Source organism: Dromiciops gliroides, chromosome 1 (assembly GCF_019393635.1).
Source record: "Dromiciops gliroides isolate mDroGli1 chromosome 1, mDroGli1.pri, whole genome shotgun sequence".
NCBI lineage: Eukaryota > Metazoa > Chordata > Mammalia > Microbiotheria > Microbiotheriidae > Dromiciops > Dromiciops gliroides.
Window position 1 is genome coordinate 585,870,999 of NC_057861.1, and position 72,089 is coordinate 585,943,087.

A 72,089-nucleotide genomic window follows, 5' to 3' on the forward strand; every position below is an offset into this window, starting at 1 on the left:
TTTTTTGGTTTTGGGGGGGGGCTTGGGGGTTTTTTGCGGGACAATGAGGGTTAAGTGACTCGCCCAGGGTCACACAGCTGGTAAGTGTCAAGTGTCAAGTGTCTGAGGCTGCCTTTGAACTCAGGTCCTCCTGAATCCAGGGCCAGTGCTTTATCCACTGCACCACCTAGTTGTCCCTCTAATAAGGTTTTAAAACAGATTCACAAATACATAAGATTTTTCCAGGCCAGTTCCTAAGAGAAATACAATTCTGCTGTGACTATTTTTAATTGTATAGATACCAACAAACAATGGATAAAAGCATAAAAGCAAACTCTTTTCTTATCCTCCGTTCCTAGGATAATTTTTTTTTAACCAGTCCTCTGAGTTCATTTTTATAGGGAGCTTCTGATGAGGCACTTCCTCTGCCAATGCAGATCAATATACTCTTGGCAATTTACAGTCAAAGATAAACATACAGCAGTTGGTGGCAACAATAGGTAGAGCAGTAGGGCTAAGAGTCAGGAAGACCTGAGTTCAAATCTATCTTCAGATGCTTACTAACTGCATAACCCTGAGGAAGTCACATAATTTGTCTGCCTCAGTTTCCCCTGCTGTAAAAGGGAAATAATAATAGCACCTGTTTCCTGGGGTTGTTGTGAGGATCAACTGAAATAATTTTGCAAAGTGCTTTACAAACCTTTAAAGTGCTACACAAAGGCTGTGTAATCTTAGAGAGTTTTCTGGCACAGAGAAGTTGTCTCTTACCCACTGTCACACAGCTACTAGGTATTAGAGGAAGAGCCTTCCTAATTCCCAGGCTGGTTCTCTATCCATTATGCTATACTGCCTATTTTTGAAAATTATTCCAAAAAACTTAAAATTATTGACTATCGTCTTCTCTTTTTTTATCAGAATACAAGTAAGTGCATTTTTTTAAGGAAAAAGAAAAAACAATGGACAAGTTAATGTTTTCTAATGATCCCAAGAAAGGGAGATATGGAAATGTAGTACTGAGCTCCATGTCATCCAGTTGGGCTAACAACAGCGAGGCAAAGGAGGGGAAAGCACTTGTAAAGAAATTTGAACTGGGGCAGCTAGGTGGCGCAGTAGATAGAGCACCAGCCCTGGAGTCAGAAGGACCTGAGTTCAAATCTGACCTCAGAAAGACACTTGACACTTACTAGCTGTGTGACCCTAGGCAAGTCACTTAACCCCAATTGCCTCACCAAAAAAAAAAAGAAAGAAAGAAAAGAAGAAATTTGAACCCACAGAAACCACAAAGTTCACATGACTTCAAGCAAAATAGTTTTGACTTGGGAGCAAGGTGTAAACCTGAAACCTTGAAAGAAAGGATTTTACTCTCAAGTAAAGGAGGAAGATGAGATAAATAACTATTATTTAGGATTGGGAATGGAAATCAGGATGAACTGGGTTTTCTTTCAACTCCATATGATTTCTGTGTCTGTCTGTCTATGTTGTGTATATAAGGAAGTTGCAGGTATAGAAAGGGAGAAAATGGAGGCTATCACAGCTTTGGAGATGTAGAAATTATTGTGGGGTTTTTTCTAGGACGATTTAAGCGGCCTGACCTCAATTTAATCCAACAAGTATTATTAATCAACCTGTATAAGGCACTATGCTTGATGATGGGAATACAAAGACAAATTTTTTAAAATACACAAACTCAGGGAGCTTAGATTCTACTGGAGGGAAGACATGTAAACAGATAATTCTAGAAATGATCATTTTAGGAGGAGTATGAAAACACTGATCACAAAGCAGATAAGGATAAGTAATTATTAATCATTTTCTATAAGGAAAGGTATATGGGTTAAGCCTTAAATGTAGTTAAGAATTCCAAGAAGGGAGTTAATAATATACTCCAAGAAGGGAACATAATCTGGGCAAAGGTATAAAGATGGAGGACAAGGTTCAAGGTATAGCAGAGGCCAGTTTTGCTAATTCATGAAGGAGAGCAATGTACAATAATCATAGAAAGGTAGGTTGGATTTCCTCTAACCCAGAGTTCCTACTACAGAGCCACGGCAGCAGTTTTTGTGAAAGCAAAAATCTGGAAACAAAATGGATGCCAATTAATGGAGAATGGTTGAAAAAAAAATTGTAGTATACAAATACAATAGGATATTTTTGTAACATAAAAACAAGTGAGTATGTGAGTATTTCAGATAACTATGAAGAGGTGTGTATAAATTGATACAGATTAAAATAATGCAAAATCATGAAAAAATATACATACACAAACTATAATAATGTAAAGGTAAAGAACATCAAAAGCAAGCCAAATACTGCATAATTATAACCATCAATCTTGGCCTCTGGAGAAAATATGAGAAAATGCTCTTGTTAGAGAATTGGAGGAATTTGGGTGCAGAATATAATACAACACAATATAATGCAATATCAGAAACAATAATAATGTCTATGGGGTTTCCTTGACTTCTGCTTTGTTATAAAGGAAGGCTCATTATAGGAAAGGAAGGGGGTTAGCAATGGAGAATATCCCAAAATGACTGTGATGTAAAAACAAAAGGCATCAATAAAACATTTTAAAAGAAAGAAAGAGATGTCATGTAATGTTAAAACTAGATTGTGAAGATTTTGGGGGGTTTGGGCAGGGGGGGGCAATGAGGATTAAGTGACTTGCCCAGGGTCACACAGCTAGTGTCAAGTGTCTGAGGATGGATTTGAACTCAGGTCCTCCTGAATCCAGGGCTGGTGCTTTATCCACTGTGCCACCTAGCTGCCCCCCTACCTATGATTCTTAAGCAGGGGCATAAAATGGTCAAAGGGGCTTCAGTAGGACTATTTTGACAACTGTATGGAGGATGGATTGGAAAGTAGAGACTGAAAACTGGCAGTCTAATCAGGAAAGAATTGCAATTGCAGAGGTGAGAGATAATGAAAATCTGAAGTTAGGGTGGTGGCTATGTAGGTAGAATAAAGGGAACAGATGAGAGAGGAGTTATGAAGGTAAAAATGACAGCCCTTAGCATCTGAATAGATATAGAAGGGTGAGAGAGAATCAAGGGTGACTCCTAGGTTAGGGTCCAAGGTAAGTGGAAGGATAACAAGGTTGTTTAGAGAAGATGAGTTCCATTTTGACACGTTGAATTTGAGGGTAAGGCACCTATTATTTGCCAAGTACTATGCTAAACACTTTACAAATATTATCTCATTTGATCTTCGGGACATTCCTAAGAGGTAGATGATTTTTTATGATGCTCATTTTACAATATCCGATAAGTAGTTGGTAATGAGAGACTGGACATAGAGACACTGAAGTCATCTGCATAGAGATAATAACTGAGCCCATGAGAGCTTATGAATTAGCCAAGACAAAGGATATATAGAGAAAGAAATTAAGAGTTCCTAGGACAAGGCCTTTAGCAATACCTACATTAAACGATAGAACATGGATAATGATCCAGCAAAGGACATTGAGAAGAAATGTTCAGAGATCTTGGAGGGAAACCAAAAGAAGGGAAAACAATTTTACCAAAACACTGAGAGAAGAAAGTATTCAGGAGATGGTCAACACTATCATATGCTGCAGAACTATAAAGACTATCCAGACAACTCATACCCCATATCCCATTCACCCAACCACCAGGAAACAAGGTACAGTGCCAGCATCCACCTCTACAGGAAAGGGTATAAAAAAAAAAATCAGGGGGCAGCTAGGTGGCGCAGTGGATAGAGCACTGGCCCTGGATTCAGGAGGACCTGAGTTCAAATCCGGCCTCAGACACTTGACACTTACTAGCTGTGTGACCCTGGGCAAGTCACTTAACCCCCATTGCCCTGCAAAAAATAATAATAATAATAATCAGTTGCCTTATTGTTCCATTCACAATACCTCTCACTCTTTTATGGATTCAATTATCATTTTCTATAAACACAAGTCCCAGATTTACATAGATAATCCCAGTCTCTCTCTTGAACTATAGTACTTCATAAACAACTTGGATATCCCTTCTTCTAAATGTTCCTAATTACTGTTCAGAGTGCTACCATCCTCCCAGTCACTCCTAGGCCCTTGGTGTCATCCTCAACTCCTCTCTCTGGCAGATGCCACTATCCAATCCACTGGCAAATTTTTATCATTTCTACCTTCAAAATATCTCATTTATATTTTCCCTTCTCTCCACTAACACAACCACCACCCCTGCCTCATCACCTCACGCCTGGACTATTGTAATAGACTACTGATTGGTCTCCCTGCATCAACTCTCCTCACTCTAATCCATCCTTCACTCAGCTGTTAAACTGATTTTCCTAAAGCACCAGTCAGACAATGTGACCCTCTCGCCTTTCCCCATGACCCCCATTCAATAACCCCCAATTTCTCCCTACTGCCTCCAAAATCAAATAGAAAATTCTGTGTTTGGCATTTAAAACCCTTTACCACCTTGTTCCTTCCTACCATGGGGGTAAAATAGGAACCACAACTTTTTGGTGACAACTTGATGTATTTACAGTATAGAAATTCTCCCAACCACATGGTGGCCTAATATTAGAATGTTCTCAACCTGTATTCAAGGACATGGTAAAGAGAAAGGTTTGAGCCACTGCTATAACAACTACTTGCTATACTTGCATAAGAAATCCTGCAATTTTGTTTAAAACGATTTTTTACAATTGTAAAAAAGGATTTGGTCTCTTTCCCTTGTCTCCTGGCCTTGAACAGGGAATGTTCTCTTACTTTGCTAATAAATCCTGCCAGTTGCCTTCCAAATACTCCCCTTTTTCTCCCTTGATTGATCCCTCTCTTTCTCTGCCCCTCCTTCTCCTGGGAAAAGCTTTACTTAATCTATCCTAAATTGCTGCAGAATGCCAATGATTGGCTGTGTACTCTTTGTTCTTGTTTTTGTTTTTTTGTGGGGCAATGGGGGTTAAGTGACTTGCCCAGGGTCACACAGCTAGTAAGTGTCAAGTATCTGAGGCCGGATTTGAACTCAAGTCCTCCTGAATCCAGGGCCAGTGCTTTATCCACTGTGCCACCTAGCCACCCCCGATTGGCTGTGTACTCTTAACAGAACTGAAAGGTTATAACAACTAAATCGGTACCCCAGAAATCTCAATTTGCTATTAGCAAGTGTAGATTTCTTAGCATCTTAATAAATCTCTTTCATTTCAGTCTGGCCTCCTTATCTTTGACATTCATTGGTCCCTCACTGATAGGTATGCCTTTTCCAAGAGGTTGAGAGAATTCCCCAACACTACCTTTTCATTCTTCTTATATTTTAATCCTCTCTTCCACATACTCTAGGAGACAGAAACATTATCTTTTCCTTTCACATGACATTCCCTCTTCCCACCATTCTATGCCTGTTCACTGGCTGTTCGCCCCCCCCCCCCCCCCCCCCCACGCCTACAGTGCTCTCTTTTCTCACCCTGGCTCCTAGCTTCTGGGACTTCTTCAGGACTCAGCTCAACTCCTACTGTCTTTGAAGGCCTTTTCCCAGTCCTACCAACTATTGTCCCTTTCAAAATTACTCTCCATACTTTATGTGTGTATGTGGTATATGGGGTATTCAGGGAGGACCAATACCTCTGGTGTGAGGACTTGCTGAGACCTTCACAGAGATGCTCATTCTTCTTTGATGTCTACCTCTCATCTGGATTTTCACCTGTGGCTCCAAGAAGCCTGTAAAACCCCATAAAACCAACTTAGCAAACAGGCTAAACCAGGTTGTAGGTCACCAAGGGACCAGTGAGTTAGGATGGTATCTGTCCCAAGCATATGGAAGACTTCCCTCAACAGAATGAGCACATGAGAACAATTAGTTTCAACAGCCATGAAGGTGGCTCTTGGTCAGACGCTGAAGATGCCAAGATCATCCATTACATCCCAGAGCCAGTTGTCCTGACTTTTGTCTTGCCACTGGACTTCAATTACTCTGGAAGAGTGAGGCTGACAAGGGAAAATTCCACCTTACTTAAATCCAATTCACATCAAGTCAAAACATCATAGGTGATGTCATTGGTCCTCTTTGAAAATGAAGGATGAACAACAATATGTGTGTATGTATAAATACATATCATATTTTCTTTGTATGTTCATCATTATTTGCCTGTTGTCTCCTCCATCAGAATGTGAGCTACTTCTGAGCAAGGACTGTGCTTTTGTCTGTCTTTCTTTGTATCTCCAGTGCCTAGCAGTGACTGTCCCACACACAATAAACCCTTTTAAAATGTTCATTGACTGAATCTCTAAACTAAATCTCCCTTCCCTAGTCATTGCTCCCATGTATGTATTATATCCTACAATAGTGAATATAAGTTTCTTGAGGGCAAGGACTGTCTCTCTTTTGTATTTCTGTCCCCAGTTCCTAGCAGATTGAAGACACTCAAAGCTAATAGATAAGCCAGAATAGATAAACCAGCCAAAGGTTCCGTTCCTTGAAGCTTTTTCTTGGTTTATAGTGACTGTCTGTCTGTGTTAACCTGAAGAATGTTATGTCTCTCCTTTCTCAACTGGGCCCTGAACTCTCTTAAACCGATGAACTTTTGAACTGCTAGATGAAGTCTAGGTCCTAGGCAAGACTCCAAGGTGGAGAGGAGAACTAGGAGAGAAAATCCCCTTCTTCTACTCTATTGCTTCCAGACCTCAGGGCTGGAAGATTCAGTCAAGAGAAGGCATCCTGGGATATGGCCAATTATTCCTCCCACACATTTCCCCCTAATGCCCAAGTCACTTTTCTAATTCAGTGAAGGAAATTGTCCACTTGTTTGACCTTAATAAAGAGATCAAGCACATTTTTTACATTTAAACCACGTGACTAGTATATTAAAACCTCATTTCCTGTTATCTGCCCTTTGCTTTCTATTTCACAAACCTGGTGAAGGGGAATACATTAATTAAATACCAACTATCCCCATACAAAATCATTCCCAATTCTCTCTTCCTTTACTCTAGTCTCAGATGAGGTGACTCTTCTCTTCCCTAAGGCCAACCCACTTGTCTCCTTGATCTCATCCTTTTCTGTTTTCTCCAGCATATGACCACCATAATCATTCTCTCTGTGTCTTCAGCCTGTATCTCTCTCTCTCTCTCTCTCTCTCTCTCTCTTTGCCTCTGTCTCTCACTCTCTCCATCTCTCCTTGTGTCTGTCTCTCATAAATCATTAATCTCTATCTACTAGTTCCTTCCCTGATGCCTATAAACATACACAGGTCTTCCGGATTCTAAAACAAAAACCCAAACACCCTATCGTTAGACCGTACTTTAAACGAGTTCAATATTTTCCTTTCACAGTCAAACTCCTAGAAAAGGCCCTATCCTTCACTTACTGTTCTCAAACTCATTATTTAACCCTTCACGATCTAGCTTTTGACCTCATTATCAACCAAAACTACTCTCTCCAAAGTTACCAACGATCCCTTAATTACCTAATCTGATGGCCTTTTTTGATTCTTTCTCAATTCTTCAGCATGTGGTAGTGCTGACTACCTTTTCTCTGTGCTCCTCAACCTCTTAGAATCTGGTGTTCCCTTTGAAAATTCTGTTGGTCACACTAACAGATGAAACTCTGATGCTTCCCCTCCACTCTCCCCCATCTGCTACTGCTCTGTGCCCCTCCTGCAATATATGCATGCACACACACACACACACACACACACACACACACACTGTTAAGAGCCTGGGGCACCTCAGAAATTTCCTGAGGGAACTCAAGGAACCTTCTCCTTGAGAAACTAAACCAAAGGACAGACACAGACACACCTAAAGAAGCCAGTCTCTACCCACCCTTTGGGAAAATAATCTCTTTAGGCATGGATGCTGCCTGAGTGGCACCAGGGGGACAGAGATCACTACAGAAGTCCTCTCATTCAAGCCTTCACTTGAGCTTTCCCCATCCCCAAAGGGAACTTTCCATTGTCAGATGGCGATCACCCCCTCCCCCAGCCCTAAATAAAGGCTGAGGTGATCACCCTATCTACCATCTATAAAAGCTATGGCCTTTCTCCTGCTCGAGGAGATATGTATCTCAGAGAACCAAGTCTCTGACCCATTTCCCCATGAGGGAGGGTGTAATTCCTTTTTTTTTTTTGCTGGGCAATGAGGGTTAAGTGAGTTTCCCAGGGTCACACAGCTAGCAAATGTCAAGTATCTGAAGCCGGATTTGAACTCAGGTCCTCCTGAATCCAGGGCCAGTGCTTTATCCACTGCCCCCTAGCTGCCCCCAGGGTGTAATTCCTTAAAGAGGAATACCTAAGGATTCCTGTGACATATATATATATATATATATACACACACACACACACGCACGTGTATATATATACACAGAGTGTATATAGTTTGTATATATACACTCCTCTTTATAGATGTATATGTATATACACACACACATATTTATGTGTGCATTTTTATGTGTATGTATGTGTGTGTGTATTTTGCCAGTCGTGGATCCTTGAAGTTGTGAAGTCCTTGGTTTAAGTCTTGTTTCTGATTGATCTTAAAAAGTCGTCCGTGGTATTATTAAATATTAAATAGCTTAAATGTCTAATGCAGTGGCGGGTGAAGAAAAAAGTATTATAGACTTAGAAATTAAATTTTCCAAAACACTAGGGTTCAAATATTACCAAAGATGTCCCTCTTGTGGCAAGGATGAGTTAGCACACGTTTGTTCGTTTTTTCTTTTAATCACTCATCTGAACGCAGCACTGATCAGGGGAGGGGGCGGCAAAAAAAAGAATAAATAAAATTAATACCAAGCCATCACCCTGGCAGCCGAACTAGAGAGCGCATCACAAATTCTAGCATCGTTGCATTTACAACCCTGCTTCACAACTGACCTGTCAATTACCGCTGTCTGGAGCGAGGCTCATCTACTTCTCTTTAACTTTAAAAAACAAATAAGCACATCTTGGTAGCTATCTTTCCTAATATGGGGTGGGCCAGACTTCCAACATGATTCAAAGGCAGGAGGGGTGATACTCATTGGTAGTAAGTGGAATTAAGCACCGTGAGGCGCCTGAGGAATCCGCGGAGCTCGGCCGCGTGGAGGTAGGCTCTAAGGGTTAAGGGAAGGAGGCGAAGGGCGGGTCAACAACAGAGGCTCTGGCTCCTCCCACTTCACCGGGGTCGCTGAGCCTGCGCTCAGGCGCTCTCGGCCTCGCTGCTTTGGGTCTATTTCGACTACGTTCGCCTCAGACTCGGCTCACCGGCTCAGGCAAACTTCGGAACTGGAAGAAGGTTCATCCTCGTGGGCACTCGGCTCTGGCACGCCCTTAGACCCGGAAGAATTACCCGGGAGTTCCGGTGCCGGCTGCTGTGGGCGGCCATGGCGCCGCTTCTGGAGTATGAACGACAGCTAGTGCTGGAGCTTTTGGAAACCGACGGGCTGGTGGTGTGTGCCCGCGGGCTCGGCGCCGACCGGCTCCTCTACCATTTTATCCGGCTGCACTGCCACCCAGGGTGCCTGGTGCTGGTGCTCAACACCCAGCCGACCGAGGAGGTCCGGGCCGGGAACCCCAGGGCTGTAGGGAGGTGGGGGAGGAGGAGGAGGTGGGGGAGGTGGGCGGGAGAGCCAGGGATGGAGAAAGCTGGGAGGGGGAGGGGAAGGGCGTCGTTTGCGGCAAGACCCTTGGGGGCGTGCGAGGGACGGGAAGACTCACCGGGGTGTGAGTGTAAGGGGGACGGGGAGAGCCAGAGGAGGGGAAGACCCATGGGATGTGGAGACCCATGGGAATGGGAAGGGGATGGGGAGACGCATGGAGGTGCAAACAAGTCCGTACACACAAGATATATACAGTATAAATAGGTGTCCTGTCAGAGGGAAGGCACAAGCACTAAGGGGGAACTAGGAAAAGACCCTTGTAGAAGATGCACTTTCAGGGAAGCCAGGAAGGCTGAGGGGAGGAGGGACGGCCAGGGCAAAGACGGAGCAGCAGGTAGGCCAGTTTTGTTATATTGTAGAGTATGTGAAGGGAAGTAAAGTGTTAGAAAGCGACTAGGTTGTGAAGGGCTGAAAATGCCAAACAGGATTTCATATTTGAGCTTGAAGGTAATAGGGAGCCACCAGAGTTTATTGAGTAGGAGGGTAACATGATCAGACGTGTACTGTAAGGAAATCAATCGCTTTACTAGGTGAATGGAAGATGGATTGAGTGGGGAGGTACTTGAAGCAGGGAAACCAAACAGAAGGCTCATTCAGGCGTTCATGCTTGAAGTGATGCTGGTCCTGCACCAGGGTGGCAGCTGTGTGAGTAGAGAGAAAATGAGATGAAAGTTGTTATTTAACAACAGGATTTGGTTATAGGGAGTAATTTCAAATGGAGGTTAGGATGATACCAAAGCTGCGAGCCTGGGACACTGGACAAATGGTGATGCATTGCACAGCAATAGAGAAATGTGGAAGAGTAGAGTACTTGGGGGAGAGAGGAGGGGAAGTAAGATGTCCAATAGACAATTCGTGATGTGGGACTGGAGCTCAGGAGACAGACTAGGACTGGATATGTAGGATCTGTAAATCAGTGCATGATGCAAATCTAGGTATAAAAGACTACTAAGGGGATCAACAATATTAAAGGTTTCAGGCAGGTCAAGAAGGATAAGGACTGAGTAAAGGCCATTAGATTTGACACTTAAGAAATCAGTTTAAGTTGAATTATAAGGTTGGAAGCCAAACTACAACAGCTTTAGAAGAGATATTTAGTGGAGGCAAATATTGTAAATGGCTTTCTCAAGAAGTTTAACCAATAAAAGGAGAGATATAGAATGATAACTGGGTCAGGTAAGGATTTTTAAGCATGTGGAAGAAGGGGTAATATTTGTAGGGAACAGGGAAGCAGCCAGTGTTTGGGGAGAGATTGAAGATTAGTGAGAATGATGCAGGGGCAAATTGCTGGAGAAGTCAGGATAGAATAGGATCAATGTAGAGTTTACCTTGGCAAGGAAACACTTTTGAACACATAATTTGTAAAGGGGAATAAGGTAAAATCAGTCTAGAAATAAGTCTGAGAAAGTAGGTTGGAGCCAGATCCTGAAGGGCTTTATATGCCAAACAGGAATCTGTATTTTATTTTTGAGGCCATAGGTTAATCACTGAAATTTCTTGCTTAGGAAAGTAGCATAAGAGTAGCATGCGTATATTCAGGTTTAATCATTTGTTCCTACAAAAGGTACCTTTTAATTTTAATATCTGTAGCCATTTTCAAAAATGTTCAGATTAAATAGTCTAATGAAATCTGATTTGATTTAGGAGTATTTTATCAATCAGCTGAAGTTAGAGGCAGTTGAACACCTTCCTCGACGTGTGACAAATGAAATTGCAAGTGGAAGTAGATATGAGGTTTATACCCAAGGTGGTGTTCTATTTGTAACAAGTCGAATTCTTGTGGTAGATTTCTTGACTGACAGAATTCCTTCAGATTTGATTACTGGTAAGAATGCATTTTAAGTGTTTTTTCCTTATAGTTTAAATATACAGCAAATAGACTTATTTGGCTATTTTTATTTATTTTTGTATGATAAACAGATTTTTAGCATTTAAAAATTCTCAGCTTTACTTGTCAAATGAAATTTCTGCCTACTGTCTTAAGAAAAATATTTTTCCTGCTTTAATAAGTTTAAGATTAAACTAATTGATTGACTCAACTGGTATTGAGAATAATGAATTTTGCTTTTAAACTAGAATGTATATTTAAAATTTTATTCCATACTAAATCATCTAGGTCTTTAGTAGATTAGAAATGGACTGTACGGAGCTATATTTTATACATTGTAACTCTTCGAACATAGTGTTTGCTAAAAGCTTTCATGGGTGCTAAATTTGAGCAAATGTTTTATTGACCTCTATATAAAAGAAACAAAAAAATTTTAGCAAGGTATTTTGATTTTTTTTCTTCTGTTTCTTTAATTTTTCCCCCCTGATTTTGGGTTTAAAAATAAAATGATGGTTTAGTTTATATTGCCACTAGATGTCAGTATTATTCTGACAGTGACTCATTGACAGAAGAATCTGGTTTGAACAGAGGCAACCAATCTGACTTAATGAAATGAGTTTGTTTTTACAGTACTTTAATTATGTAAGTTGTTGGTAGAATCCTTAAGAAATATGTTTAATGAATAAGAATAATTTGTAATCAGCATAGTAACTTTGCATATAGGGGATGTTGTAATGTTGAAGGCATATTTTTAACATTGTCCTACACTCTCATTTTGATTATTAATTTGACATTACGGGGGCAGCTAGGTGGCACAGTGGATAAAGCACCAGTCCTGGATTCAGGAGGACCTGAGTTCAAATCCGACCTCAGACGCTTGACACTTATTAGCTGTGTGGCCCTGGGCAAGTCACTTAACCCCCATTGCCTGCCAAAAAAAAAACAAAAACAAGCAAACAAAAAAATTTGACATTACCCATCACAAAGGGGCACTGAAGGCTAGTTGCTTTAGAGCTGTTTCTGTTAGTAAAACCTGGCTTCAAGTCTTGTCTCTGACATACAGTAGATGGGTGACTAGACAAGTCACTTAACCTCAGTGTCCCTAGGCAATTCCACAAGGCTATAAATTACCAGTGAGCAGTCAGTCTGAATTGATGAGGGAGTTGTAGTCAGTTCCAACAGGAGAGTTCTCTGTAAGTTTAACTCATCCTACCCCCTTGCTCTGCCCCCCTCCCACCCCCATGACAAAGGGATTGTATAATGGAGGAAATTTTCTCTTCTTTCCCTATTCAAATTTGTAAAATCTGAATTAATTCTGTTTTGTTAAACTTTCAGAAATGACAAAGTCAGAGACATTCCAAGAGTTTAAGTATCTTACATATAAAGTATAATGGTCTTCACAAGAAAGTGGAATTCATTATAATTATATATTATATAATTTAGAAAATATTGAAAAGAGTATTGGGGGTTACCTAGGCGGTGCAGTGGATAAAGCACTGGCCCTGGATTCAGGAGGACCTGAGTTCAAATTCGGCCTCAGACGTTTGACACTTACTAGCTGTGTGACCCTGGGCAAGTCACTTAACCCTCATTGCCCTGGGGGGGGGGGTAGAGTATTGGGCTAGGATTCCCAAAACCTAGATCCTAGTCTTAGCTCAAATTTGAGCAAGTCGTTTGTCCTCTGAGCCTGTTTCCTCAGCTATAAAATGGAGATAATAATACCTGCTCCAAAGGTTTGTCATGCCGGGGTGGGAGTGGGGATAAGCTCCCACTCTCTATAAAATGCTCCAATAGGGTGCATCTCAAATAGCCTCTGACAGCCAAAGCCCAACTTCTGGCCTTCTCGTGGTGGAACTGTTTCCACTAACAGGAGAAGGGGTAAAGGCAAGTCACTGGCACCTTAAAACCAGTCACTTCAGGCAGGTGGGGCTTGTTAGCCTTGGCAGGCAATCCACCTAGGGGAAGGAAACCCTGATTTTAAACCTCCACTGCCTTGTGGCTATAACCATATATGGGAAAGGCTTCGGGAGTTAACCCTGAGGAAAAATCAGGAGCCGGAGTCCCTTAGGCAGTTGGATGTTGGACATCACATCCCTCTGGCCACTCCTGAGGTGGCACTGGTGCCAAACTATTGGCTCTGCCTCTCCTTTGGATCTACCAATGTCGCAGAGAGGGAAAACCTGCTGCTGCATGGGCAACATCTTGTTTTCCATATTGATCCACCCAGGCCACCACCCTGGAGAGGACACTCCAGCTACTCCTCATGGGGTAGATACAACACGGGATGCAGCAGTTACTGGTTATAAGTCACTCAGGAGCTGTGGCTCCCGTATCGGGCTGCACAGCCACACTGTGGCCTGTGGCTCTTCAAGGCGCTGATCCATGGTCTTCCGTGACTGATGGAGGCCTACACACCTCAGAATTTTCAGGCCATTTTCCCCATGTCTTCACTTCTGTTTCCTCTCTCACTCATTCCACAACAATTCATAGTTTGGCTTCCAATTCATTACTTAGTTGAAATTGCTCTCTCCAAATTTACCAATGATCTTTTAAATGCCAAATCTGATAGTTTTTCCTCAGTCCTCATAAATCCTACTTGAGGTAGCGTGCTTGGAAATGCTTTGGAGACTGTAACTTACATAACTGTAAAGTGGTATTATATCTTTTTTTTTGTTTCTTTTTTTTGTAAGTTGTTTTTTAGTCATATCTAACTCCCATGATGCCTTTTGGAGTTTTCCTGACTCCAAGCAGGACTCTGTGCACTTTTTTTTTTTTAACTCAGTCATTAAATGCACATTATTGTTGTTGCTCAGTCATGCCCCACTCTTCATGACCCCATTTGAGGTTTCCTTGGCAAAGATACTGGAGTGGTTTGCCATTTCCTCCTCCAGCTCATTTTACAAATGGGGAAACTGAGGCAAACAGGGTTAAGTGACTTTCCCAGGGAGAGACACACACACACATACACATACACACATATGCACACACACCCTAGTAGGTGTCTGATGCTACATTTGAACTCTGATCTTCCTAACTCCAAGCCCAGCATTTTGTATCCACTGCACCACCTAGCTGCTTCAAAATATGCATAGCAAAAGTTATTCAAATGTTAAAATGATGTAATTAAACTCTCACTTAAAAATGTCTAAATAATTGGGTGGTTGTAATAAAAATGGCATCAATAAAAACTTCTACTTTATATTTATTTCTGTCTAGTATGACATATGACAAAAGGATTAGAGACCATTTAACTTTTCTTATATCCTGATTATGAAATACATTTAGTGGGGGAACAGAAATGAGCTTTCCAACCTCAATTTTTTATGTTGAGCTATAAAAATCTTTATTTTTTTCCTCTTAGGCATCTTGGTCTATAAAGCTCACAGAATCATTGACTCTTGTCAGGAAGCCTTTATCTTGCGTCTCTTTCGTCAGAAAAATAAACATGGTTTCATTAAAGCTTTCTCAGATAACGCAGTTGCCTTTGATACTGGCTTTTGTCATGTGGAAAGAGTAATGAGAAATCTTTTTGTAAGGAAGTTGTACCTGTGGCCAAGGTAAATTACCACATTATGTGGCATATTTTTTATGATCACTACTGTCTGTTATTATCATTTGTATAATAATCATTTTACATGTTAATTTTGCATGGTATTGGCACTGTTAAGTATGCCAACTGCACATAGAGATATGAATCTGTGGCTATAATACTTTGATAAGAGTTATAATACTTTGGTAACAGAGAGGGTTTGGTTGTCAGGTCTCTTCTATTTTCCACCAGAATTATTCCAGAGGTGGCTTGAGATCCTCTTTTAATTTTCTTTAAAACCTTCCATGGGACCTTCAGATATCTGGAGGTTGACATAGAGGAAAGTTTTAAACAAAGAAATTATAGATGTCTCTCCAGATTTAGAGGTTATTCAACAAGGCTTAGCAGGCAAGAACATTTTGGAAAATTTACATAAAGTGCATTCTAGAGGCAAGGGAACAAGGGTTCCAGTTTCAAACACTTTCACTGCTAATACTGATATGTATTTTATTTTAATTGTTCAGTATGCTATTTATGGAAAATTCCTATAACCTTTCTCTTTTGTTAGTTATGTCATTCTACCTGCATTCATAATCGTTTTATACGTTAGTGAGTCAACTAGCATATATTAAGTGTCTGCCTTGGGCCAGGCACTGTGCTAATCTTCTTTTGAAATACTTTTTCTTTAGCTTTTATTTTTAGAGCATTATTGAGTATTAAAATTGGAAGTTGTAATCTAAATGTTGTAGCTATTAAAATGCTAGTTTATACGTTTTAAAATGTTACTCTCCTTAGGTTTCATGTAGCAGTTAACTCATTTTTAGAACAGCACAAGCCTGAAGTAGTTGAAATACATGTTGCCATGACTCCTGCCATGCTTGCTATCCAGACAGCTATTCTGGACATTTTGAATGCATGTCTAAAGGAATTAAAGTGCTACAATCCATCTCTTGAAGTAGAAGATTTATCTTTAGAAAATGCTATTGGAAAACCTTTTGACAAGGTACTTTATTTTTACTTACAGTATACGTTGTATTGTCATTTTAAAGAATGTTAGATATTTTAATGCTTGAATTGTTCCTTTCAGGCATGTGTTGTTATCGTTCCAGAATTAATTTAGAAGCTATTTAAAATGTAGCTCTTTTAATATATTTGTAAACAAAACAAAGTAACAATATACTGAAATCCCATATATAAGAATGCTAGTATAGCAGTTTGGATTTTGGCAAGAATACTAATGATTTGGGGCAGCTAGGTTGGCTCAGTGAATAAAGCACCAGTCCTGGATTCAGGAGGACCTGAGTTCAAATTCAGCCTCAGACACTTGACACTTACTAGCTGTGTGACCCTGGGCAAGTCACTTAACCCTCATTGTCCTGCCAAAAAAATTTTTTTTAAAGATACTAATGATTTGTTTGTCCCCCAGTTTAAGTACTGAGAAGAAGAAATTATGGTGTTTTATTTTACAAAGTGGTATTTGCTTTTTAAAATCTGCATAGTTTAAATATGTGGAAGACAGGTAGGAGAGATATTACATTAGGGCAGCTTGATAACACTATATTCATCTCTTTTTTCACTTAATAAATAGATTTGGTGAGTTTTAATGTGGAGAAAAGTGATAGTGTTAAAATAACTGTGACTTGGTGAGAAAGTAATATTCAATTGATGGGATGTTTATTTTATATAGTAATTTTTAGTGAAACTAATAGAAGTGAATGTAATATTTTTCTACCTTTCAGGTATAATTTTTATAATTCATGTTAATCATAGGTTAATTTTAACTAAAACATGAGGTTTAGAATATTAAGCTATATAGCTCACTTTTTATTTCCTAGTTACTATATTTTCTTATATGTTGGTAGGGAAAATTATTTTTAATTCCTTTATTTGAGTAATCTATTTACCTTTGGAAGTAAATGTTTTGATAATGCAACTTCAACTCAGTATTCCTCTCTTTCAGCATATTTCATAGAAAGTCACTTAGCTGGGAAGTTTATATTACTTATGTTCTGTTTCCATGTGCTTCTTTGTCATTTAGTGCCTGCTAATAAAAAGTACATGTATTCTTTTCATCCAAGCTGTGGAAAATATGGAAAAACACAATTGATATATTTCTCTTTTGTGGGTTGAGTGGCTTTTTATCATCCCTCAAACTTGGAAAAGCTGAAGTGCTGTTTTAGGGAGCCTTTTTGTAATCAAGTCTATATATGGCCATAACTTGTCTTTTGGAGTTCTTCTAAAGAGGCGTATAACTGAAATGTTATTCCTGCCCAGTGTTCATTTATTTAAAAGCTAAAATAATGCCACGTAGCGACAGCAGTGGTAATGTTTTTGTAAAAGTTATATTAAACATTTTTTAGCAACATTAAAAGAATTTGTTTTTATATTGTGAATTCTTTTTATTAATATACACTAAACTAAAGCTTTGCATCCTTTAAAATAAGCATTTAGAAACAGGACATAGGTAAGCATTTTTATAAAGTGGCTTTCTACAAAATACTTAGAGAATCCCAGGAAAATAGCAGAGTAAGGAGTTACATAGAAATGCATCTACCCCCCTCTACAACAAATAACACAAGTTTGTTTTCATTTTAATTCGTAAAAGGGTAAAACATTAGAAATTAGTATGATAACAGATTTGGTAGACAGGTCACAAAAGGAAGATCAGGTATTTGTCTCAGTAAGGAAAGGGAAGGGTTGAACAAACAATTGGAATAATGGTAATAAAAGTAAATCTAAAGATCTTTGGAGGGGGAGGGAGAATTGGAAGGAGGAAGCAAATACCTACTATGTGCTAAGCACGAGGAATGCAAAGAAAGGCAGAAACAGCTCCTGCTCTCAAGAAACTCAGTCTAATAGGAGAAACAACATACAAAGAACTATGTACAAACAAGATATATACAGGGTATATGTACATTTAAGATAATCTCTAAGATCCCTCTGAGGGAAAGCACTAACACTAAGGTGGATAGGAAAACTTTTCTTAAAGAAGGTAAGATTTTAGCTGGGAAGTAGGAAGAGAGTGGATTCAAATTAATATAAGCAAAACAAGGGACAGAGACTAATGTTAGCTTAAAAGAGGAGGTAAATTTATATTTCATATATGTATAATTTGATATTTTTTGGACCTATGATTTCAAAGGTATAGTGAACAGCTGGCATAGAATTGTCTCTTTCAATGAAGCTCTGCACCTTAGGTAGTCTTAGAGAGTTGCATGAGAGTACCAAGAGGATAAATAATTCTCCAGTCAAACAACCAGTCTGGGTCAAATAGGACTTGAACCCAAGTCTTCCTGACTCTATGGCCAACCCTGTTCCACTATGCCATGCTGCATATATTTATATAAGTACTTCCTGTAAGAAAATAAATTTAACAATTATAACCCTAATGTGAATGAAGTAAATTTCCCAAGAAATATAAAAAAGATTAGAAGTTAAGAAAGAAAACCAGCAATTTATTTCATAGAAGAAACATTTAATACCATGAAAACAAGGGGATAGAATAAAATCCATTATACTTTAGTTGACTTTTTTTATTTAGAATTTTAATATTTTCCCAAATTACATGTAAAAACAGATTTTAACATCAATTTTTAAAATGTTGTGTTCCAAAGTCTCTTCCTCCCTCCCTCCCCACCCCCCCTTAAGAACTCAAACAATCCAATATAAGTTATACATGCGTAGTCATACAAAATATTTCCACATTAGTCAGGTTGTGAAATTAAACAGACAAAAAAAAACTTTAGAAAAAGGAACTAACAAAATACATGCTTCTATCTGTATTCAGATACCATCAGTTCTTTGTCTATAGATGGATTGCATTTTTTATAAGTACTTCAGAGTTGTCTTAGATCATTGTATTGCTGAAAATAACTAAGTCATTCACAGTGGATCATTTTACAGTATTGCTGTTATTTTGTATATAGTACATTTCACTTTGCATCAGCTTATGTAAGTCTTTCCAGATGTTTCTGAAAGCATCCTGCTCATCATTTCTTATAGCACAATAGTTTTCCATCATAATCTCATCCCACAATTTGTTCAGCCATTCCCCAACTGATGGGCATCTCCCCAATTTTGAATTCAACTTTTTTTTTAATCTCTTTTAGGATACCAGCCTAGTAGTGGTATTACTATGTTGAACAGTATGCATGATTTTATAGCCCTTTGGCTATAGTTCTAAATTTCTCTACAGAATGTTTGAATCAGTTTACAACTTTACCAAGGGTGTATTAATGTCTCATTTTCCCCCATATACCCTACAACATTTATCATTTTCCTCTGCTGTCTTCTTATCCAATCCAGAGGGTATGAGGTAGTACCCAGAATTGTTTTGACCCGAATCTCTCCAATCAATAGTGAGTTAGAGCATTTTTTTTCATATGACTATTGGTAGCTTTGATTATTTCATCTGCAGACTTCATGTCTTTTGATCATCTATCAATTGGGAAATTTGACTCAGTTCTCTATGTGTTTGAGAACTAAGGCCTATCAGACAAACTTGCTTCAAAATTTTTTTCACAGTTACTTTGCTAATTGTATTTCCCTCCATCCTATTCTCTCCTTATGATAATTACTGTTTTCTATCTTCTTTCACTCTATCCCTCCTCAAAAGTATTTTGCTTCTGACTGCCCCCTCCCCCAATCTGCCCTCCCTTCTTTCACTCCTCCCCCTTATCCCCTTCCCCTCCTACTTTCCTTCAGGGTAAGATAGATTACTATACCCAATTGAGTGTGTATATTATTCCCTCTTTTAGCCAATTCTGATGAGAGTAAGGCTCACTTCCCAGTACCTCCCCAATCTTCCCCTCTACTCCATAAGCTTTTTCTTGCTTCTTTTATGTGAAATACTTTACCCCATTCCACCTCTTCCTTTCCCTTTCTCCCAGTGCATTCCTCTCACCCCTTAATTTTATTATTTTTAAGATATCCCTTCATATTCAACTCACACTTGTTCCCTGTCTAAATATACTCCATTCAGCTACCCTAATAATGAGAAACTTCTTATGAGTTACAAGTATCTTCTCATGTAAGAATGTAAACAGTTTAACCTTTTAATATCCCTTATGATTTCTTTTCCCTGTTTACCTTTTTATGCTTCTCTAGGGTCTTATATTTATTTGAGAGTCAAATTTTCTATTCAGTTCAGGTCTTTTCATCACAAATGCCTGAAAGTCCTCTCCTTTCATTGAATTCTCACTTTTTCCCCCGAAAGATTATACGCAGTTTTGCTGGCTACGATGATTCTTGGTTATAAACCTGGTTCCTTTGCCCTCTGGAATATCATATTTCAAGCCCTCAAATCCTTTAATATAGAAGCTGCTAGATCTTGTGTTATCCTAACTGACTCCACAATATGTGAATTATTTCTTTCTGGCTACTTGCAATATTTTCTCTTTGACCTGGGAGCTCTGGAATTTGGCTGTAAAATTCCTGGAAGTTTTCATTTTGGGATCTCTTTCAGGAGGTGATTGGTGGATGCTTTCAATTCCTATTTTACCTTCTACTTCTAGAATATCAGGGCAATTTTCCTTGACAATTTCTTGAAAGATGATATCTAAACTCTTTTTTTGATCATGGCTTTCAGGTAGTCCAATAATTTTCAGATTATCTCTCCTAGATCTATTTTCCAGGTCACTTGTTTTTCTAAAGAGATATTTCACATTGCCTTCTATTTTTTCATTCTTTTGGTTGTGCTTTATTGTGTCTTGATTTTTCATAAAGTCATTAACTTCCAATCCTAATTTTTAAGGAGTTCTTTTCTTAAGAGAACTTTTGTACCTTCTTTTACATTTGACCAATTTGGCTTTTCAAGCTGTTGACTTTTTTTTTTCATGATTTTCCTGCATCTCTCATTTCTATTTCCATTTTTTCTTCTTCCTCTCTTACCTTATTTTTTTTTTTGGTGGGACAATGAGGATTAAGTGACTTGCCCAGGGTCACACAGCTAGTAAGTGTCAAGTGTCTGAGACCGGATATGAACTCAGGTCCTCCTGAATCCAGGGCCGGTGCTTTATCTACTATACCACCTAGCTGCCCCATCTTACCTTATCTTCAGAGTCCTTTTTGAGCCCTTCTGTGGCCTGAGACCAATTCATATTTTTCTTGGAAGCTTTGGATGTAGGAATTCCGACTTTGCTATCTTCTTCTGAGGGTGCATTTTGATCTTCCTTGTCATCATAGAAACTTTCTGGGGTCAACATTTTTTTTTGTTTGCTCATTATCCCAGCCTACTTCTCCTTTTTAAAGCGGGGCACTGCTTCCAAGCTTCAGGGGGGTCCTACATAGTATGATTTAAGGAGAGGCATGTTCACCACTCCCCTGGCCTGTGCTTTGGTCTGCAAGCAACCACAGGCCTGCTTGCCTTCTAACCTGGAACAGAATCCTGCTGCACTGTGGCTGCAAGCTCTGGTATGCCTGCGCCCCTCTCCGACATGGGCTGCCACCCAGGCTTGTGACCTGGACCCAAGCACAGGCAAAATAACAGAGTCCCGCATCATCATCAGCAAAGAGACCCCTGTAAGCTCCCCCTGGCCTACTGCTTCACCCCCCTCAACATACATGGGCTGAGTTCCAGAAGCAGCCCATTCAGAAGCTCCCAAGGCCTGTTTCTCTGGGGCTGGGGCCAGGGCTGCATGGTGCAGCCACAAGGCTGTGCTCCACTCTCTCTCCAGTACAACAGACCTTTCCTGCTGTCCTTCTAAGCTGTCTTTGGCTGGAAAATTATCTCACCCTGTCCTTTCATAAGTTTTGCTGCTCCAGGAATTGTCTTATGGCATTATTTGAAGGTATTTGGAGGGGTCTTGGGGAGAGATCAGGGAAGTCACTGCCTTTCCTCTGCCATCTTGGCTCCACCTCTAGTTGACTTTTAAAAACACAGGATTTGGGGGCAGCTAGGTGGCACAGTGGATAGAGCACTGGCCCTGGAGTCAGGAGGACCTGAGTTCAAATCTGGCCTCAGACACTTGACACTTACTGGCTGTGTGACCCTGGGCAAGTCACTTAACCCCCATTGCCCCACAAAAACAACAACAACACAGGATTTGTCATTATGATCTCAGATTAGGAAATTTTAAAATTTAAATCAAGAAATGCTACATTATGTTTAAGGACCACATAGATAATTTTAAAATAATGCTATCAAGTGTATATGCAATAAATGACATAACAGATAAATTCATAAAAGAAGAGAGTTGCAAGAAGATTCTGATAATAATAGTAGAAGAATCTTAATGTCCCTCCTTCAGAGTTGGATAAATCCAACAGAAAATTAAACAAGTGTTAAGGGCTAAAATTCTAGCTAGTCTGTCTAAAATATCTAATGAGTGGTCGCCAATAAATTATAAGCTTTAGCAAGAGTTAGACCTTTAAGCGTTTATTAAGGAAAACAAGAATTTGGTAAAGAGAGAGAGAAAGGCCTAGATTCCTATCTATTAAAGGGAGAGCACATTTCTAGCTCCGCTCTCCACCAGAGTCCAAAGGAAAGAGAGTGAGACTGAGCGCCAGTCTCTTCCTTCCTCCTCCCACTAGCCCGCGTCAGGAAGTGACGCCAAAGAAAAGACTCCTGGTCTTGCCCTCAAAGACCTTCGCTTCATGGGCAGAACTCTTCTACAGTTAGTATCCAGCAGGTGGCGTTATTCCAATCGTTACAGTCCCCCCTGTTGTTCCTCAAGAAACAAAATGTTTCCTTGACGGAACAGTAAAAAGAATATAATAACTATTGCTAACTAATAATATGTGAACAACAATATAGAAAAGGAAGAGAGGAAAGTTTTGTCCAGAGGGGCGATTTTTTTTGTCCTCATGAACCGACGCTTTGACATTAGTCTTGCAAAGGGAGGGCCTCTGCAGAGAATACATGTTACAGATGGTGTATATTATAACAGAAAGAGAAAAAAACAACAAAAACAACAAATCAAAACTGTTCATTTAAAGTCTCTGAAAATCTTTTCTCAGATGTCCTCTAGGTGTAGTCGTGGAATGGAAGTCTTTTCAGGGGTTGATGTGTGGATGCTGGTAATCAGCCAGGAAATTTCCTACAAAATTGAGCTTAACACAACTTTAAAATAGCTTTGTCAGTAATCAAATCAAACAATGAAAGTTCTCAGAAACATATATAAGGGAATTCAGAATCTTGGTTGTTACACATGAAACATATAATAAAACAAAAATTGAAACATTCTTTAAAATTATAATATTACTATAGTCCCCCCTTATGGAGGGTAATTGAGAAGACAATTGCTGCAATATTAATTAATAAAAATAATTTTTATCTTTGTTTCATCACTTTTTGCATCATCTGCCTAATTATCCTCATGCCATTATGAGAAATTAGAAAATCTAATATAATTGGTAACAGGTGTCAAGGCCAAATTCAACACTGTTATTTATCATGACACCTGAGATAATTATGGGGGTTACCATAAAAGAACAGAGAAATGATGGGATATGAGCATTCCCACACTTGAGCAATATGTACTGTCCATGCAGTATGCCAGGCTTAAAATAGGTGGATGGAATATATGTCCATGCCACCGAACATATTGGAGGAAACTGAGTCAGACTTAATCGGATGCATGGAATTGAGATGTCCATGGCATCAGGCATATAGGAGGGAGCATAGAAGCCAGGTGTAGAAGTGAGATGGGTGGGATCAATACTTCCAGCCATCTGTACAATATTGTGTGGAAAAATAAAATAAAATATTAAACCAAGAGAATCCAACCTCAACATTAGTCAAAAGCCGTTCCCTCGGCCATACCTTGACTTCATGCATGTCTCCCCTCATGTGACAGTTCAGTGTCTGCTCTTGCATGTATTCCTCTTGTGATTGGATGGCATCTTGGCCAACTGGCATCTGATAACTCAGAATAAAGGCAATTAATGTCTTAAATGATAAATTCCCATAATCCAAGTCTCATATGGATTTAAAAATTGAGGATAATAAATGATTGCAAAAAATGTGAATACATCTTGACTCAGAACACAATATATAATTATGCAACAATTTCAAATAATACCTTTTTTTTTTACTTAGTATACAATTTCTTTTTTGAAAAATCATAACATTTAAATATAAGTTAAATCACAACACAATCTCAAAGAAAACTTTTACAAATGTTCCCCTCTTTTTTTTTGTTTTTGGAATATGCTTATCAAAAATAATACTTCTAGAATCAATTTACACTTGCCATGGCAACCAATTTGCCAGGGAAATGCTTTAAAGAGTTTGATCAAATAATCAGTTGAGGAAAAAAAATAACAAAAACAAACAACTCAGATTATGGGAGCACAATACTCCTAGAATTAACATTGTATTATGAAATCAAAACCATCTTGCAATTTTTCAAAATTAGATAGATAAACGAATAGAAGAAAATACACATGGAACAATAAAAGACAATGAAATTCAAACTAAGGAAGTCTAAATGAATGTGAACTTAATAAGAATATTATAAAATATAAACTTGATCACATGACTATTGTAAAAGCTTAAGTATAAAACACAATCTCAAAAGCATGAAACTCTCTATGAAAATAAACCCATACCATTAATTTCAAAATGTATATGTAATAGCATAGAAATCCTATGTAACCTCTGAACTGATACTATTACTCTGAGTGAATTCAGAACATTTTTGATTCCGATATCTAAAATCCCCAATACTCATATCAATACCTTGCTGCTTACTTCTACATTTCTGTAAAATATATACCCTTCCATGGCAAAAGAAGCGGAGTCTTGAACTATGTTGATGATTGTCATTCTTATTCGGCTTAAGTTTTTCTTCTTTAACCCCTCTATATTGTCTGTCGGGCTTTTCACCATACAAATGCTTTATAAGATTACTAATTAAAGACAAAAGCAGGTTAGCAAAATTATGAACAAATTGAGCATATCTGGAGTTTAAAGGGTTTTCTAAGGTTGTCTCAGAAGCACAACCAGGCTGGGGAAGGGCTGAGCCTGAAGCTGCAAATGTAGGTAGAGAAAGTTGAGCATGCGCATCAGATCTCTGGACTTCCCAGGCAGGGGAAGCAATGGGCTTGGCCATAGGAGGAGTAGAGGGTGGGGTCTGGAGAGGAGGGGAGGGACCAGAGCAATTTGAATCAGACTTGATTTTGAACTCAGGCCTGGATTCCTCTTCCCCCACTTTGCCTCCAGGTGCTAGGGGATTAAAAGCTTCTAGAGGGTGGGTCATTGCCTCCAGGCATGCAAAATTAAAGCAACAATTACTGTTAGAACTGGGAAAAGCTGCGGGAATCTCTTCAGGTTTCTCTGAAAAAGCATGGTTGGGAGAGGGAGAGATATTTCCTTGTGTGAGTAAGTTGCTGGCTCTTTTAACAAAAATAAAAAGAAAAATAGAAAATCCACAAAAACAAAGCATTAACATGATCTTATCTCCCATTTGTCTGGTTAAACAGACTAAAATCAAAAATAGGATAATTAGGGAGTTTAAAAGGTCCATTCGAAAAAATTTAAAGGAAAACACAGCCAGTACACCAAGTACTTAGCAGTTAAAGGGAGAGGGAGGGGAAATTTCTTACCCAACTAGAAGATCAGAAGAAGACTGAGGGTTAGCTTTCCTCTTCGTGGTCAGCCATCTGTTAAGGGCTAAAATTCTAGCTAGTCTGTCTAAAATATCTAATGAGTGGTCGCCAATAAATTATAAGCTTTAGCAAGAGTTAGACCTTTAAGCGTTTATTAAGGAAAACAAGAATTTGGTAAAGAGAGAGAGAAAGGCCTAGATTCCTATCTATTAAAGGGAGAGCACATTTCTAGCTCCGCTCTCCACCAGAGTCCAAAGGAAAGAGAGTGAGACTGAGCGCCAGTCTCTTCCTTCCTCCTCCCACTAGCCCGCGTCAGGAAGTGACGCCAAAGAAAAGACTCCTGGTCTTGCCCTCAAAGACCTTCGCTTCATGGGCAGAACTCTTCTACAGTTAGTATCCAGCAGGTGGCGTTATTCCAATCGTTACACAAGGAAGATAATATAGATCTGATCAAATCCGTATCATCCTTGGATTGGGCTATATTATAGCTGAATAAACTAGACTTGATTAATTTTTGGTAACTTCTGAATGGAAATATTAAAGAAGACACATGTCTCAACATGCTACAGTATGTTTGCATAAATTGATCATGTTCTAGGGAATAGATTAATCATAAATCTTCAAAGGTGGCTGTAGTAAACATCTCCTTTACAAATCAAAGAACAATAAATAAGTAATTTTTTTAAAAAGGAAATATGAACAAAAAAATACAGACTGAAGTGGAGTGTAAGTGATGGCATCCTGAATGATTAGATCAAAGAACTAATCATGGAAACAAAGAATAATAATAGTAAAACAATGTGCCGAAACTTTTAGGACAAAACTATAGTGGGCCTCTGAGGAAAATTCACATTTCTGAGAGTACATATTAACATAATAGAATAAAAAAGGATCAGTGGATTGAGCATGCAACTTTAAGACTAGAAAATAACCTTAAAAACAAATATAAAAAAGGAACCTTGAAAATTAGAGGAGAAATAGAGAAAATTAGAAACAAAAATGACTATGGAACCAATACAAAACAACTGGGTTTTTTGTTTACATTTTAATTTATTATTTTTAGTATTTTTTTTTTTTAGTGTTGAGTTGCAAATTCTCTTCTACCCCCTCCCACAACTATTGGAAAGGTTCTACTATGTCATGGCACTTTTCATTGATAAATTCTTGAAATAGAATTTCTAGATTCTTTCTTTGATAATGACTTTCAGGTAGACCAATAATTATCTCTCCTCAATTTATTTTCTAGATCAGTTTTTCTGATGAGATACTTAACATTTCCTTCTAATTTTTTTTAATCTTTTGGCATTGTTTTATTGGGGTTTTTTTTTATATTTCATGAAGTCATTAGCTTCCACTTGCCCAATTCTCATTTTTAAGCAATTATTTTCTTCAGTGGGATTTTGCCCCTCTTATTCCATTTAGCTAGTTCTGCTTTTTAAGGAATCATTTTCTTTAGTGGATTTTTGTGCCTCTTTTACTATTAGTCTAATTCTGATTTTCAAGATGTTATTTTCTTATTGGACTTGGGTACAATTAGCATTTTTATTTGAGGCTTTGTTTATGGTTCGTTTCACATTGTTATCTTCTAAGTTTATGGTCTTCCCTGCCTCCAAAACAGTGTTTTATGTTCAAATTCTTTTGTTGTTGCTTGTTCATTTTTGCAGCCTATATGTTTATGTTGGGCTCTGCTCATCTAGGGGTGGGGAGGCACTGTCCCAAGCTTCAGATTTTTTCATGCTGCTCTTCTGTGGGTCCAGAGCTAGTTTTTGGTGCTTCCAAGGTGGTCTGGTCCAGGGAGAGATATGGTCACTGCTCTCCTGGTCTGTACTCTGGTCTTTACCAAGGAAAAGCCCTTGGTCCCATACAGGCACAAGTTGCTAGCACTCTCTTTGCCTTGGAACAGCGACCAAGTACCCTGCTCCCTGATAACCAGTGCTTCTCTCTGCCTTGGAACTGCAACCCAAAACTGCATATGGGCAATAGAGTTGCAAATCAAGTTTATGGTCTTCCCTGCCTCCAAAACAGTTGCAAATCAACACCAGCTAAACCCAATCCCAGCAAAGGAACCTCTGTTATCTCTTTCTGGCCAGTTGTCTGACCATTGAGCGAGCCCCTTACTATCTCTGGCCTGAGTATTCCAGAACCTGCTATGGCTGCTACTGCATATGTGGGCTCCAAACAGAGCTCCATTCCAGTGTCACAGACTTTTCTTGCCAACCTAAGTTTTCTTAGGCCAGAAAAATGTTTCACCCTGACCTTTTGTTGGCTTTGTACTCAAAAGTTTGACTTGAGGTGTTATTTTAAATTTGTTTAGAGGGAAATGTTGAGAGAGTTCAGCTGAGTTGCTGCCCCTAATCTACCATCTTGACTCCAAGCTAAACTGTTGTTTTTTAGGATTAGCAGAGTTAATAAACCACTAGCCCACCTAATCAAGAAAAAGAAAAAAGAAAAATCATCAGAATAAAAGACAAGGTGATTTCACAAAGATGAAATTTAAAAGTATAAGAAGCACAATTAGCTATATGCAAACAGAACTTAGAAGTCTAAGGAAATTAATATTTGTAAAGGTAAGGTCAGAATGCCCAAAGAAAACACAGAGATCTTAATCTAATATAAGAATAAGAAATTGGGGGAGCCATAAATGAAATACCATAAAAACAAATTCTAGGCCAAATATGTATACACAAGTTAATTCTATTATCTAAAGAACAATTAATATCTATGCTATAAAATTATTCTCAAAAATAGAGATAGAGGTCATTGTACCAAATTCTTTGATAAGAAACAAAGGAGACAAATAAGGGAGAGACAAATCATAAAAGAAATCTATATATTGAACTCACTAATGGATTTTTATGCAAAAAATTTTAAATAAAATCTTTCAAGGAGATTACAGAACTTTATTTTGAAACTAACTCCCTATTACTAAATTATAGCAAGAATGCAGGGATGGTTCATTTTTAGAAAAATAATTAGCAGAGCTAACCATATAAACAACAAAGGTAACAAAAAGCACCTGATTATTTCAGTAGATACACGAAAAGAATTTGATGAAATACATTAGTAATTTATGTTAAAAACCCTAAAACATAGTAATGGATAGGCTATTCTTTTATATTATTAACTAAAAGCATGTATTTAGCATTGTTTACAACAACAAAAAAAACCACTAGAATATTTCACAGTGAGAAATAGTGAAAAATGTAGGTTATTTCCTCATTATCTTAGTCTCCTCCTTGTGGGAGGGTCATATCCTATTTTGAAATTCTTGGGATGCTAAGACATCCCCCAAGGTATGGGTACCTTTTTCCCTAGGGGTGTATTTTTGAGGGTTAAATGTCATAAGGTGAACCTAAGGACACATTTGGTCCTTCTGCTCATGTTTATAAAACATGTTTAAAGTTGTCAGACCCCAAGAGTCTCTCTGTTTAGGATATCTCTTTAAGATCTGGTTTCTAGGTATCCTTTCTATTTCCTGTCATCTAGGATTATCAATCGGGGCTACTGTTTCCTTAAACTTCTGTTGGTAGTGTTTGTTGATAAGAACTTGAACCTTCTGGTAACTGTTGTTAAGAACTGAAGCCTTAGTTTATTTGTTAACTCTTGTAGCTACTGTTGATAAGAACTCAGGTCTTAGGTTATCTGTAAACCCTTCTGGCCCCCTTCATCACTACTTTAAAAAATTAGAATAGAATGAGATCGGGGCAGGTAGGTGGCAGTGGATAGAGCACTGGCCCTGGATTCAGGAGTACCTGAGTTCAAATCCAGCCTCAGATACTTGATACTTACTAGCTGTGTGATCCTGGCCCAGTCACTTAACCCTCATTGCAGGGGGGTCAGCGGAGGGAGGGGGGGTAGGGGTGCTGGGAGAATAGAATGAGATCGGGTACCTGTCAGTCAGCAAACATTTCTCAGGTTCTTACTATATGCCAAGTACTGTGCTAAGCACTGGGAATAGAAATACAAGCAAAAAAACAGTTCCAACTCTTAAGAAGCTTACATTCTACTGAGAAAAGATAGCATATAAAAGAAAGCTGAAATGGGCTGGGGTGGGGGACTGAAGAGATGAAGGGGCGTGGTAAAAACAACAAAAAACTGGAATGCAGCATGATGAGACATGAAGACATGACTGGCCTGGCCATCACCCTCCTTAAACAGTTTCTGGGAAGAGCCATCTAATCAGAGGAAAAGACCATGAGGGTTGACAGTACTTCCAAGATGTGAATTCCAAGACTCGAGTGAGTTTCAAGAATGAGGAGGTTTCTGGGACATGGCAGAGAAGTCCTGAGTCTTTTTTGAAAAAAAGCTTTGAAATGCACATTTACAAAATAAAAATTAAAACAGTTATAAAGTTTAACCTCATTCCGTGCAAATTAGCAAAAATGAAAAAAGAAACATTCAGTATTGGAGAATCTGTGGAAAAATGGACACAGTGCACTATTGGCACTGTAAAATAGTACAATAATTCTGGGTTTCAATTTAGAATTGTGGAAGAAAAGTAAACTGTGACCTAAAAATCCCAGTATTAGGCATATATACTTAAAGATGGTAAAAAAGGGAAACAGTAGTCCATCATATATAAAAAATTCATAGCAGCACATCTTGTGCTGGCAAAGAACTAGAAACAAATTGGTTGCCCATCAGTTTGCGGAATGGCTGAAAAAAAAAAGAAATGAGAAATATGAGAAATTCAGAGAAACATGGGAAGATTTCTATGAATTGATGCCAGGCAACATAATCCGAACCAAAAGAAGTACAAAATGGCTACAACAATGTAAATGAAAAGATCACTGCAAGTGAATTAAATTTGAGTAATTGAAAAAAAAAGTGAAGGTCCTAGAAAAGAGATAATTTAACATGCTTTGTCCTCATGGGAGAGAGGTAGGGGATTATTGGGACAGATTATTGTATACATTGTCAAACACAATGTATTAGATGGTTTATGTTATTGTTTTTCTTTCTTTTTTTTTTTTTTTTTGGTGAGGCAATTCGGGCCAAGTGACTTGCCCAGGGTCACACAGCTAGTACGTGTCAGGTGTCTGAGGCTGGATTTGAACTCAGGTCCTCCTGAATCCAGGGCCAGTGCTCTATCCACTGTGCCACCTAGCTGCCCCTGTGTAATCGTTTTTCTTTATTAAAAAGAAGGATTCAGTCTAGTGGTAGAATAGGAAATGACTGAAGAGGTAGCCTTTTGCATTGTCCTATACATGTACCTTTTACCCCATCTTCTCATCTTCTCCAGCAATTTATCTTCACAATCATCTCCACTCTATAATTTTCTCCTCCCTCCCCTTATTATCCACTGACCCATTCCCTGCTGCCTTCAAATACATCCATGTCTCCCTCATCCTTAAAAACCCCCACTTGACCCAACCATCCCTAAACTCCTTGAGAAAGGCATCTATGTTAAATGCCTCTACTTCTTTCTATCTCACTCTATTCTGAACCCTCTGCAGGCTGGTTTCTGACCTCATCATTTAATTGAAATTCCTCTCTCCAAAAATTTCCAAATCTATTTAATAGCCTTTTCTCAATCCCATTCTTTTTTATCTTTCTTCAGCCTTTGATGCCAGTGATCACCACCTACTCCATCCTCTTTAGTTTTATAACACACTCTTCTCTGTTGGTTCTCTGCCTACCTGACAGCTCCTTCTCAGTCTTCTTTCCTTGATATTTACATGCTTAGTAACTGTGGCTATCCCTCCAAGGTTCTGTCATTGGCCTTTTTCCCTTTAGTAACTCAGTTGGTGATCAGCTCTTATGGGTGCAGCTATGCATATAATATATAGTCAGAGCTATATATCCAGCCCTAGTTTCCTTCTTGAGCTCCACTCCTGTATCACTTTTTGCACATCTCTAACTAGGTATTCCGTAGATATCTCCAATTCAGCATGTCCAAAGCAAAACTCATTACCTTTCTTACTAAAACCCTCTCCTCTTTCCAGTTTCCCTACTGTCAAGGACAACATTATCTTCCTAGTCATTCAGAATCAGAATTAAGGTTATTTCCTTTCCTAGACTGTTCTCCCTCCTTACCTCTACCTCTTTGTTTCCATGGCTTCTTATATGACTCAGCTTAAATAACACTGTAAGAGGTTATTCCCAGTCCCCTTTAGCTGCTAAAGCCTTCTCTGATGTTACATTTCATCTATTCCATATATATCTTGTATACACCTAGTTATTTATATATCCCTTCCCCACCTCCCCCCATTAAAATTCTAGCTCCTTAAAATCAGGACTATTTTTGCCTTTCTTTGTATCCCCAGCACTTAGCACAATGCCTGGCACATAGCAAATGCTTGTTGACTGACTGACAAAAGGCATCCCTAAAACATTTTTTTAAAGAAAGGAATGCTCTTGAAAAGAGGTTTGTTGGACAAAGATTTTTTTCTATTGAGTTTTATTGCTGCCTTTTTTTTTTTTTAGTATCAGTCATTTATTTCCCAGGATAACTTTTCTTTTTTTTTTTTATTTTGGGGGGGGGGGCAATAAGAGTTAAGTGACTTGTCCAGGGTCACACAGCTAGTAAGTGTCAAGCTTCTGAGGCTGGATTTGAACTCAGGTTCTCCTGAATCCAGGGCCGGTGCGCTATCCACTGTGCCACCTAGCTGCCCCCCAGGATGACTTCTCTTAAACCTTTCCATTTGGCAAAAAAATAATGATAATAAAAACCAACATAGTAGTTAGTTCTGAGAGTATATGTGTTGATCTATATCTCTGTTCCCTCATTTCTCCAGCAAGAGAAATGTGTATCATCTTTCCTCTGGAACCAAGATTGGTCATAGCATTTTATCTGAGTTTACCTATCTTTTAGCAATTAAAAGAAATTTACATTAAATCATTATATTCTCCTGGTTCTGCTGTCTTCACTATATCACTTCATGCTAATCTTCCTATGTTTCTTCATATGCATTGTTTCTTAACAGCACAAAATTATATTACATTCATATGCCACAGTTTGTTGAGTTCCACAGTGCTTGGCACATAGTAGGCACTTTATGTTTATTGACTAAACCAAGAGAATACTCTCCCTACAAAGAGTGAAATCAAACTTAAAGGAGCTGCTAAAAAACATTCCTCCCCACCAAGTTTATTTTTTTGTGGCATAGCCAAGGTCACTTCCTTGATTATAGGATGTTATGTCTTGACTGCCATGTGAGTTCACTGCTGGAGTGGGTCTAGCAGGCTAGTCCTCAGCACAGGCTCCTCACTAGTCTCAGCTACTGTTGCTACCAATTCCCATTGTTAAGAGGACCATGGATGGCTCTTCCAGCCTTTTCAAATTCACAAAGTCCAATATGCATATGCTAAATAACAGGTGCCTTGTGTTCGTAGCTACATGGAGGTCAGGTGAGGAGAAAAGGCCACCTCTGCTCCACCTAGAAACCTATAGTATTTCTTCTTCCTCACTTTAAAGCCACCAGGAAAAAGTGAGCTATGCTTTATTTTTTTAGGGTCTTGTGGTAGAAAATGCACTAGATTTGTCATTAGAGGATCTGTGTTTTAATAGTGGCTTTGCCACTTACTGCCTATATTAACCTTGGTCAAATTTAAACCTTCACACCCTCAGTATTCAGACCCTAAGTCAGTCAGTAAAGATTAAGCACTTACTGTGTGCCAATCACTAGGCTAAGCACTGGGGATACAAATACAAATAAAAACCAAGATAGACCCTGCCCTCAAGGAACTGACAATGTAATGGGGGTGAGACCACACACAAAAGGAAGTTGAAAAGCAGGGTGGGAGAATGAGGCAGGGGAAAGAAGGTTCTTGACTCAGAGGCATGATGGAGAGTTCCAAAGAAATCCCAAAGCAGTATAAGTGGTGGGGAAGGAAGATTATACCCCCATTAGATAGAATCCCTAGAGCCTCCTGAAGAGATGTGAGGACTAGGTGGATTAAAGTTTGAAGCATAATGAGGTTTCCCAGTGTTGAGTTTCCTGGGGAAGGAAGATATGATGGAGATTCCAAAGAAATGCAGAAGCAATGTAGCTGTAGAAATGGAGAAAAACAACTACAAAGTCTGTTCTCTCTTTAAATAAAGGCCCTGGAGTCCATGGCCCTGCCCTCAGTATCCACATCTATAAAATCAAGGATTTGTATTATATCTCCTCTAGGGTTACTTCCAGCTCTGAATCTAGGATCCTATCTTCCTAAAGGATATCATTTTAAAAGAAAGTAGCTCTTTAGAGTTTATAGAAATTTATTCTTCCAAATTGCTTGTTTTTAAGTTAACACTTTCCCAAAATACAGGTCACCTCATATTACATATAATATATAATTTTATGTAAAAAGTATATAAAATGTATAATATTTTATATAAACGAAATATAAAAATATAATTTAAACTAGAAGTACAGTATATACCACAATTACCATTATGCTCAAATGAATCATCTACCTTTTGGCCTATCTTTAGTTTTCTATTTTTCATTGCCTAGCCAGGTCCCAAATCTTCAGTAGGATGGCCAATGGAAGGTCCATGCCAGGGTTCTCAGTGTATAAGCATCATAAGTGTATATGTCTTGATTAACTTGCCTATTATATTCTAAATGATGAATCTTAGATTATTTAATGCCTCTCCTCCCCTTCATTAGTATGTATAAGAATATACTCTCTATAGAATCAGTAATTTTGACCATGAGATAAATAACCATAGTCAATGATGCCACGTATTATTACTTTTTTTGTTTTTTGTTTGTGGGGTTTTTTTGCGCAGGGCAATGAGGGTTAAGTGACTTGCCCAGGGTCACACAGCTAGTAAGTGTCAAGTGTCTGAGGCTGGATTTGAACTCAGTTTCTTCTGAATCCAGGGCTGGTGCTTTATCTACTGCGCCACCTAGCTGCCCCCATATATTACTTTTGAAACTTAAAAAAAAATGTTTTCATAGAAACATAAATTAAAAAGCATTTGTACTTCCTTGGCAGTAGTGTTTTTTAAAAGCTATGTTGAACATACTTTAGCACCAATGCAAATTTTTATTTTTATTTTTAGACAATTCGTCACTATTTAGATCCTCTATGGCACCAGCTTGGAGCAAAGACTAAATCTTTGGTACAGGATTTGAAGATACTACGGACTTTGCTACAGTATCTTTCTCAGTATGACTGTGTCACATTTCTTAATCTTCTGGAATCTTTGAGGGCAACTGAGAAAGCCTTTGGCCAGAATTCAGGTGGGAAATTAAAATTACGAATATATTTCTTTAAATTGTTTTGAGAATAGAACATAAAATTTGAGCTTTTGCCTATTCCAAGAATGAAGGGGAAAAGGGGGGAATGTTATACTGAACCCACATACTGTCCTAAGACCTCAAATTAGATTCACAGCATAAGGATGTAGGTTTTGTTGATGGCTAATGTTCCTTCCTACTTAACTTCTGTTCTGTGCAATACTAAATATTCACATCAGAATCTAACATTCTATTCCCAGAAAAGTCTATGTGAGTATAGTACAATCAGTCCCCAACTTACAAAATGGTTTTGTTCCCAAAATTCTTTTTTTAATAAGTAAGCTTTTTGGGTTTTAGCACAATGAATTTTTGAATAGGAATAATATTTATAAATGCTAGTTCAGTTCTCGTACCAGCCCCCAACTGTCTATTTAACTGATAAAGTAGCTTTGCCATAATAATAATGTTGTAGAACCTAATAATACTTCTATGACAGTATTTGTGGCAGCTTTGTAGTTAAGGTGTATAATATGTGGTTAAGATGTACATGTGTGCATGTATATATGTAGTTAAGCTACATATATATATACACACACACACACACACACACACATATATATATATATGTGTATATATATATATATATATATATACATATATATATACACATAAACCTATAGTATCTCATTTGTTCCTAAGCATCATTTATAGCATTATTTTTTTTAATGGGAAAACATTACAAATTCAAACCAAGGACACTAGGAATATGTCTCCCCTTTCTCTGGCTTCTGCTGTGGCAGCTCCACTAACTAGGAGGCAAGGATGAAAGGAAGGAAGATGCAGAGGTAGGTCATGAGCCTATTGCAGTGGTGCTCTGGTACGGGGGAGGGGAGGCCCTTGCAATGAGGTTCTGAGCATAGAAAGAAGCAGAACCAGCAAAACCACTGGGGGCCTGGAGCAAAAAGGACTGATCCAGTGTTTAAGACTGATGACAGAGGGGCAGCTAGGTGGTACTGTGCATAAAGCACCGGCCCTCGAGTCAGGAGGACCTGAGTTCAAATCTGGCCTCAGACACTTGACACTTACTAGCAGTATGACCCTGGGCAAGTCACTTAACCCCAATTACCTCACCAAAAAAAAAGACTGATGGCAGTTGTGACTTCAGCATCAAGGAGAGTAGAATGGCAACTCTTTATATGTATATATTTAAAACTGGGGGTTAACTGCATATCACAAAACTAAAGAAGATTATGGTAGGCAAATCATGGAAGACTTTGTAAATGTCTCATAAGTGTAAGATATAAACCTAAAATGTAAATCTTTCTTCTTCTTTTAGGGTGGCTGTTTCTCGACTCTAGTACATCAATGTTTGTAAATGCTCGAGCAAGAGTTTATCACATTCCAGATACCAAAATGAATAAAAAGTGCAAAATGACTGAAAAAACAGACATAGAAGAAGGCCATGGTATTGTATATGCTTCTAAAAATGACATCTAAAACAAAGTGACCTCTGTTGAAATCAAAATTGGGCTTTATTTACATTTGTTGTTTGCTAAAAACAACTTAAATCATTAATGTGAATTTTTTTCTCAGGTATTTTGTTTCAGATGCATCTCATTCATGTTAACAATAACAATAAAAATAATGACAATAGTGTAAGTTTGTAAAACACTACATATATTTATATAATTTCATTTGATCCTCACAACAACTCTGTGAGGTAGATGCTGTTATTATCCCCATTTTACAGATTAACCTGAGAGAGGTCAAGTGACTTGTTCAGGATCACACGACTAATAAATGTCTGAAGCAGGATTCCAACTCAAGTCCTGACTCCCAGACCAGTACTTTATCCCTAGACTACCTTGATGCCCATTTTATTACTTCAGGATTTCCAAAGTACTTCCTTCACAAAGACCTGTGAGTTAGGGAGCACAGCAATGTTGCACTTGATCTGAACAACTTGTGTTTATCCAGGGCCTCACGAATTTTAACACTTTTGTCATGGCTGCCTTATGTGAAGTTAGTATGTCAGGACCTCTAAAATTCTCTTTCAATTCTTAAGAGTCTCAGAGCATGAGTATTTTAAAGGAACTCAAGAGATATTTTATTTTCACAACTTCTTTTCAGACATCTGAGATTAGTCACCAGTTTTCCAGGGTATGAAATAAGTACAGTACTGCCCCCTGCTTAATTTACAGAACTGTGGTGTTCCTTAAGTACTTGTAAAAAAAATAAATAAATAAAAAGGAAAGAAAGAAAGAAAGAAAGAAAGAAAGAAAGAAAGAAAGAAAGAAAGAAAGAAAGAAAGAAAGAAAGAAAAAATATTACATAATAATACATTGACAGTTTGGGTAATTTTGGTAATCTGTTGATTTGCCCAATTGTGGGGTTTTTTTGTTGTCTTTGTTGCAAAGAAAGGTTCAATGGGGGGCACATCAATGACTGTAAAAAGCAAAATTATCAACAGAACTTTAAAAATACAAGGAAAGATTATAGGATCACAAATTTAAAGCTTAAAAGCAAGGGATCTTAGAAACCAGCCAATCCAACTCCTTCATTTTATAGGGAAGGAAACTGAGGCTGAGAGGGGTTGAATGACTTGCCCAGTGTTACACACCTAGTAGTCTCTTGAGGCAGGATTTGAACCCAGATATTCTTAAATTTTTTTTAATTTTTTTTTTTTGGATTGGGCAATGAGGGTTAAGTGACTTGCCCAAGGTCACACAGCTAGTGTCAAGTGTCTGATGTCGGATTTGAACTCAGGTCCTTCTGACTCCAGGACTGGTGCTCCATCTACTGTGCCACCTAGCTGCCCCAGAACCCAGCACTCTGTCCACTATACTACCTACTTGCTTCACTTTATCTTCTACATGTTACTAGTTGAATGTAGCAATCATTAATTAAGCACCTAATCTATGCAAAGCACAGTGCTACCCAAGTTTATATAAAATATATTCCCTCTCCTGATAGAACTTGAAAACTATGAAGATAAGACATGTATACAAAAAGTTATAAAATAATACATGACAAGCATGTGTGCGAGAAGAGCAAAACTCAACACCCTGTAAAACCCAAAGGGTACAAAATTTTATCCTGTCCTGTATCTTTGGTATGGCAAAAATAGTAATTAAAGAATTTGTGTTTTCTAGATAGATAGAACTATATACCTTATAAGCAGGTATGATGCCTCATAGCATAATAACCTCCAACTCCTGATTATTAAATGCAAGTTATATACAATAAACTTAATTAAATTTTTATCAGAGTTATAAAACCTCTATAAATATTTATCCAAAATATATTTTCTTCTAGCATGATTGTACCTTTAAGGAGTAAATTTCAGCATTATTAAAAAGGAGATAGTTGAATCCACAAATAGTGGGGTTGTAAAATGGTATTTATGCTCTCCATGTTATTTTAAATACTTTCTTTCCCCAAACCTGTTTCTCTCTGTGATTGCATTATTTCTGCTTGTCAATATTCAAGTCTCTTTTGTTCAAAACATTGGTGTCCTCTGACTTTTCCTTTCACCTCTTATCCATTCAGTTATCACATTTCTTTCAATTCCATCTCCTTAACTTATCACATCCATCTTCTCGTATATGTTTCCACTGACACTATAATGGTTCAGATCCTTGTTACCATATTCCTGAACCATTTCAGTAGGCTTCTAACCAGTTAATCAAGAAATCATAGCATGGATATAAAGCACAGATTAAAGCATAGATGTGTGGATCATTGTGCTAATCATTTGTGGGTTACCAATACAAAATTGAAACCATCTCTACTCTAGCATATATTCTAATAGGGGAGACAAGTACATATATAATTATATGGAAGATAAATACAAATAAAAACCAGATAGTTTGGCACTAGCAGTTGGGAGGATCAGAAAAAACTTCTTGTAGAAAAGAGTGCTTGAGCTGGATAATGAAGTTATTTTTATGAGGCACAGATGAGAAGGGTGTACATTCCAGGTATAGGGGACTACCAGTGCAAAGGCATAGTGATGGGAGAATACGGTATGTCCTCAAAACCTCCATGTTTCACCCTCCCCTAACCCACTCACACTGAGAATTTTGCCTCAGATTTTACTGAAAAACAAGGCTTTTGCTAAAAGCTCTTCTTCCAGCCTCCTCATCTTACACCATCCAAATGCCTTCTGCCACTATGCACTTCTTCAGCTGTCTCACATAAAAAGGTGGCCCTTCTCATTACCAAGGCAAAATCTTCATGCACAAGTGATCCCATTCCATCCCATTTTCTCCAACAGATTGCCCCTTTATCATTTTTATGCTCTCACCTTCAATCTGTTCTTCACTACTAGCTATTTCCCTACTGCCTACAAATATGCCTGTGTCACCCCCATTCTCAAAAAAATCTTCCATTCATCCATCCATCCATCCCCACTAACTGTCATCCCCACCTCTTTGTGGCTATACTCCTTGAGAAGGCCATCTACAATAGATGCCTCCACTTCCTTCCTCTCACTCTCTTCTTAACTCTCTACAGTCTGGCTTCCAACTTCATTATTTAACCCAGACTGCAGCCTCTGACACTGTTGATCACCCTCTTACCTCTATAACCATTTTTCTCTAGGTTTCTGTAACACTTCTCTATCCTGGTTCTACTACCTGTGTGACCACCAGTCCGTCACCTTTGGTTATTCTTCATCCAGGTCACACCCACTAGCCCTGGGTATCTCCCAGGGCTCTGTCCTAGGATCTTTTCTCCTTCTGTATTATCTTTTTGTTGTTGTTGTTTTTTGTTTGTTTGTTTTTAGTGAGGCAAGTGGGGTTAAGTGACTTGCCCAGGGTCACACGGCTAGTAAGTGTTAAGTATCTGAGGCCAGATTTGAACTCAGGTACTCCTGACTCCAGGGCCAGTACTCTATCCACTGCGCCACCTAGCTGCCCCCTTCCTTCTGTATTATCTTACTTGGTTATTTCGTCAGTTCATGGGTTCACTGATAATTTCTAGATTGATAATTCTATACTGATGATTCTCAGATCTACTTCTTTAACCCTAATCACTTTCCTAATCTCCAAACTTGAATTTCCTATTGCCTGTTAGACATCTCAAACAATCTCAAACTGCATTTCCCATAGACATCTTAAACTCAGCAAGTCCAAAAACTAGACACAGTATCTCTCCCCCCTCCCCTTCCTAAAACTTTCCCTTTTTTAATGTTCCCATTACTCTCAAGGGTACCACCATCTTCTCAGTCATTCAAACTTAAAACCTATATGTCAGGGGCAGCTAGGTGACGCAGTGGATAGAGCACCAGCCCTGGAGTCAGAAGGACCTGAGTTCAAATCCGGCCTCAGACTCTTAACACTTACTAGCTATGTGACCCTGGGCAAGTCACTTAACCCCAATTGCCTCACTAAAAAAAAAAAAAAACAACCTATATGTCATCTTCAACAACTCATTCCCTATCATACCCAATATCTAATTTGTTGCCAGTGCCTATCAATTTTACCTTAGTAAGATCATTTAAAATAAACCCCTCTCTGTGATACCGCCACCATACCAGTGCAAGCCCTTATCTCCTCACACCTGGAGTATTGCAGTAGCCTGCCTCAAGTCTTTCCCTGTTCAAGTCTGGCTTCCACTCAGCTGTCAAATTGATCTTCCTAAATTGCAAATCTGATAATGTCACCCTCCCATTCCCCATTTAGCAAATTTCAGTAGCTCCCTGTCACCTCCAAGATCAAATATAAAATTCTCTGTTTAGCATTCAAAGCCTTCACAAACTGGCCCCCTCCTGCCTTTCCAGTCTTCTTATATCTTGTTCCCTGCTTCTCTCCCTCCACCACCACGTTTCCAACAATCTGGTGACACTGGTCTCCTTGTTGATTTTCACATAAGACATTCCATCTCCAAACTCTGGGAATTTTCACTGATTGTTCTCCATGCCTGGAATACTCTCCCTCCTCATCTCTACCTCTTGGCTTTCATGGCTTCCTTCAAGGCCCAGCTAAATCCCATTTTCTACAATAAGTCTTTCCTGGATCCCCTTTAAAAATTCTATTCATTACCTCCAATTTAAGCTGTAGATAGCTAATTTGTACATAATTATTTTTCCTGTTGTCTTCCCCATTAGATTGTGAGCTCCTTGAGAGAAAGGACTGTCTTTTATTTTTCTTTATGGTCCCAATACATAATAGGCACTTAATAAATACTAATTGACTGACAGAGATAAGGCTGATTTGTCTAGTTTACAGCATACAAGAAGGGCTAATGTACAATGATTCCAAAAAGGTAAGTTGAGGTCAATTTGTGAAGGGCATTAAAGACTAATCAGAAGAATTTATATTTTTTCTAGAGGCAATAGAGAACCACTGGAATTAATATTGAGTAAGGCTAGTGACATGGTGAAATTTATGTTTGAGGGAAATCATTTTATTATTGGCTGTGTGGAAAATAGAATGGAGTTGAAGACACTTGAGTCAGGGAGACCAATTTGGAGTCTGTTGAAGTAACCTAGTGATGAGGTTGATGAGGACCTGAACAAAGGTGATGTCCGTGTCAGTATTGAGAAGGGATGAGATGCAAGAGATGTTGTAAAGGTAAAAACAGCAAGATTTGGCAACTTGTTAGATATGTGGGATAATGAAAAAGGAAGACAGTTACAAACCTGAGAGACTAGATAAATGAAAGTGTCTTTGATAGAAATAGGGAGGTTTGAAAGAGCATTGACTTTGAAGAAAGGATAATGAGTTCTGGTTTAGACAAATGAGTTTGAGATGTCTCTAGCACCTCCAGTGTGAAATGTCCGGTAGGAAGTTGGTAATGCAGGACCAAAGCTCAGGAGTAAACATAGAGCTGGATATGTGTCTGTGTGCACATTTATGTGTGTGTGTATGTATACATAGATAGATAGATAGATATAGATATATTTGTATGTGTGTACGTACATAAACATATACACATATGTTTACCTATAGTAATTATTTTTGTAGAAATAATAATTAAATCTGTGGGAACTGAGGTCAATAAGAAAAAGAGTGTAAAGAGCAAAGAGCCTTGTCTGAGGATTGATCAGAGATCCAGGAAAGAAGAGTCATGAAAACCCAGAAGAGAGAAGGTATCCAGGAGGAGAAAGTAGTCAACAGCGTCAAATGCAGTAGAGGTCAAGTAGGATTTATGAGGACTGAGGAAGAACTATCAGATTTGGCATTTAAAAGATCATTGGTAAATTTGGAGAGAGCAATTTCAACTAAGTAATGAATTGGAAGCCAAACTGTGAATTGTTGTGGAATGAATGAGAGAGGAAACAGAAGTGAAGACATGGGGAAAATGGCCTGAAAAATTCTGAGGTGTGTAGGCCTCCATCAGTCACGGAAGACCATGGATCAGCGCCTTGAAGAGCCACAGGCCACAGTGTGGCTGTGCAGCCCGATACGGGAGCCACAGCTCCTGAGTGACTTATAACCAGTAACTGCTGCATCCCGTGTTGTACCCCATGAGGAATAGCTGGAGTGTCCTCTCCAGGGCGCTGGCCTGGGTGGATCAATTGGAAAACAAGATGTTGCCCATGCAGCAGCAGGTTTTCCCTCTCTGCAACATTGGTGGATCCAAAGGAGAGGCAGAGCCAATACAGTTTGGCACCAGTGCCACCTCAGGAGTGGCCAGAGGGATGTGATGTCCAACATCCAACTGCCTAAGGGATTCTGACTCCTGATTTTTCCTCAGGGTTTCCTTCCCCTAGGCAGGTTGCCTGCCAAGGCTAACAAGCCCCACCTGCCCAAAGCGACTGGTTTTAAGGTGCCAGTGACTTGCCTTCGCCCCTTCTCCTGTTAGTGGAAACAGTTCCACCACAAGAAGGCCAGGAGTTGGGCTTCAGTTGTCAGAGGCTATTCTGAGGTGTAGAAGGATTATAAATCAAAATAGGGAGAAAGAATGTATTTGGGATGCTGACGGGATGGAATAATAGAAGGTTAGATAAAGGAATATTACAGGTTTTGACTAAACCAATGGAACACTTGTAGGTAATGGTGAGACCATTGTGACCATCCCTGCTAATTGAAGTGGAGAAGATCCTAGTATTCAAGGTGATTGAGGAATTGGGGTTGAGGGAATATCTTTATGGATGTTGAAATCCCTAAGGGCAAGAGTTGAGGAGGAGAAGACTATAATAAACTAGGCGTGAAACTCCTTAAAAAGGAAGGGAGCATGATCTGGGAGCCAGTATAAAACAGCCACCATGATTCAAATAGTGTAGAAAATTTCGATACTGTGAACTTCAAAGAAAATAAGGTTGCTAAGTGATAACAGCAAATGAGTACCTGGAAGTGGCATTCAGGAGCTAGGAATATTCCAATCTTACTCCAGGACCAGTAGGTTGGAGTGAAGGTATATCCAGTGCTGGAGAGGATGGCCAGGGATGCAACGTCATCTAGGGGAAGCCAGACAAGTAGATGGATAGAATGTGAGAGAAAGAACTCCAGGATGAAGGGAAGTTTGTTTACTATGGAAAATGGAAATTCCACATGAAGTGAAACTTATCATTTATTATTTTGCAGAAACGAAAAGAGAACTGATCCTAGAAAGCAATCCTAAATGGGAAGCTCTAACCGAAGTATTGAAAGAAATTGAAATAGAAAATAACAACAGCGAAGCTCTTGGTGGCCCAGGTAAGAGTGAATTAAGAAGTAAAAGAAAATTAAGCAGTTAAGTGTTCCATTTTGGGAAACCACAGAGAAGTGACTACCAGTTATTCTCCTGAAAAATAAGTTAATAAAGCACCAAATGTAAGACATAAAGAACCTGCCTAGCAGCCATTTGTTTTCTGCTGTCATAACTTAATGATCTTTATTTATCTTATTATAATTAATGTTTCACCTGTGTTTTTGCCTGAAGGGATTTTTTTTTTTTTAGGGGCTTCAGGACTTTTAACTTCCTTTAAAAAGATCTAGCCCAAGGGCAGCTAGGTGGCACAGTGGATAGAGCACTGGCCCTGGAGTCAGGAGTACCTGAGTTAAAATCCGGCCTCAGACATTTGACACTTACTAGCTGTGTGACCCTGGGCAAGTCACTTAACCCGCATTGCCCCACCAAAAAAAAAAAAAGATCTAGCCCATTTTCCCAAAAAAAAAAAATCAAGAAAGAATCAAACTTATTTTAGTGGCTACTATCTTTATATTCTTTTTTTAAGCCTCTCTGATTAATAGGAATAGTCTTACTTCACAGACTATCAGTTGTCTGTGTAGAAAGGTGGTCATAATCTTTTAAAGTTCACATTTGACAAGTTCCTTTCTCAAATAATTCACATTACTGGACTTAAAGGAGAGTTTTTGGCAAAAGAAATACAATAGGAATGTGGTGCATGTAAATGTAATATATGAGCACGATCATGTAGTTTCTCACTAGATCTTGTTGTCTTTAAAAGTATTTAGTCTAGTATTTAACAGTTTCTCAATTCTGAAATGTTTTTGGTATGGTTTCTTTAAAGAAAGTAATGTACCTCTTCAGCCTTGTCATTCCTATAGATCAAAATAAACAATTTTACATTCCTACGGCCACTGAACAATGAGATAATATCGCTTCAAATCTTAATTGTTATGATTTAAAGCCCAGCATACTAAAGAAAGACATTCTTCTCTAGAAGGGCTTTTGGTTTCCTTCCCAGAGCCTTTTTCCCAAATTCCTATCCTTGTTTATTACACAGAAGAGACATAGTAGAAGATTAATTTTGTCAGATTAGCCTTAACTTGACTAGCAACAAATCCTATCTGTAAGCAGTTTCTGTCCTAATATTTGTTTGTTTTCTTAAATGTATTTGGATTATGTGAGGCAGTTCCTGTGGATTATCAGTTTATTCAAGTGAATAAAGCCCCAGCCTGGGAATTAAACACCCACTTCTTCCTTAGTTTAGCCACTGACTAAAGCTGTGACAGTAGCCATGTCACTTAATGATTGTGTCCCACTGGGCTTTTCCATCTGCCCAGTGGCTGTATCATCCAGACTCCTGGGCCTTGCCATCTGTGCTACCACAAAACCCTAAGAATCACTGGACCTTTCCATCTCTTCTGAATACAGACTATCCTTTATGCATTGCCTTACACAGTTAGAATGTGAACTCCTTGAGAGCAGGGACTGTTTTGAGTTTTTCTTTGTATCCCCAGAGCACCATGCTTGGTACATAGTATGTACTTTATATATGCATTTTCATTCATTCTTTCTCCAAAAAATAAATTTTTTAAAAAATGTGTCATTTCAATGAAAAATAAAAATTTTAAAGTAACTTTAAGTTTATAGGCAATTAACAAAGTACAAATTATAGCTATAATTTTATCCAATACTGCTTTATAGCAGATAAAAATAATTTAAATGAGACCACCAATCTTTTAAATGTGGTTTAATGTATATTTTTTCTTTTTGTTGTTCACTAAAGTAGCAAGTGATTAAAACACTCTTATCTAATATTATAGGAAGCAAGTTTTTCTTTTTAAAAATTTACTAATAAAGAAAAATTTTTCCTTATTTTAATATTAGTATTACTTCACAAAACACTAAAAATATCCAATTTAGACTTTTAGCCAGAAGATTTTTGATGAAAGGATTTGACAAACTTTTGAGAAGAATTACATAATTTTTAAATTATGTATCTTTACTCAAGAGGCATAATGTAGGCTTTCTTATTTTTTGAAAGCAAGATAAAGGGTTTTTTAATTTTCTTGACTTCAGGGCAAGTACTTATTTGCGCAAGTGATGATCGAACATGTGCACAGCTTAGAGACTATCTCACTGTTGGAGCAAAGGCTTTCTTATTGAAACTATATACAAAAACCTTTGGAAAGGATAACAAAGCTGGAGAAGTAAAGTTGAAATTCAAAAAAGAAGACAATTCTAAGGGAAACCTGAAATCTAGCAAAGAATCCAAAGTCTCAAAAGCCAAGGTCAGGACTTCCATAAAACGAAGACCTCCAAAAAAGAAGCAAGAATTGACTTTAACTCAAATGGTAACAAAGATTGAGGATGAAATTGAAGAAGTTGATTCTAAAGAAACAAGCAACAGCCAAGAAAGCTGCCTTGAGGAAACTGAACCTGAAGTGTTTGGTATGAATTTATCATCTGATGCTGCATATGGCATCATGAAAGAACCCCTCACTATCATACATCCACTTCTGGGTTGTGGCGACCCCTATGCTCTGACCAGGGTACTACATGAAGTGGAGCCGAGATATGTTGTCTTATATGATGCAGAACTAACCTTTGTTCGTCAGCTTGAAATTTATAGGGCAAGTAGACCTGGGAAGCCTATGAGGCAAGTGTATTAAATTATTGTGAGTATAATTACAAGGGTGGGGTTTTTTATTAGTTTTACTCTTCTTTGGCATTAAACCACAGTCATTACTAGTTCTTTTTTCCTTCTTTAAATTATTATTATTCTAGGGGGCAGCTAGGTAGCACAGTGGATAAAGCACTGGCCCTGGATTCAGGAGGACCTGAGTACAAATTTGGCCTCAGACACTTGACACTTACTAGCTGTGTGACCCTGAGCAAGTAATTTAACCTTCATTGCCCCGCAAAAAAAAATTATTATTATTATTATTATTATTGAGTTATAATTATTACCATATTTTAAAGTCATTTGAAAATTTGTTTGCTAAACTGTATAATCATGAATTTGAAGTTTTTATAAGAGGAGATCTAAAATGCCACACTGAGCTGAGTAGCTGCAAATAGGAAAAGACAGAAAGTACCACAGACCAGTTCTCTCATTTTAAAAATGAGGAAACATTCTCAGGATGGAAAGTGGCTTGCCCAAGGTCATACATACTAAATAGCAGAACTGAAATTAAAAGCCAGGTTTTCTGACTCCAAGTCCAGTGCCCTTTCCAGACCTCATCCTAGCACATTACCTCTAATTTTTTGTTACCCCATTATCCATATTGTATTTGTATTGATTTGAAGTTTAAGATGTACAATCATATGAGTAAGTCCAGTACTGTTACAAAAAAATTATACAGATTACATCAAAAGCCTCAACTTTGATGGTAGTTTCAGTGTTTCTAAATGTCGGGGAGGGGGAACAAGCCAAGGAAGAGGAAAGGTATCATATTTGTCTTCTAGTACTTAAAGAACTATCATATGGGAGATTGTACTTATCCTATGATTCCAGATAGAAGAATTTGGACCATTAAGTGGAAGCTATAGGGAGAGAGATTTGCCTCAATATAAAGAGCTTTCTAGTAAGTTGAGCTTTCAAAAATGGAATAAGTTGCTTCATGATGTGATTTTCCCATAACTTGACGAGTGTCCAGGCAGAGGATGGATCATCAGTTGTGGGAGGCATCATAGAAGAGGCTTGTATATTTGGTAAGGACTTTTACTAGATGCACTCTGAGATCTTTTTCAACTCCTCAGAGTCTATGAGCATGTAAGTATAGTATCTTAGATGTCCAATTTGGAGAAAAATAAACAGCAAAATGATTATCTTGAACTCAGTCTGAACCAATAGACAAAGCCAAGAGAAAAGTTTCTAGCAGCCTTTCAGATAGACACAGGCTGGCATATCATACCAAGAGAAATGAATCTGAAATAATACAGGATTAGAAGTTTGGATAGAGAATGAGATGAACAAAAGTAATCAGAGAATAATTAAATGTGTCATTCTTAGTTCTCATGCTTAGTGATAGCATATATGCTCTGAAGAAGATTTCTGTTGCCTGGGAATAATATAGTTAGTAACATTTTGGGGAAAATGGTTTACAAGGAAAGAAGAGAAAAGTTGGAGAGTTTTTTTTAAGGTAGGAATAAGAGGAAACATTAAGAGGTTGAAGAAAAGGGGGGCAAAATGGACATAGTTGATTCTACCTCTCAGCAGTCTCAGCTACAAAGAAAGTAGAAAAGAGGCAGATTGTCTGTAACCATTTGTTACAAAGGAATATTAGGGATGGAAAGCAGGAGAGACATTGGGAATTGACTGTGATGTAAAGAAGAAAAGAACATCAGTGAAACATTTCAAAAGAAATTTTAAAAGAGGCAAAATAAATAGCAGACCTCCTCCTCCACCCCCCCAAAAAAGAAGATATATGTATAATTAATTGTGAGTAGATTAATAAAGTCCATTGTGCTGTATGTCAATGTGTTTATATCAAATGTGTGATGTCTCTATTCTGTTAAGACATTTACCAATGTGAAAGACCTGAGACATCACTTGGAGAGATAAGGATTGTATAGATTTCACTTATTGTTTATTTTCCACTAGCATATGATCTTTTATAGATTGATTTCTATAACTAAACAATCTAACATTTAAAACAGTTTTTTGGCAGGAATGCAAAGCAAAAATGAAAAGAGAATATAATCTCAGGGGAGGGGGCCAGTGGACTCTTATATTTCTGAGAAAATAATCACTCATCTTCTCTAATTGTATTTCACTGTTTACCCAAACTTGATTCCTTCTTTTGACAAAGGGAAAAAAAGCTAGGTAATAAAATCTTTAATAGGTAGAGTTTAGCAGCTTGATTTTAGTAAGAGTGTGATTAATGGAACCTTTTATGTTTAGTCAAATATTTATCATTTAAACCCTTTGAGTTGCCAAATTCAAGAGTTATACTATTCCCTATAGGGATTAAGCACTGTGTTTTTGTGGTCTAAAAAAAAAAAATCTTCTGTCTTGACTTGCAGGGTTTACTTTCTTATATATGGAGGTTCAACGGAAGAGCAGCGCTATCTTACTGCCTTACGGAAAGAAAAAGAAGCTTTTGAGAAACTCATTAGGTAATAGAGCATTAGTGTGTAAATAGCAAACTATAGAAGACCTCCCTTAAGTGATTGTGGGCAGATTCCAGAAGGAAAACCTATGGTGCACACATAAGAAGAATGAAGAAACTGCTATGCTTCAATTTTTTTTTTTAAGTTTCCTGGGGGATGGAAAAAAGAAAGAGAGAGAAAGGTAGTAGGGAAAGGCTCTATTGAGAGTATAAATCTGGCCTTTTTTTCTTAATGGTAACCAACACACCTTTGTTTCTTTCTCTTTTTCCCCTTCCCAGTCTTTCCCAGAATTCAGAAGGTAAAGCCAGAACTGAAAAGTCAAGCCTGAAAATATTGGGCTGGACTGATGTAGTTTGAAGTTTTCAGCTTTCCAAAACACTCCGCCAACTTAAGCACTGACAACCTGTGGCAACACACAGCTGCCAGATGCAGAAAAGAGATGGTTTTCAGTGGCATACTACCTGCCATTAAGTTCCTAGGCAGAAGAGAAAAGTACATAGTTCTTTTTCCACCTTGCCCTATCCTCCACCCTTGCCTCACCACCATCCACAATATGCATCTTGCTCTCCTTCCTCCAATGCCAAGCTCTTCCCAAAACTTTTTTGTATCCATATATGTATACAATGTATCCTTCTGTAATTATAAAGCAGTCTAGCTTCATCTTCTCAGGATCCTTATGTAACATAAGCACTAAGGCAATTTATTCAGACTCCCACTTGTGCTAACAAATCAGGTGTCCAGAGCATGGCCACACCTTCCTTCAGAGGTCTGGGTGTAATCCTGAGGGCTTGAGGAGTTGTTTGTCTGATACTTGTGTAATTTAAAATTCTAAATGTGGGTCCTAATCTGTTCCCCCAGTTTTGGGGGAAACTGACTAAAATCACTGATAAAACGAGTTTAGGTTTTTAAGGGTTTATTGAAAGATAGTAAAAGAAGAGAAAGATTGAGAACAGAATTCCTACAACCTGGCAATCCTATCTTTCCTCAACTCCTCTGTCCTCTGCTGCCACCATGGTGAAGTCAGGAACCCAAAAAGGGAGAACTCCTCCCCCAGCGTTCGCTTCCTACTTCGTGTGTCCCTCACAGAAATGGGAGGCTCCTCAAGTTCATTGGCTGGTAGCCTTGATAGACAGTACCAGTGAGCAAACGTCACTTCCTGACGCCAAGGAAAAGCCACATGGCCTTGCCCTCAGAGGCATTCTCCTCATGGTGGAGCTTTCCTATAGTAAGTCTCCAGCAGGTGGCATCATTCCAATCATTACAGTCCCCTCTTTTGTTTCATTTGAAAAACGAATGAGCTTGCTCAATGAAACATACTATAGATCATGAGTCCCAACCACTGTGCTTTCCACCATGATCACAATTGATATCCATTAGTCATCAGACTTAAATATCTTTTAGGAAAGAGTATTTAACTAAGGTTGTACAGTAAGAATAGTTGATATAAAACATCCCCTGCAAAAGTGTGTTTTCTTTCCCACCTTGTTATCTTGAATCTATTATGTTTGTCTTCCCACTGCAAAATATAAGTTCTTTGAGGACAGGGATCATTTTGGTTTTTTTCTTTGCATACATAGCACTTAATACAATGCCTTGTACCTAGTAGGTACTTAATAAATGTTTATTGAATTGAAATTCTCATTCTCTGTACAAAGGCCAAACTAATACTTATGCTCAAAAGAAAAATTAACCAATCCCTTCCCAGTCCCCCAACAGCCTAGTTGGTTCACCAGGTAGTAAAAATACCTTGAATTATTCATTACTTTGAAGCACATTGAAATTCAGTAGCATTACATTACTATTACTTTGTAGCTAAATAGCATCTACCTCATCACATTTCCTTACATTCACAAGTAGCTTTGTATCCCCGTTGGGATCAGTGATACAATATTGGTGGACACAACAACTATTTGAATAGCAGACTTTGGAATAGAAAGTCTTCTGTGTATTAATTTATATGCTACTTTTCCATAAAATTATAGTTTTACATGTTACCTGACATGATAAATCTAAACCTCTCATGTAGTTTTTAAGTCCTTCCATTTCAAGTCTCCAATTATCTGTATTCCAGTTTCCTTATAATATTTTTCCTCAGTTAAATTTTCGAACTTTGAAAAGTGTTCTTTAAAAGACAGAATTTGTTTAAGGAATTGTACTGTGGGAATCAGTTATATTAAAGAGCATTTATATTAGAGACAGACTTAGAGTATGACATCTACCACAACCTGCATATGTCAAGTTCTAAGGAATGCAAATATTACTATTTAAAATAGTTTAATATATAATAATATAAAACAGTGAAGCTAGAAGTGGAAGAACTCTTTGTAGTCATTGGAATAGCATAAAAAGACTAGTCACTTATAAGGAAAGGAAAAATTTATTTGGCAGTAGAACTAGTGGTAGGATTTTACCTATGAGAGAATAGTAGTAAACAGTAGTCTCAATTTACATTGTTGGTCAAGTATTATTATTCATATTTTACCAATTAAGAAAGTGAAACACTCTTACCATAAATGTCCTATGATACAAAGTGGATTAGTGGTAGAGCTTGGTTCAAAAACCATATTGTTGTTTTTTCAGAATCCTAGGCCGTTCTGTCATTAATGCCTCTCTGGATTTTCTAGGTGTCATTGAAAATATAGTAAATAAAATATAGTAAACCTCACTAGTAGAGAATGAGAACCAAATATGAATGATGGAATACTTTTAAAGTTAGTGAAATTTATAAGCTTGTATACCCAACTGCACTAACCTAACAAAGTGTTGAAAGTAGAGGGCCCTTACTCTGAAAAAAAAGATTATGTATAGTTATAATTTGAGTTAAATCAAGTTAATTTAAGTGATTAATTTGGAAGACTTGCTTTAAAAATAGTTTAACTTTTTTTCAAAGAATTGTCATTTTATATATTACTTTACAAATTGAATATACAATTTTCATTTTTTGAAGGTTTATGCCTTGCATTTTAAAGTACTGTTATTTTTATTTTTCTAGGTTAGTTTTGCAGCCATTATTATTTGCTTAACTTACTTATAAAACTAGTTGAAACAACTGTAAAATCATTTGGAGGCAGATTTTCAGTGTAACAAGTATTAATCATGGATATTAGAAGTGTCAAAAATTATAGGTATAACCAGATATAGGACAGCCTGGTGTATGAGGGTATCCCCACAGGCTAACTAACCTTAGGACAGGTAGGGCATGACAGAGGAAGTGATTGATCTCCAGGGAATTGATGAAAATTGCTCTGTAACTTTTAAACATCCTATAAATGTAAGTTATTCTTCATAATAAGTATTTATAGTAGTAACTATAATAAAACAAGTAATTATCATAAAAAATTATAGGTATATATGGTTGCTATATTTTATTAAGAAGACAGTCATCAAAACAATACTTAAGATTTTACAGTAATTTACATTTCTTTTAACTAAACAAGAATATATATGTATTTTAATGTTTAACTATTATACTTAAAAGTAGTTACTTTTTGAAACAAAAACTACATATAACCCATTTCTTCCAGGTTGGCATTAGAACTTTAAACATTTTGTTACACAGCAAATTCAACCTTTATTTTCTCCCTTTATGTAAAAAAAGATGAAGTCCCCTCTTTTTTTTCAATTCTCAGTTTGATGTTAATTAGCATAAAGGAAGACTTTTAAAAACAATAATATCTCCGTGTCTCAGAGAACACATAATGTAACACATCCCTTCTCACAGCACAGAAGCCAGGAACTCCTAGTACGAAATGCTGTATCTATTTGCTTGTGCATTGTTGCACGGAATTACTGTAACAGTTGTTTTTGCTTAATTGCTTTTTTTTTTTAATAAATGCTAAGTGTTTTTATTAATAGGACCTAAGCCTTTGATGTCCCCTTTTTTTTTTTTTTTGTGGGGCAGTGGGGGTTAAGTGACTTGCCCAGGGTCACACAGCTAGTAAGTGTCAGGTGTCTGAGGCTGGATTTGAACTCAGGTACTCCTAAATCTAGGGCCGGTGCTTTATCCACTGCGCCACCTAGCCGCCCCTCACTTAATTGCTTTTTTATTATTACAAAGGAAGGTTCACTCTGGAAGGGGAGTATTTCTACCTCAGAAATCATTATAAAGACAAAAAAGACATTAATAAGTTTTTTTGAAATAATAATAGAATCCTAGACCTAGACACTACCTAAAATCCAAATAGTACATACTTTAGCATTTACAAAATCTGAGCCATAGAACAACGAAGTGAAATAAGCAAGGCAGGTGGTATTAACCTCATTTTATATATGGGAGAAATTAAGAGTTGGGGAAGTGGTTAAAGCTTGTTAATTAGCATTGGCTGACAAGTGGCATTACTCAAACCAGAACTTAAGTATTCTAGCTTCTAGCTCATTCTCTTTCTACTCCAGAATGTTGCATATCACTGCAGAAGAAGCTACCATTGTTCAATCAAATCAGTTGGGCAAACATTTATTAAGAATTCAATATGTGGGGCAGCTAGATGGTGCAGTGGATAAAGTACTGGCCCTGGATTCAGGAGGACCTGAGTTCAAATCCAGCCTCGGACACTTGACATTTACTAGCTGTGTGACTCTGGGCAAGTCACTTAACCCTCATTGCCCCACAAACAAAAAAAAATAAAGTTCAGTATGTACCAGTCACTGTGCTGGGCCCTAAGGACATAACGACAAAAGTAAAACAACCTTTGCCCACAAGAAAATTAGATTCTCCTGAAGAAAAAGTAGTATGTACAAAATAACATAAAGTCATTTCAGAGGAGTGGAGGTAGGCACCAACATCTGGGACATCAGAAGAGACTCCTTTTAGCAAGTGGCACTAAGTCTCATGAGCCCTGAAAGGGAGTTAGGGTTACAAGGAGCAGAGATGAGGTGGGAGAATTTTCCTAGCCTAGCAGATAAATTGCAAAGGCAAAGCTATAAATAAAGGGTCATACAAGTTTGCCAATTTGGCTGGTACTTAATTACAAGACAGAAAGTAATATGTAGCCAACATAGAAAAATAGACTAGAGCCAGATTATGAAGGGCCAATGAAAAGAGTTTGTATTTATCCTATATGTTATATTATCACTTCAATTTGTTAATAATAACAAAATTCCATTTGTGTCACACTTCACAGTTTATAAAGTGCCTCCACATAAATGATTTCATCCAGTCATCACCACAATTCTGTGGAGTTAATATTATCCTTATTTTCAAATGAGGAAAGGTTAGACATTAAGTGACTTGCTCAGGGACCCACAGCTAATAGGTGATAGAGCCAGGACTCAGACATGGACTTTCTTATTCTGAGTACCATATAGTTTCTAAGAAAAATAATAGTGATTTACACTAAAGAATTTAGGATACTTCTCTTTCACATCTTATAAGCAAACTTCTGTTTCTTAAGTGGTTTACTGTTTGCCTAGGAATGGGCTATTTACAATTTCTATTCTAGAATAATGATTACTGGATGTGTGTCATAGTTAACTTTTATTCTTTATCATTTATGTCTTGGCCCTTATAAGTATTGAGTATTGAGAAGAATTGGGGCTGAAATAGTTCCTGGCCTGTTGTGACCACTTTCTCTTCTTTATCATCCTGATGATAACTTTGTATTTGTATATATGTTATCTCAAAAGCTATATGGCTAAGAGCCATAATTTTTATTCCAAAATTATATGTTCAAGTTTTAGCCTATAGCAAATTTAAACTAAAATGAAACCTGACATGGCCAAAAGACAATTTCTCAAGGAATTAAGTGACAAATTTTCTGGTCAATTGTGAGAAAATAATGGGTTTGGGGATGCCCCGAGGCCCCCTCCTGAGAGAATAATATTGGGATTGATTGGATTGACTTTGCTGATTAACTCATTTAAAGTTGACTTGATTGAAACCACACCTACCTGAGAGCCTGGCCCTCAGGGGTTGTGTTCTCTGAACTCTGAGCATGTTCTGCTCATGGACTGCCCTCAAGTCCAGTGAACCAATGGATTTGGGTGATGCTAGCCAATTAGCTTAAAGCAGTGTGTAAGGACCGCCTCTCGTTGCACCGGCAGGAAGCTTCCAGTCACACAGGGAGAGAGACTTCCCTTTTTGGCCTAAGACTCGTAAATGAAGGCACCTTTTTCTGTATTCTTCCCTAGATCCTAGCGAGGCTTTCCTAACTTTCAGGGCAATGTGTTTTATCTTTACTAATACCTAATATGCTTTAATAAATGCTTAATGCCCCAAAACTGGTGCTAAAGCTTCTAATTTATAAGTAGCAATATATTAGAAACCCCAGCTAATTTTCCCCAAGCTTGTCACAGAAATAGGGTGACCACATATAGATTTACTCGCCACAATCAGAAACCTCTTTTTGTTTCAACTCCATTTTACAATATGTCACAACTATAATAGTGTGGCAGGCCTCTCTAACACTGAAGCCCATACTGACTTCTATTTAGTTTTATCTAGTAATCTGGGATACTCAATTGCTTGTTTTATGATATCAACTTTGTCTCTTCAACTAGATTATAAGCTCCTTGAGGCCAGTCACTAGTCTTTTACTCATTTTGTATGCCATGTAGCACAGTGCTGTACATATTGTAGACACTCAGTTTTTTAACCTTGCTTTTATAAATAATGTAGGAGAACAGAATTTAATCTTCTGATTGTTGAGAATTTTGTGGCAACTGCATGTCATTATGTAGAACCTCAGTTTGATAGCTATATATACATATATATTTATAAAATTCTTTTGAGGGCACCATCATCCTTCATGCCATCCAGGTTCAAAACTTAAGTCATCTTCAATTCTTCATTCTCGCTCACTGCCCTCCCCCCCCCACAATATCCTTTCAGTTGCCTGGTCCTATTGAATCCTACTTCCACAGTATATCTCACATTAACCCCCTTTTCTATGTTAACATGGATACCACCCTAGTTTAGATCCTCATCAAACTCACCTGGGCTATTGCAGTAGTTTTCTAATTGAACCTCCCAATTTTTAGTCTCTTTCCTCCCATTGGTGTCAAACAAATAGAAATAAACCCCTGTGGGCCTCATACTGACTTAGAAAACACAAGTTAACAGTGTTGCATTAGGTTTTTATTGATTTTGTTCAACATTTCCCAATTACATTTAATCTGGTTTGTGCCACACTTGGGAGTTCTTAAGGCTGTGAGTTTGACTCCTTTACATCTTCTGAAATAACATCACAGGTCAGTTTTCTATTTACTTGCCTCTAGGGTAAAATAAAAATTACTTCTTTTGACATTTAAGGTCTTCAACAGTCTGACTCAGACTACTTTTCTAAACTGATTTCACATTAATCCCCTTCATATGCTCTCCATGTCAGCCAAGCTGTCTTATTTTTTCTTCCCCTAACTTTGCATTTCATCTCCCACCTTTGCCTTTGCACAAGCTCTCTCCCAAGCCTGGATTGCACTCTATCCTAACCTCCAGTTTTTAGAATTCTTAGTTTTCTTCAAGGTTTAACTCACTCAGATGGTACCTTCCACATGAAGCCTTTCCTGTTCCCCCCAATTCTTCATGTTCTTCCCTCAAATTATGTTGTGGTTATTTATCTCTTTAAATATTATAGATTCCCCAATAGAATCTAAGTTCAATGAGAGTAGACACTTTGTTTTATTTTTATATACTATCACCTAGCACAGTGTCTTACATATATGGGATACTCAGTAAAGGCTTGTTGAATTTTTGAATTGAGAAAATACAAGCTAGGGGCAGCTAGGTGGGGCAGTGGATAGAGCACCAGCCCTGAATTCAGGAGGACCTGAGTTCAAATCCAGCCTCAGACACTTAACAATTACTAGCTGTGTGACCCTAGGCAAGTCACTTAACCCCAATTGCCTCACCAAAAAAAAAAAAAAAAAAGGAGAAAAAATACAAGCTATATTGGCCTGAAAGGTTAAATGTGTGCTAAAATCCATATAACCTTGAATTTGTTTTTAAATGTTACAGTTCTCTGTTGTTAATTGTTCTTATTCGTTGTTTTTTCCCTGAATAGTTAATGTATTTTTAAAATTCCAATTAAGAGATCTAGCTCATCAAAGTTTTATTTTGTTTCTCATTTTTTAAAAAAATCATTTTTGTAAAAATTATTTTTAATCTAATATTCAAATTTTTTAAATACATTGGTGTTATCTGTTCCTTTTGTAAGTAGCATAGCAGTTGTTTATGTGTTTATAAATGCTTAGAAATAATTTACTTTTAACAAATTTTTTTAAAGAATTTACTATAATAAACATTCTCCCTTTCAGTCTTTTTTTGTGTATGCACCATTCAAATGAATAAAATTATGAATTGTCAAATCTTTGAAGAGCCAGTAGTGTGGAAAAAATATTGTTTTCTGTTGGAGGACCAGGAAGTAGTATATAGTTTTTTCTACTTTTAGCTATTATTTGTTATATATTTTTGGTTTTAATATAGCATTTCACCATATATCAAAGCATATGAATTGTTTTATATTTGGAAAATATGTAGAAAAAATAGGGGGCAGCTAGGTGGCACAGTGGATAGAGCACCGGCCCTGGAGTCAGGAGTACCTGAGTTCAAATCCGGCCTCAGACATTTGACACTTACTAGCTGTGTGACCCTGGGCAAGTCACTTAACCCCAATTGCCTCACCAAAAAATAAATAAATAAATGAAATTTTAGAAAATAATTTTTTTGGTTTGGTTTGGGGTTTTTTGGGTTTTTTGTAGGGCAATGGGGGTTAAGTGACTTGCCCAGGGTCACACAGCTAGTAAGTGTCAAGTGTCCGAGGCTGGATTTGAACTCAGGTACTTCTGAATCCCGGGCTGGTGCTCTATCCAATGCGCCACCTAGCTGCCCCTGAAAAAAATAAACTTAAAGTTTATATTGTTCAATTTAATTTCTTGTACTAATTTCATAATATTTCAGGGAAAAAGCAAGTATGGTTATCCCTGAAGAAAGAGAAGGCAGAGATGAAACAAACTTAGATCTCGTAAGGGAAGCTACACCTTCACATGCTTCCGCTGACACTCGCAAAGCAGGTGAGTTTTTACCATCTCCAGATCAGAGTCTTATGCCTTCAGACAAGCTTATTTGTATGCATTTGTCATTTATAAGCCCTACATTTGTAAGTTGGAAATTACTTGTACATTATCTCTAAAGTTCTTTCCAGATCCCAGATTCTGGGATTCTCTCGGAGTCACTTTTGACAATCAAGCTCTATTATGTCTGTCAGCAAAATTAAATTAAGCTAACTTGTGAGGGGTGCTCCAGGGGTATTCAATGTAGCTTTATTTCCAAAAAAAATTTATGTAGGAAACATCATAGTGCCATGCACCTAATTTGGGAATCTATAATGTATTTTTCTGAAATGCTGGAGGCTTATTGATAAATGTTAGTAGGAATTCTTTCCAGACATTAATCGTAGTCGAACAAAAGAAACATTGGTTTAAATTTTAATCCTTATTTAAGCATATATTTTTCTTTAATGACATTCATTCTGAATACCTATATTCACTTCATAGGTGGCCAGGAAAAGACTAATTTGCAACAAAATATAATTGTGGACATGCGAGAGTTTCGAAGTGAACTTCCATCTCTGATTCATCGTCGAGGCATTGACATTGAACCAGTTACTTTAGAAGTTGGAGATTATATCCTTACTCCAGAAATATGTGTGGAGAGGAAAAGTATCAGTGATTTGATTGGTTCCTTAAATAATGGTCGTCTTTATAGTCAGTGCATCTCCATGTCTCGATATTATAAGCGACCAGTACTTCTGATTGAGTTTGATCCCAGTAAACCTTTCTCTCTTACTTCTCGAGGCTCTCTACATCAGGAGATTTCCAGCAATGATATTAGTTCCAAACTTACTCTTCTTACCCTTCATTTCCCAAAACTCCGTATCCTTTGGTGTCCTTCCCCACATGCAACTGCTGAGTTGTTTGAGGAGTTGAAACAGAACAAGCCACAACCTGATGCCACAACAGCGATGGCCATCACAGCAGATGCTGAAACCCTTCCTGATTCAGAAAAATACAATCCTGGACCCCAAGACTTCTTATTAAAAATGCCAGGTGTCAATGCTAAAAACTGTTGTTCCTTAATGAATCATGTTAAGAGCATTGCAGAGTTAACAACTTTGTCACAAGATACCCTCTCGAGTATTCTTGGAAATGCTGCAAATGCTAAGCAGCTTTATGATTTCATCCATACATCCTATTCAGAAGTTACAGCTCAGGGAAAAGTTAAAAAGTAAAATGGTAGAGGTGCTTATTTTGCTGACACAGCCATACTCTTTGGTGCCTTTTATCATAATAGTAGTCATGCTCTCATTTCTTCGACTCATTGTTTTCCATTATAGTCAGTAGAACAGAAATCTTAGAATCCCAAAACTGGAAATCATCTAATCTAAGCCCCTCAATTTACCTATGAGGATATAGATGCCCAGAGAGGGAATGTGACCCACCCAGAGTCAAATAGCTAGTTAGTAGCCAGAGCTAGAGTTAGAGATCAAGTCTCCTGATGTGAAGGGCAGTCAGTGTTCTTCTTCATGCTGCATCATGGGAGTCTTTTTAAAGCTGTTGGCTTTGCTTCCTCTTTCCCCTTTGGGACACTAGCACAGTTAAAAATGAAGTATATCATGGTATCCATTTACATTTGTTTAACTGTTTATCAAGGAGGGAATTGTTTAATGAATTAAAATTGGTGCTTCTAAAAAGTTTGATGAAAATACATATAGTCCAGTTCTCCTCTGCCGGCTGTACAAAATACACCAGTGTATCATGAAGACCTCCAAAAGGAAGGGAACCACCTTTTGTCGTTCCTGTCCAATTTCCTACTCTCAATGTAGAAACATTGGAGGATTTGCCTCAGCTGACTGAAGAGTGCAACCGGTAGAAGTCTTAGCCTGATGAATTTCTAATTATGAAAATACATGTGATATAGTTTAGCTAATAACTTTTTTATAATATAAAGTGAATTGCCTATTTGCAGAAGTTTGCTTCTTTGAACATGCCTAGTCCCCTGGACTCCTGCGTTATCAGAACCCTAAATGCTAGTCTTTAAAAGCTTTTTCTTGCTCCCACCTCCTACATATACCTTAAGATGACTCTCTCCATACCACCCCAAAATACTGTTTTGAACTCATTTCTGATCTATTAACTTCCACATTTTGTGAAATTCTATGACTACAGTACTTCTTAAATTTACATCCGGGTGTGAGGTCTAGATTACATGCAAATGAGGTTCTATTTTCTGTACTGGAGCTTTATCCAAAGAAATACTGCACAAGAATCAGTAAATAGGAAAGTAATCATAGTTATAGGCTTAATACATTTTTTTAAATCATAAACTTTTCTAGAAAAAAAGTTCATGTCAGGTTCATGCCTCATTTGTGAGTAATCTGGCTTAACATTCTACTGAATATATAAAAGACTTAAATTCCAGTACTTAAATTGTCTATAATAAAAACAATCTACAGTGATCTGATCATTGGCATTGAATTTTCTGCTCATAGCTAATATGGACTCACTGAATTCTAAACAAATTAGAAGTCAGTCCATGTGACAAAATTTGCATTCTTGTCTGTGGGAATCAGTTTTTTTTGTCACACAACCTGGAATAAGAAAGCATTGCACACAACTGTATAAATTTATTTATAAATGCTATTTATATGTTATTTCAACAATACTTTTATCTGTTTTTGAAATTTAAATGTCCTATAAAGACTGTATAATAGTGTACTTTTAAATTAAATTCAGTGGTTGGCATTAATTGTATTAATTGTGATTATAGAATTGAGAGGTGGTTTGGAATGATAGTGCTTTAAGACAAAAAGTTCTAAGCTTTTTTGCTCCAATGTCAAAAACTTACTATCGGTTTCCCAAATAAATATGTTAACTTGGATCATTGGGGTTTTCCTAAGTAATCCTCTTACATTCACTTTTTTTTTTTTGTGGGGCAGTGGGGGGTTAAGTGACTTACCCAGGGTCACACAGCTAGTAAGTGTCAAGTGTCTGAGGTCAAATTTGAACTCAAGTACTCCTGAATCCAGGGCTGGTGCTTTAACCACTGCGCCATCTAGCTGCCCCCTATTCACTTTATTTTTGAAAGAGAGTTTAAAACGATTAAATGTTCATTAAACTACAACAAGTTCTTTTTAAAGATGCCAAGTTTTAAACTATCCCATGTCTAGCATATTATAGATTTACTCTTAGAGTTTAGTAATAGTCTTGTCTCTTAGCACTATAATACTCTTTCTCAGTATTGTACATGATAGATATTTAAGGGCTATAGGTCTCTCATGAATATTTGAGATAGAAAAGATTTATCATTATCAATGAACCTTAAAGTGGAAGTCATTATTGACTTATTGCCAACCAGCTTAGCTAAAGCTCTCTTCCACTAAATAAAAATGTATGTGACTATGTAGTCACATGTAAATATACTTTGTCATGGTTTTCTTGAATTGTATTGGAATCCTGAGCTTGGAATCATGGGAATGTATATAATTTTAGGCTTAAATAATAAGTAATTATTTTCATATTTTTAGTTTTTGTTTATTTGAATTTTTATGAATTTAAATTCATTTTTTCCAGGACCTTTTTTAAGGCTATTTAAGCAAAACTGAGGGGAGGAATAGCAGAGTATAATTGATTTATATCTATGCTAAGCAGAATATTTTGTATTGCAAAATAAAATTTATGGTATTTCTTATTTTCCTTTCATTTCATTGTGAAGCATAGCAAAAGATACAGCAAGATTTTTTAAATCCCAAAATAAAAGCAATTATGTGGAATATAAATACATTTTAGGCTTTAAAAAATACTCAACATATAAAAACCCTTTTCTGGGGAAAAAAACTGTAAGACAAATGAATTGTTAAAAAACTAAAATATGCTTTTTTACTGCTATTTATTTTTACAGTTTGACTTGTTTAATAAAGCACCTTCCTTTCTCAGTAAACTCACTTGGCTCAGTTTTGTTTTCTGATTTTCATTTTTAAACTTGTTTCTCTAAAAAATTCCAGTATTTTCCTCCACTTAATTCTCATTACATCATTTGATCCATGCTTTACATCTTTTCGTATGAAGTATAGAATGCAAGAATTATCCATTTTACATTGTCATTTTGTCTAATCTACACAGCAGTTATTAGTTTTTGTTTACTTTTCTATAGGTTGGCTTTAATTGTTTAACTTTACCTTTTGCTTTAAAGTGTGCAACTATGTCTCTTTTTTTTGGGCAGGGCAATGGGGGTTAAGTGACTTGCTCAGGGTCACACAGCTAGTAAGTGTCAAGTGTCTGAGGCCAGATTTGAACTCAGGTACTCCTGAATCCAGGGCTGGTGCTTTATCCACTGCGCCATCTAGCTGCCCCAACAAGGGGCACTCAGACACTTGACACTTACTAGCTGTGTGACCCTGGGCAAGTCACTTAACCCTCATTGCCCCATCCAAAAAAAAAATAGGAAACAAATTAGTTCCTACATTTAAAAAATTATACTAGAGTATATTTTGTTATGAATGAATGAAAGAAAAGAAAGTGTTTATGATGTACCAAGTACTATGCCAAGTGCTGAGAAATACAAATACAAAAGCAAAGCCAAGTCCTACCCTGGAGGAACTTATATAAATAAAATTCTTTCAAAACTTCATATAAACTGGTGCAGAGTAAAGCAAGCTGAACTAGGAAAACAATGACTGCAACAAGGTAAAATGATAGCAAAAAACAAATAGTTCTGCATAATTATAATGACCAAGCTGAATACCTGAGAAGAGTTGAAAAAGTATACCTGACTCTTACTGGGATTGGGGAGGGTTGGCACTGATGATGGGTGTGGAATATTTAATACATGGTCAGACATTATCCTTATTTTAGTTAGTTTTTGCTAAACTACCTTTTTTCCCTTTTTTATTCTTATTATGACTCTCCACAAAGGGGAATAAGGAATACACTGAAAATGAATGTCATTTAAAAAACGAGAAATCAATAAAAAGAAAAAAGAAGTCTTTAAGTAAGTAAAGATAAAATGAGCCCTTTCTTAGCAACCAGTACTGAAACTGCCCCAAAAGAAATTGAATAAATTTTCTCATTTGTATTTTCATTTGCACTCAGAGAGAGTTGTTGTTAAACTTCGGGAAAACCAGATGTCTGAATGTTTTTATATTTCCATAGACAGCTGCCAACTTAGACTGGAATTTTGTTGGTTTTTGTTTGTTTGGGGGTTTTTTGGCAGGGCAATTGGGGTTAAGTGACTTGCCCAGGGTGACATAGCTAGTAAGTGTCAAATGTATGAGGTTGGATTTGAACTCAAATCTTCATGAATCCAGGGCTAGTGCTCTATCCACTACGCCACCTAGCTGCCCCCCTGGGCTGGCATTTTTGATGCTTCACGTTGGCTAAAGCTTCATATGCCATTCTAAAATGAGAGGTTGTGAATGTGAAAGATGGCTTTTACTTTTTTTTTAAGACAGTGAAAAATAGTAATTTAATACTAAGATTCTTACCCTGTTGCATTAGTGGTGCTTTATTTCTCCTTTCTATTTACTAAACCATAGCTCCATATTACCTTTAATCAGAATTCTTTATTAGCATACCCAGCATCCATGAACTATGAGCAGACTGGGGCCTACTCTATAAAGAATAGATTTATGAATGAGTGAATAAATATTTCCAAAATTCTACAGGATCCATTTCTTCTTCATAAAAGATTAAATTTAACAGTACAGCTCTCAATGGGGCAAAAAAGAAAATATAGTAGGCCAAACAAAATCCATGTCATTGCAGGCAAAGTACAAGGGGAATAGTAAAAAATAGGTAAAGCACTTGGAATGTTTTTAATGGTAATTTGTCCTCAGCAAATATACATGTATGCAGATATACGTATCTGTATATTTTATAAATACATATATGTTGGGGCGGCTAGGTGGCGCAGTGGATAAAGCACCGGCCCTGGATTCAGGAGTACCTGAGTTCAAATTCGACCTCAGACACTTGACACTTACTAGCTGTGTGACCCTGGGCCCCGTGGCCCCGCAAAAAAATATATATATATATATATACATATATGTCTGTCACAAGGAATTCAAACATAACTCATATATGATGAGTGATGGAATTAGGGTCAAATTGACCGTGAGTCATCCCAAAAGAATTATAAGACTCAGTGACTCAGTTTCCCAAGTTTTATTGCGATGCTGTGAGTGATCACAGGGAGAGAACCAGAAAAGTGGAAAGGTATCTCTCGAATAGTGAAAGAAAAGACAGTTATATTTATAGTATAGATAAATTGATTATCAGTCTCATTATAATAATATCCACCTTAGGGAGGTATAGGGGAGGGCTTATCCTTATTTGCAGTTCCTGGGGTCCTAAGCCAACCCCTGAGGTGGGTACCTTTTTCCATGGAGGTGTGTTTTGGGGGTTTACATGTCATAAGGTGAATCTGGAGACAAATTTGGCCTTTTCTGCGCATGTCTCTGATTCCCATGACTAGTTTCAAAACATCTTCATTTATTATTTATTTCTAGTTTGAGTTTCTATAAGCCTGTCAATTTTATCATTGTTATATGACCTGCCCCTTTATGTCCCTGTTTTGGGTACTGATTACTGTGGGTATGCAAGAAATGAGGCCCTGACTTATGTTAATGAAGAAGTTATCCATTAACTGGGGTCTTAGAGCTCATATCTGAATTAGAGCTGGGGTCTTAGGTTTTTCTGTTTAACCCCTTTTTTGCCTCCTACATCAATATACATATGCAGATATGTGTGTATGTGTGTATGTATATATATATATATATGTGTGTGTGTGTGTGTGTGTGTGTGTATGTATATGTATGTATATAAAATTATTGTTATTAATGAGTTTCCTGGGGGCACCCAGATTAGTTTCAATCCCTTTCTTTCTCTTCCCCCCCCCACCCCCCCTTCAAAAAGTTCAATTCTTGAGGAAGTTTTAATCTTGTTCAGGACCAGCCCAAAGATACAATAGAGATGGAGATTGATTCTTTTGTTTAGCTAAAAGTATTGATGGGATTACACTCCACCTAAAGACTGGATTTCACCCTTTGCCAGAGGGTCCCTCCCATTAGGTCATTATATCATGATGTCATTGTAGAGCTCATTTTAATTTAGACCACCCTCAAGTCCTGTCATCCAATGGAATTGACTGATGCTCACCAATTAGCTTTGATCCATGTATAGTGACCCACCTCTATCAAAAGAGGATAAAAGGGGGCAGCCCAGGATCACACAGCTAGTGTCAAGTATTTGAGGCAGGATTTGAACTCAGGTCCTCCTGAATCCAGGGCCGGTGCTTTATCCACTATGCCACCTAGCTGCCCCCAACAATAATTTTTTTTAAACACACACACATACACACATTTATAGCAGTACTTTTGTGATAGCAAAATACTGGAAACAAAACAAATGTCCATAAATTGGGAAAGACTAAACAAATCAGTGCATAAATATAATGGACTCTTTCTCTCCTTCACCTCCCCTCCCCCCCTCAAAAAAAAACCATGAAGAATTCAGAGAAACATGGGAAAAAATTGTATGAAATGATATAGCATGAAATCAACAGAAACTAAGGAAACAATCTTCACAGTGACTACAACAATATAAATGGAAAGAACAACAAAAAAACAACCTTATGTAATACTATGAAATAACATACATGCAATATACTATGAGTACTATGTACTAACCAAACTTGGCCAAAAAAAAAAAAAATGAAAAAATGCACATCCCTCCAGGCTCCTATGGTTGCTGTGTGGAACATTGCATATACTATCAGATCAGGTTGATGTGTTGGTAAGTTTGACTATACTGCTTTTTATTCTGTATTTTACCAGATGGCTCAATAAGTGAGGATGGGGTATGTATGTATAGGTATATATTTAGAAATGAAAGTAATATAAAAACAAAAGATCCATACTAAAGGGTTTTTTTTTTAATCATAAGGTATCATTTAGATGTCTCCTATAATTATGAACTCTAGAACCTAAAACAAGTTTTAAAATTCTTGTACAGGACGATATTTGATTAGATGATTAATTACCCAAGACTTCATGTCCCATTTTTCTCCCAATACTACAATGACCATTTTGCGGAAGCATGTGGAATTTTAGTAATTCTCTAAAATAATCACATCATCTTCTGTTTTCTGTTCACTTTGCAATACTTCATGCTTCATATAATAGAGCTGCCTACAGGAGGATTGTTCTTTAGCTTAAATTACTTTAGCTGAAAGCTTAAATGTAAAGTTGCTTTTCATTATCAATTATCAAGGATTGACTAAGTGCCTACAATGTAGGCAATTACCGTTAAATTACTGTTTAAAAAAAAATGTTTTGTATGAGTAACAGCCATGTTCCACATTCAAAACTCATAATTCTAGAAAGAATGCAAAGCTGGGAATGAAAGTCAAAAAAATAAGGTAATCCCTGTTGTGAAGGTCTTTACATTACAAGTGAAGCATAAACATTTAAGTACATACAAAATCTATGCAAAGTAATATATAGGGGGAATTGAGAAATACCTCATCAGTGGTGGCAAATGAGCTGGGCTTTGAAGGAAGCTAGGGTTTTAAGAAGTAGAGAGAAGGTGTAGCATGTAGTTTGGCTGAAGGCATAGGAACAAGAACTTGAATGCCCTTTGTTAAGGAACAGCAAAAATAGGTCAGTTTGGTTGAACAGTAGAATTCATGAAGAGGAATAATGTAGTTTGTAACCAAGCTGCAAGGTCCACTAATGCCAGTGGACTTTGTGTTTCATCTTAGTGGTAACAGGGAATCAAAAGTTTATTGTGCAAGGGAGTGGCATGGTCAGATCTGGACTTTGGGAAATAATTTTGGCAGCTATGTAGATGTCATGGGGAAATAAGTGGTGGAGGTCCTTAGGTATTCCTCTGTAAAAAATTACAGTCTTGAACAAAGTCTAATTAGAATAAAATGGTCTATTTGGGCTCTAGAGAAAACGACCAAGAGGGAAGTCAAAGATTTCACATCAAGGGGAGGAGATGGCTTAGAGACATCTTTCTCTTCTAATGTAAAGGAGGCCAAAGCTTTTATAGAGGATAGATGGGGTGACCACCTGACAATGGGAAGTTTTTGCTTTGGGGATGGATTTTTCTTTTGGAATGATAGTCCTGACCTCTGGAGTTATCTCTGTCTCCTAACTCAGGCAGTAGCCATACCCAGCTGACTTTCCTGCTATAGAATTCAATCTCCCCCTACTTAGGTGTGTCAGTCCTGATATCTAGTTGGCCAGTTTAAACCTTAATAGTCTCTTTTTTTTTTTGCTTGTTTGTTTTTTTGGGTTTTTTTTAAGTGAGGCAATTGGGGTTAAGTGACTTGCCCTGGGTCACACAGCTAGTAAGTGTTAAGTGTCTGAGGCCAGATTTGAACTCAGGTCCTCCTGACTCCAGAGCCGGTGCTCTATCCACTGCGCCACCTAGCTGCCCCTTAATAGTCTCTTAATTTGGGGCAGCTAGATGGCGCAGTGGATAGAGCACCGGCCCTGGATTCAGGAGGACCTGAGTTCAAATTTGACCTCAGACACTTGACACTTACTAGCTGTTATTTACCTGGGCAAGTCACTTAACCCCAATTGCCTCACCAACCCCCCCCCAAAAAAAAACAAATAGTCTCTTAATTCTTCCATATGTCCATCAAAACCCAAACAATGGACAAGAGAGGCTCTGCCTGGGATTTATTACTGGCCTTTTAATGAAAGCCACAGTGATTTGAGTTTAAAAGTTTAGTCAAGTAGCTCCATTTGAATTAAAATGCCAACTCAAACTGGCAGGTTGAGTGTCCAGATGGCAGCACTACTATTACTCATAGATTGTTGTTCATCCTTTGTTCTCCAACAGGACCTGTGACATCATGAAAGCGATAACTGGATGTATGAGATGAGGGAAAATGAGTTTAGGTTTCCTCCAACGTTGCAAACCTAGATGTGTATAAAAATATTGATACCCTCGACAGAAAGGGATGTTTGGAAGAGTGTTGAGTTAATAAATTCTATTTGGTACCTAAGTTGAATACCTATGGAGCATCCAGTTTAAAATATCCAATATGCAGTTGGTAATGTGGGACTAGAATTCAGGAAAGGATAAGGCTAAATCTAAAGATCTGGGAGTCATCTGCACAGTGATAATATTTGAGCCTACTAGAGAGGTTGATTCTCATGAGAAAGTGTACAAAGAAGAGGATCTAAGACAAAGCCCTGTGGTACACTCATAGTTAAGGGGTACAATATGAAAATCCAGCAAGAAACTGAGAAGAAGCCATCAGACAAAGAGGGGAATGAAGAGAGAAAACAATTTTTAAAAAACAACCCTGGAGAGGAGAGAGCACCCCAAGGGGAGAGTATCATATACAGCAAAGAAGTCAAAAGATATGAGGACTGAGAAGAGGCAATGAACACATTTGCTTTGGCAATTAAGTGATCACTGGTAACCTTGGAGAGTTCACTTAAATGATGAAGTCTGAAGCATTCTGAAATATTATAGAATCAGAAAGCTGGAATGGCCTTTCAAAGCCTTCTGTTTGGGTTACAAACTACTGGCAGCCCCATTGTGAGGTCTATTTAAGTGTAAATTGGCCATAGGGATTGGCCTAGCCCCTCTGCTTTGGAATTTGGTTCTGAATATGACTGTTTTACAAGCTTCTCTGCCATCAATTTATGAAGCAAAAAATGTGCGCAGTAATGTTGTCTTGGAAACTGAAAGTAAATGTTCAGCAGTTTTAGACAACCAATGCTAAACCTTCATAGAGATTTTTCTTTCTTATTCTGGGTTGTACTGAACTTACTGTAATTGGGGCAGCAGAGTTGCTATGGTGATTTATTATTGTCAAAACAGAACACTTTGCCACAATGTGTCAAAGCAGCAGATAAATCTATTTTATGTAGATTTCAACATGACATTAATAATTGTTGAAAACCCTCCATACTTCCATTAGCAGATTTTAAATTGAGACTGAAAGGGGCATTAGCTAAAGGGTCTGTTTTAACTTTTAGAGTTAAACCTTTGCTTTACATATAAATAAAAAGTGTTGGCTCACAGGATTAGTATTTGAACTGGAGAAGTATTTCAACTGGGAAAGGGTTGATCACTGGAGCAATTATATGGCTAATTGCTCCAGTATGGGCATAACCTAAGAATTATTACTCACGCCTCACTCTGTAACTGTTAGGTCTTGTGATGAGCCAGTAGAAATGAGCTTAAAAAACAGCTTGTTCCTTCCATTCCTCTTGTAAATCTTTTTTGTGTTCTACAATCCAAAACGTCTATAGTTGGGGGCAGGACACCCTATGGATGGAGATCAATACCCTCACCAATAGGGGTCACTATTGAGTCACATAAATTGCCTGCTTAAATTGAGAGTCACTGTACAGACAATCTGAAGATAACTACACGTTGATTGGGAATACATCTGCCTCTGATTCTTGCCTGGCCAGGCATGATACAAGAGAAAGACTGTGTGATTTCCAGCATGACTCACTATAAACAAACCAGGGCAATTTCAGTGCCTCTTATCAAAGCATGTCTATATGCTCTTAGGCTGAGAATGAGTCAGGCTAGAAGTCACAAGTCTTGTTTCGGTTTATGAGCTTTTTTGTTTTTCTCAAAGCAGAGGTGGATTTCTTTAGGGCTAGTTTTGCTTTGTTTGGAATGTCTTAAATAATGTTTGATTTCCAAAGGAATTTTGACTATGATCTCATGGTAAATATAAGTTGAAGATAAAAAGCAAGTATCTCTCCTCTCCCAGGAAGCCCTCCCAGATTGAATAGAAATTGGTCCCTACCCATCATTAAGGCATCTTTACTATCAAACCCAACAGATCCTTTTCTAGTTTTCCTTTCCATATCAATTTGTTGCCGTTGTTTATGTGCATGGATACAATGAAGATTAGGTTATGTGACCACTGTTGTGGCTACATTACTTGGGAAGGCTTCAATTTCATACTCTCCGATGCTGTTCCCAAATCCATAGGAATGTGTATATTAGAGGAAAAGAGATTAGGCATAGGAAACTAGAAGATATGGAGCACAGATATTGTTACTACCATGACTACTGAATGAGTATAGTAGAAGCAGTAATCAAGTGTAAAAGATGGGGTGGAGGTGGAACATGGAGAAGGGAATGCAGGGAAGAAGAATGGTGTAGATATGAGAAATGAGCACACTGGGTGTTTCTCAAGCTGTATCCAATACAGCAAAAGTATATATGTGTGAGCAAAGGTTGCTGCATATTTAATTGTGTTCAAGTCAGGTCAAGTCAACTGCATTTATTGCCAGAGTCCTATACTGAGTGCTATGGAGAGAAACAGAAAAAAAAGAAAGATAGTCCTCTGTACTCAAGGGGTTGGAAGAGATTGATTACATTGATATTTAGTAGCCTAACATTTGCAAAATACCATGACAATAAGTAAATGCTTCAATACTTTTAAAGATACATTCTTTCATGAATGCACAGCCTAGGGGCAGCTAGATGGCACAGTGGATAGAGCACCTGCCCTGGAGTCAGGAGTACCTGAGTTCAAATCCGGCCTCCGACACTTAACACTTACTAGCTGTGTGACCCTGGGCAAGTCACTTAACCCCAATTGCCTCACTGAAAAAAGAAAGAAAGAAAGAAAGAAAGAATGAATGAATGAATGCACAGCCTACCTTTGTGAAAGCAAATTAACAATTTCTCCATTTCTTAGTAGATATGAGCTGCTATGACCCAAAAAACTAATCACCAGATAGTAGTTAGTCTTTCAAAACTTAGGCTAATCCTTAGACAACTGACAAAAATCTTTTGCTAGAATCCAAACTTTTCTCCCCCTTTTAAAAAAGTTTTGAGTGTTTAAAAAAAACCATCACTTTCACTTCCTAATGCCTCTACACCATCTTCACCTTCACCTTGGCCCTCGTAGAACCCTCTCTTGCAATAAATAAATATGGGGCACCCCAAAAGTCTTAGTGCAGTTTTGAGCTTTTAAAGTTTAAATCTGTTAAGTTAATTAGGGCAATTTTAAGCTACTTTAAAACTGCATTAACATTTTTAGGACATTCTGTATAATCAAGCAAATCAAAACAACACACTGCTCATGCCTGAAAATATATTATTTGACACCTCTTATCTAAAGTCATGATTGGTCCAGAGTTTTGAAGTCTTTCAATGTTGTTTTTCTTTATGTGATTGTGGTCATTCTGGTTCTGCTTACTTTACTTCTTCAATTCATACAAGAGTTCCCAAATTTCTCTGGATTATTCATATTTTGTAGGCAGATGTGATAGGGTTATCCTCAGAATCAGAAAGCCTTGGGTTCAAGTCTTCTCTAACCTCTCAGCATCCCAGGTAATTCTCTAAGACAATAAGTTCCAGAACAGATGCTAATCTGTTTTGGTTGAGAGATTCCTCACCAGGAGCAATTTATGAATTAAATTAGAAGTGGTGCAGAAAATGAACATAAATTATTCCTCTTCATTATTTGTTATGGTAAATAAGTGAATAAAAATTCATTTATAAAACACTTAACTACGTGCTAAGCACTATGCAAAGGCCTGGGGATACAAATAGAAGCAATGAGACAGTCCCTGACTCCAGTGAGCTCACACTCTAACTGGAGAAAACAAAATTTTCAGCTTCAGAGTGGATGAAAAAGTCCAGGGGTCCTCAGGTGTTAGTGGCTAAGAGTCTGAATGTGTAGTAGTAAGGCAAATGGTAATGCCCTTAAGATATATTGACAGGGCAGCTAGGTGGCACAGTGGATAGAGCACCAGCCCTGGAGTCAGGAGTACCTGAGTTCGGATCCGGCCTCAGACACTTGACACTTACTAGCTGTGTGAGCCTGGGCAGGTCACTTAACCCCAATTGCCTCACTAAAAAAAAAAAAAAGATATAATGACAGAGCAAATGGAAGACCTGGTGGTCTGCCATCTTACCAGAAGGATTGTATTTGTTGACTCACAGCTAATCCAAACAGTAAAAGGAGCCGTGTTGCCCTTCCCATTCAGTAGCTCTGATAGTGACTAGGCAGACTAGAGTCAATATGGGAGAAGAAAAGAGGGGAGGGTAATATTCCCACTGATGGTTCTTTCCATCCAGCTACCCTGAATGGGGTCTAAGTAATGCCAGACAACCAGAGTGGAGCAGAGGGAAAATAAGAGGGAAGCATGCTCCCACCTAGCCTCTCTAAATGGTGGTTTAATAATATTCCATTACATTCACATAGCACAATTTGTTCAACCATTTTCCAAATGATTGGCATCCACATCCCTTCCAATTATTTGTTACTACCATGTAGATACTGATGTAGATACTTTTTGTATGTATTAGACCTTTCCATCTGTCATTGACTTTTCTGGAGTGTATGCCTCATACTGGTACTACCGAATAAAAAGTATGTGAGCATATATGCATGTATATACATTTGTGTGTATGCATGTATTTGTAAGCATATACTATATGTGTGTGTTTTATGCATTCATGTATTTGTGTGGATTGGTGTATATATACATATATAATTTAGTGACTCAGTTTGGTTTATAGAGCAGTGAGACCAGTTTAGTTCCACCAAAAACATACTGGTGGTACTTTTCTTTCTACAACCCTTCCAACATTTATAAGTTGAGACTTTTATTATCTTTTTAAAATATAGAACCCCTGTATTACATAAGTACAGTTAAATAAAACATTCCTATGTAATCATAACCAAAAATTAATTTTTGGTTCTATATATTAGTCCATTA

At 37.7% G+C, this 72,089-nt stretch overlaps 1 protein-coding gene across 1 annotated transcript; it reads left to right on the forward strand.

Annotated features, from left to right (window-relative positions):
- The first annotated feature begins 9,095 nt into the window (after positions 1-9,095).
- On the forward strand, positions 9,096-59,535 carry ERCC4 (ERCC excision repair 4, endonuclease catalytic subunit). Its single transcript, XM_043977427.1, has 11 exons — positions 9,096-9,464; positions 11,211-11,391; positions 14,756-14,951; positions 15,719-15,926; positions 34,467-34,647; positions 35,981-36,109; positions 43,176-43,286; positions 45,340-45,919; positions 48,289-48,381; positions 57,266-57,378; positions 57,862-59,535. Exons 1-11 carry the CDS (start codon positions 9,291-9,293, stop codon positions 58,593-58,595), a joined length of 2,700 nt encoding a protein of 899 aa, XP_043833362.1. The 5' UTR covers positions 9,096-9,290; the 3' UTR covers positions 58,596-59,535.
- Positions 59,536-72,089: the final 12,554 nt, after the last annotated feature.

Bases quoted from the DNA above. Each gene is read 5' to 3' on its own strand.
- ERCC4 (XM_043977427.1), top strand. From the start codon at position 9,291: ATGGCGCCGCTTCTGGAGTATGAACGACAGCTAGTGCTGGAGCTTTTG. The intron at 9,465-11,210 runs GTCCGGGCCGGG...GATTTGATTTAG, and splicing joins ACACCCAGCCGACCGAGGAG to GAGTATTTTATCAATCAGCT. The intron at 14,952-15,718 runs GTAAATTACCAC...TACTCTCCTTAG, and splicing joins AAGTTGTACCTGTGGCCAAG to GTTTCATGTAGCAGTTAACT.